The sequence below is a fragment of the Apium graveolens genome, chromosome 2, assembly GCF_009905375.1.
Source record: "Apium graveolens cultivar Ventura chromosome 2, ASM990537v1, whole genome shotgun sequence".
NCBI classification, from domain to species: Eukaryota; Viridiplantae; Streptophyta; class Magnoliopsida; order Apiales; family Apiaceae; genus Apium; species Apium graveolens.
The window spans coordinates 108535779-108607867 of NC_133648.1; the positions used below are offsets into that span (position 1 = coordinate 108535779).

The 72089-nt window shown below is 34.5% G+C and overlaps 6 protein-coding genes and 1 pseudogene across 7 annotated transcripts; 5 read left to right on the forward strand and 2 right to left on the reverse strand.

Moving 5' to 3' along the window:
- Positions 1-8498: 8498 nt before the first annotated feature.
- Positions 8499-11215, forward strand: LOC141707734 (large ribosomal subunit protein uL29z-like). Its single transcript, XM_074511075.1, has 4 exons — positions 8499-8643; positions 8801-8936; positions 10021-10177; positions 10935-11215. Exons 1-4 carry the CDS (start codon positions 8640-8642, stop codon positions 11007-11009), a joined length of 372 nt encoding a protein of 123 aa, XP_074367176.1. The 5' UTR covers positions 8499-8639; the 3' UTR covers positions 11010-11215.
- Positions 11216-12648: 1433 nt separating this feature from the next.
- On the forward strand, positions 12649-16159 carry LOC141707735 (ankyrin repeat-containing protein ITN1-like). Of its 2 annotated transcripts, none has more exons than XM_074511076.1 (4): positions 12649-12888; positions 13330-13824; positions 14313-14722; positions 15237-16159. In XM_074511076.1, the coding sequence occupies exons 1-4, from the start codon at positions 12864-12866 to the stop codon at positions 16062-16064; spliced, it is 1758 nt and encodes a 585-aa protein (XP_074367177.1). In that variant the 5' UTR covers positions 12649-12863; the 3' UTR covers positions 16065-16159. The 2 variants fall into 2 exon arrangements, with proteins under 2 accessions (XP_074367177.1, XP_074367178.1); XM_074511077.1 differs by having other exon boundaries at positions 13333-13824.
- Positions 16160-17091: 932 nt separating this feature from the next.
- LOC141707736 (putative membrane-associated kinase regulator 4) lies at positions 17092-18263 on the reverse strand. The gene has a single exon (XM_074511078.1). It carries the CDS (start codon positions 18222-18224, stop codon positions 17139-17141), a length of 1086 nt encoding a protein of 361 aa, XP_074367179.1. The 5' UTR covers positions 18225-18263; the 3' UTR covers positions 17092-17138.
- A 3373-nt stretch (positions 18264-21636) lies between these two features.
- On the forward strand, positions 21637-22974 carry LOC141692090 (adenylate-forming reductase 03009-like; annotated as a pseudogene).
- A 4629-nt stretch (positions 22975-27603) lies between these two features.
- LOC141707738 (chalcone--flavanone isomerase-like) lies at positions 27604-30381 on the forward strand. The gene is made up of 4 exons (XM_074511079.1): positions 27604-27880; positions 28190-28348; positions 29264-29487; positions 29876-30381. Exons 1-4 carry the CDS (start codon positions 27634-27636, stop codon positions 30038-30040), a joined length of 795 nt encoding a protein of 264 aa, XP_074367180.1. The 5' UTR covers positions 27604-27633; the 3' UTR covers positions 30041-30381.
- Positions 30382-31912: 1531 nt separating this feature from the next.
- LOC141707739 (zinc finger BED domain-containing protein DAYSLEEPER-like) lies at positions 31913-35305 on the forward strand. The gene is made up of 3 exons (XM_074511080.1): positions 31913-32155; positions 32416-34536; positions 34647-35305. Exons 2-3 carry the CDS (start codon positions 32427-32429, stop codon positions 34688-34690), a joined length of 2154 nt encoding a protein of 717 aa, XP_074367181.1. The 5' UTR covers positions 31913-32155; positions 32416-32426; the 3' UTR covers positions 34691-35305.
- LOC141692096 (serpin-ZX-like) lies at positions 35054-41877 on the reverse strand. The gene is made up of 7 exons (XM_074496836.1): positions 41717-41877; positions 41500-41620; positions 41211-41396; positions 40978-41052; positions 36936-37451; positions 35301-36188; positions 35054-35155 (listed from the first exon to the last, which is right to left on the reverse strand). The coding sequence occupies exons 1-7, from the start codon at positions 41875-41877 to the stop codon at positions 35054-35056; spliced, it is 2049 nt and encodes a 682-aa protein (XP_074352937.1).
- Between the last annotated feature and the right edge of the window lie 30212 nt (positions 41878-72089).

Below are 72089 nucleotides of genomic sequence, written 5' to 3' on the forward strand. Positions count from 1 at the left end.
TACGCATAGGTATATATATTGAAAGGTTTTGAGAAGAAAATTTGCGGGACATATTTTCGTTATATTTCCGTTTTAATTTATTTTCGGGACATAGAAAATGAGTTTGAAGGCGTTGATTACTCCACATGGCATCTCAGCGTGTATACGTTTATGGCTATTAATTTCGGATTTTTATGGAGATATTTTCCGGACATCAGATATTCTCTTCGGGGTGATCAAAATTTATTTTGGGTAACGATTCCGAAATTCCGCCTTCGTACTTTTGTATATTATAGCATGTTAGTATTTATATATTTATTTCATAATTTTTAGAAATTGTTGGAGAAGTCACTTTCGGTCCGAGTTTTGGTTCAGGTGGCCGTGTTATTCATTTCTGGAGTGGTCATACGTGTAAATATAACGTATTGGGTTGATTGTTGTTGGTTGTGTCGATATGATATCGACTGGCAGTCCGAGAAATAAAGGAGGTCCTGTCCGATTTCCAAGAAAATATTATTATTTTTTAGTTCTGAAGATTATTATTTTTATTATTATTCGAAAATAAATCTAAATTATTTAGTTAATGAATTTTAATTGATTATTTAATTAGAGTTAATTATTTCTTATGATTTAAAATTTCTGAAAAATAGTTTCGAGCTTTAATAATATTTTAAACCTCGATAAATATTATTAAATGATTTATTCTTATTTTATTCGTAGAAAATAAACCGTTCGTCCGTTTAATACGAAACGAACGCGTACAGACTCAGAAAAATATTCCGCTTTCAATAAAAATACTTTCGAGACCCGAATTCTTTTGTTTCGAAAGGTCGCTTGTTTTACGAATCATTCTGAGTCGATTATTGATCGATAAATCATATTTTGACCCGATTTCAGTTTTAAACATACCGAGTCGAAACTTTTGACGAACTGAGTCATATGTGATATGAATTATATGATACGTGGATTATGTGCTTACGTGCTATGTGAATTATGTGCATATGTGAGTCAAGATTCCTGTGTTTGGCTGATATCTTTATGTGTGGGCTATCGTATGGGTAGACGATAGGATTTTGACGCGTAGTTCGTCGAGTGATTATTGTTTAGACAATTAAAGCTATATCTTTTAATTATAGATGCGGATCTCTCGAGTTGAGCGGGACAAGACGTTGGATAAAGAATGAGATGGAATGGTATTGGGTATCTGGCTTCTAGTAATTGCAGGAGCAGCATATCGGTGAAGTGTTGAAAAGAAGGACGGTGATGTTTTGAGACAGAATGTCAGAATAGATGTGTGTTTGCGAGTGTGACTAACTGCTAAAAACTCAAAGGCAAGTATCCCTATCATCACTTATTGTTCAAGTGATATTTATTTTAAATCTTTTGATGCAAGTATTGCGTTCCCTATTCTCAGTTTAGAATCGATAAATGTTTTACATATCGCTGAATTAAATAATTCTGTTATGCAAATACTCGTCTGTTGTTCTATGTTAAGAATAGTCAAGTGATTTTACTTATCCAATTATCGGATTTATAAATGTTTTGGATTTTGAGAAAAGTGATTTGGTTGCGAATATTCCTACCCAATAATTGGGGGAATAAAATTATTTCGGGTATCGATTATCATGACCCTATTTTAATAAAAGGTTTTAAGATTGGATCATAATTGCGTAAGTGACCGGGATGGACGGTCCAGCGGAGGGCTATTTCTAAGTGCCATATGAAATATTATGACACCATTTTGCCACAGGCTAGTTATGCCTTTTTGTTTGAGTACTCGTGTTTTTGGGGTCACGTTTCTATAAATCATGACCTTGTGCTATCACACGGGCTGATCAGCATGTGATAGTACGTCCGTCGGAGGATGATCCTAATCTGAATTATCATATTGTTTTTTTATATTCATAGAATAAATGATTTATCAACTGTTTCTGTTTTGGAATAATGGTAAAGTGCGGTTTTGATTCAGATTTTGATTTATGCTGATACTTACGTTGTTGTTAAATATCAAAGGTGGTATTAGTATAGATGAATGATGTTGACTTCAGTATGGAATGTTGTGAGCATCAAAGTTCATATTGATATCTAATTTGATATGACAGCAAAATAAGTATTAATTTGAAGAGTTCGGTTTTGAATAAAGTTTATGATTCAATCCATAATCATTGTCTCATGTTATTGTGGTTTACGATATTTCCGTAAACACTGTTTTACGAATTTTATTCTCGTCAAGATTCAAAGTATTGCTGAAGCATCTCGCTCAAAAATATCAAATTGGTTTTGAATACAATTAAGGAATTAATTATGGGGTTCCTCAACTAAAATTTTATGATTCAGCAACTATGATTTTAAATGTTCTGCTCTAATGCAGATGTAGGTTTTATATCAAAACGACCCCATATATGTCATAATGATCTTGCTGAGCATTTCTTTCGCTCATACTTGCCTGTTTTTAAATTTAACATCCAGTGAGGATTAGCTTGCTGTTTAGTCGCGTAATTCGAGGAAGCAAGAAGAAGCTCTTGGAAGGTGGTTGGTCCAGGGTTTGCGAATTAGTGTAAGTTCTTTTGTGTAAAGTTGTTTATATTATATTATATTATATTATATTATATTATAGTTTTGTATTTTATTTGGGCCTAGTATACTTCATTTCGAAGTTATACTAGTGGGTTTAGTTTTGAGTTGGAATTTATTGAAAAGAGTTTTAAAAGAAAGAGAAAAATTTATTATGGAATTTGGATATCTTGTTTCTAGAACTGTAACCTTAAAAGATCTTGGATTAGTTTGGGGTCATTTGTGCTAAATATCTTCCGCTGGCATTTATTTATTGATTAAACAGGTTATTTTGGATTGAGGTTTTATAGTGACGACCAAATCCTCTGATCCCGAATTTGGGGGCGTTACATTTACCTTCCAATGATGGTAATTATCTTTATCAAGAAAAGGAATCTTGACTCCAACATCTTTCTTGTTCATCTTGCTGAATTATTTTGATCTTTAAACTCTTTGTAGATTAAGAGCTTGCTCTGATACCAATTGTTAGTCCCTTAACAATGTAGCAAGAATTACAGAATGGGGGTTGAATGAAATTCTTGAACCTTTTTCTTGAAATAAAAATGTTCAACTCGATTATTGATATATTTGTTTTGATTAGCACAATGCGAAATATAAACTTAAATGAATCAAAACACAAGTAATTAAAAACAAGAGTCTTTAAAAACTTTCTGGTGGATTTAAATAATTCCACCAGAGATATATATAATATATCGAGAGGACTCTGTGTGCAGAAATGCTCACAGCTGCTTACAAAATAGAACTACTGAGAATACAGGAAATGCTAAAGATTATGCTTATAAAGATTTCTCTGTTTTTGAGTTTCTCTCAGTTATCTCAGTTAATTTTTCTATTTGCTACTCTCTTGGTTTATATAATACCAAGATTACAAAGTCAAAAAGACTGAACAAATATAAAATCTAACAGTTTTAATCTTTGCTACTTTTCGTCCTCTATTACCCAGTTAATGGGCTTCCACAATGTGTTTGTATACAATTCGACGGCTGTGTGTCAGCTTTCACTGTTCAACTGATGTTTGAATTCTTGATATGATCATCCGTCGACTTTCAGATCATCCATCGATGACTTAATTGATCATCCGTCGACTGCTATATTAAACATCCGTTGATAGTCATTTGATCATCCTTCGATGGATTTGTTAATCATCCGTCGGTAGCTATTTTGGCACTTGACTTCATTTCACTTATACAGAATTACAAGACATTACTTATGTACAATTAATCAACCTATTCTGCATATCTAGTTAAAGTCAACATGACTTATATGCTACTACAGATTCTATACAAAGGTGCATACATAACTGTGCTACAAACTTATTATTACATAAGCTACTCACTCGATGGATAATAAGTTAATCATCCGTCGGGACTATAATGGGTTATCCGTCGAGACTATAATTCTTATCCGTCGAGTGCTACATTATTTCACTAAGTAAAATCTACTTAGATGTTTTGTTTAAGTGATCATCAGGTACACAACATATTCACAACAAAACTAAATACCCTCTCTAGAGAGGATGCTAATGTCAGCCTCGACAAGCTTAAATCTGTGACGAACTGCCAATAGAGGGTTCTCCACTCATCATCAATAAAAAGGTCGCGGGTAAGAAGCTCGGCATACGAAAGGTGGGGGATGTAGTGAGAACTGTCAATGAGACTGCTGAAGTCACATCTGAAGTACGACCCCAGTCTCCGTCTCTTCATTCCAAGACTACAAACTTCTTATTCCAGTTGTGGATTGAGTCATGAAGAGAACTCGTGTTTACTATGTGAGGAACATGAGGTTTATATTGTATCACGACCCAGCCCGGCCTGTTCAGAGGAGAAGTTTTCATCTTAAAGATGCTTTGGAACATTGTTACGCTCAATTGGATGCCCAAGTCATTGCACCTCATTATGAAGAGAATGATAAAAGCCCACTCGTTAGGGTAAAGCTGACACGGATGGATCTTGAGCTTGTCCAGGAGCCTCAAGATGAAGGGGTGTAGTGGAAACCTTAGTCCCAACTTCAGGGCTTCCTTGTACACAAATAATCTCTGGGGACTGAGATTGCAAGATCTCTCACTAGGCTTAGCCTTGCGAACCTCTAAACATTCGGGCCAAGGGTAACTCGACCGAATCTCTTCAATATTCTTTTCACGAAGCATGCTACTGTAGTTGAAAGCATCAAAATGGACAGTACTCGGGTACTCATCCGCCCTTTCGTCCAGCATGCTCTTTAGACTATTAGAACAATGATTAATAGAGAAAGGGAAATAAAAACTATACCTTGTAGAGAGCGAATTATAGCCCTCTTGTGCATAGCCTCCTTCATGGAAAGATAAGATTTTCTAGGACATTGACCTTGAGACATCTTTGAAGGGCTTGAGAAAAGTTGGGAGCTTGTGATAGGCTTGAGAGAATTTGAGAAGTTGAGAAATGAAGGTGTGAATGAAAATGAACACTTCTCATCTTCTTTAATAGGAAAAAAGCTACCTGCTATAGCAGGTCATAACTTTTCCTGGTTCGCGTTAGCAGGTACCTCTCGAAATAACACCGGAAAATGGCGGAGGAAAATGATCGAAAAATTAGAAGGAAGGACATAATAAACGAAAATAGCGATGCAAGACACCGCTTATTATATCAATCCTACGAGAAAAGCCTGGTTGAGGCTAAACACAAGTCATCAGGCCTACCAAGAGCAGGCCTGGGCGAACAGGCTACAAATGGAGCCATTTTGGTCGACCAGGAGCCTCTGTAGGATGGCCTTGTGATCTTTTAGAGTTGTTCCGGAGACCTCATGTGAAATCTCTTGAAAATTTATTGGAAAGGATAACTCTCAGCGAAAAAAATTTCGTGAAGAGTAAAACGTCTAAGAGAACAAGTTCGTTGGAGTACAGAACATCTTGTAAAAAAGTCCAATGGAATACAGGACATCCTGTATAACAAGTTCAATAGAGTACAGAATGTTCAGTAGAACGAGTACAGAACGTTCACTTAAACAAGGATAGAAGAACCAGAAGGGACTCTAGGACCACCATGAGATTAATTTCATGGATGATCAAGAACAAAAAAATCCTAGAAGAATACATGAAGGGATTGAGTCCGGATAGGAGGTTCTGCAAAAAAAAATTGGGACAACCACCCTTGACCAGCAGGGGAGAGAAGGTTCTGCCCCTAGCCAACTAGACTTGGTCTCCTAATTACCATCTAAGTTGGAGACATGTCTAACAAGTCTCCCAACACAAGTCTAACCCTAGACACACCTCTATATAAAGGGCTCTACCCCTCAACCTATAACTACGTTTTTTGGCTTGATTCTTTACCACACAGAGATATGTAGGCATCTTGCAAGAACCGATAGTCCTGAACGCGAGAGCAACCATTAAAACTCGAAGTTCAAAAATCCTAGTATTAATTACTAACACACTCTAGTTTTTATTCCACAACACAAAGTCTATTACTTTAAAGAGGGCCATTTTTTTATATAAAAAAATCACCATTTTGAAAACACCCAATATTCTTTTGGCAGGAAACCGAAGGACTAAAGAACCGCTAAACACAAGACTGAGTTTACACAGAGACGTTTGAAGTTTCTTAAAAAATATAACTTATAACTTAAAGTCAAAAATTGTGTGTTATTTATGTATTTAAATAATTTTATGTATAAGTTACTTATAAATTGGTGTTATGTTTAGTAATCATAACTTATAAGTTAAGAAATTAAAATTTTAACAAATTATTTTAATGGAAAAATTTTAATACATAAAAATGAAAGTTAAAAAAAATGAAATAAAATAATTTGATAAATTCCTCAATATTCATTTTAAACTTATATTATTAAATTTGATAAATTAGAATTTATTATATTTTTTGAATATATCCAATTACTATTCCAATTAATCACTAATTATACGATTAACCACTACAACATATTTTTACCGACCACGACCAATACCAATTCCTGTATATATCAATCATCAATATACTTATATAAAGGAGAAGACAGAGCCGTTTATGTGGCGTATCTCAGATCGTATCATTCTATATTTCTAATTTTCTCAATATTTTGAGTATATAAATATCAAAAATTATAATTACCTTATATTCTCCTAAATATACTATCACCGTTCGTAATATTCTCCCAAAATTTCTGCATAATCTTTAATTAAGATTTTTGAAATTAACTTAATATCATAATATTTTCCTAAAACTTTTACTTTCCATTTAAATCAACTTACCATATTGATATTCTCCTAAATTTCCTTTTAAATAACAATTCTTCTCTTGCTCCTTAAAACAAGTTACTATATTTTATTTTTCTATGTCAAAAATTACAGTTAACTTATCTTTTTCTAAATATACTATCACTGTTCGTAATATTCTCCTAAAGTTTATACAAAAACTTTAATTAATATTTTTGAAATCAACTTACCATCATAATATTCTTTTAAAGTTTTTCTTTTATATTTAAATCAACTTATCGTCTTGATATTTTTTTTAAATATCATTTCTCCTCTTTCTTCTAATATCAACTTACTATATTACATTTTCCTTATATTTTTCCTTTTAAGTTTTAGCCTAGAAAATACTACAAAGGTAAGTATTTACAAATAATTTTTATCAATATTTTTTAAAATCATTATACCATTATATTATTATCTATACTTATGTAAAGGAGAAGACGAGGGCGGTGAGGTGACGGCTCTCAAATTGTTTCAATCTATTTTTTGTAATTTTCTAAAGTTTTTATATTATTAAATAGAAAAAATATTAGATTAATTATTGACTAATACATAATAAAATTTTATGATAATTTGTGAATAATGAGAGAGCGACTCATTGGAATAAAATGTTTAAAGCGAAAATAATTTTCCAAACTTTTTAATTTATTATTCATAATTTTTAAATGATCAAGATTGGATAAGAAAACAAAAAAATACGAAAAATTATTTTAGAAGACCGCTACGAAACGCGACTCGGTAAACTAGTTTACTTAATAAACTAATGATAAACTAAGTAATTGATGCTTTAGTAGCACAAAAATAAAATAAAATGATGTTTTCGTCCGGGGAGCAAAGAAATCGCTAATATAAGTTTAAACAATTTGAAAAATTAGGGGGCGTTTGGTTCGAATTGGGGAAACAGAATGGAATTCAGAAAGGAAAATAAAGAAAGGAAAATAAAGAGAAAGAAAAAGAATGACCCTGAATTGGTTTACCTGTTTGGTTCGGATCAGGAAACAGAATGAAAATTTGTATGTTTATATTTATATTTAATTATGTAATTTTAAAAGAGCTGAAAATATTTATAATTATAACAAAATAATTTGTTTACATTTAAATTAAATTATTATAGTTTATTATTTGATAACATTTTAAATTTTTATAATAAATTAACATATAAATTATATTAATATTATTTATAATATATAAAAAATAAAGAAATAATTTTTTTAATTAAAAAATATATTTTACATATTAATATATTTTTTATGGTGTAAGATTTAAATTATAATTAAAAATGAAAAAAAATAGAGAAAGGAAAAACAAATACATGCTAGGGGAATCAGTTTGGAGGAGTATTGGGTGAACCTAAAACTAAAAAAGTTAAAAGGGAATGAGTTTTTTTGTCAAACAAACACCATCAAATCGAATGGGGTCAATTATTTTTTTTTCCCTTTGTTGAATACCCCTTACCAAACGCTACTTAGTATTTTAACTTGACGACAACTTTAATAGACGAATAAAAAAAAAGTGAGATATGATATTTATAGCTGTTAACAGTAAAGTGAGGACAAAATAAAACTATATTTAGAGGTGTACTAGATAAGGCGTCCAGCGTTCAGATTTCCCCGTAACGGGGAACAGTAAAGTGATGATTTTTATTGCCAAACAGCCAACTAAATTGGGCTGAGAGCCCACATAAGTTGAATTTACCGGTCGCCGAACTCACAGCCCAACCCATAATAGCAAGGCCAAGCCCATGAAAAACATCACCCCAATATAAAAATAAAAACCAATATTATAAAACCCTAAACAATATCGTCGCCATCATTTTATACTAGGGTTTGAAGCCTCACAGCACAACCGTACAGTCTCAGCAGCAATGGGTAAAAAATCTCAATCTAAATCTCAATTCTTATACTATCCAATTTCAATATATCATTCATTCATCATAATAATTAATTCAATAATTTATGTTTCAATACGAATTGTAAAAAAAAGTTTAAATGATTTGATTTTAATTTGGGGGTGAAAATGTAACAGCGAGAATCAAGGTTCATGAGCTGAGGACAAAATCGAAGCCTGATTTGTTAGCACAGCTTAAGGATCTGAAAGCTGAGCTCTCTCTTCTCCGTGTCGCTAAGGTCACTGGTGGTGCTCCTAATAAGCTCTCTAAGATGTTAGTTTCTGTTTTTTTCGCTTTCGCATACTTTTCGTCGTTGATAAGTTTGTGTTGTTATTTGTGATTGTTTGTTTAATTTAAGAATGTTGTAGTGATTATATGTTTGTAGCTGTATATACGTCGATTGTTGATGTGTAGTATTAGTATCACATTGTCTATGTATTTGTGTTTTGTTGGTTGTGTATTATGTGAACGTGTGACTTAATATTTGTTTGAATTAGCTCATGACTCGTAGTTATATCCTCTCAATTTATGTCGGATTGCATTTTATTGTTGTATGTTTTATGCATCTTATTGTAGGATGTTACTCGGAGATGTTATATAATGGAAATGCGTATACAAAGAACTTTTGTGAATTTGTGATATATTTGTTACTTTTGGCATTGGCACTAATTGATGATAGTAGTTTTGTGCCTTAAGGATGCAGTTTTGATTGATATTAGGTATATGTTCGGAACAAGAAGCAAAATAATATTCTTAAATGAATTAATGGATAGTTCAAATGAAAATAGATAACAAGAGTTCAGAAATGTTAATCTATTTTCAGTTGTTCTCTTCAATGTTTTGCAGTTGTACTGCATTAATATATTTTTTTGAACTTATTAGATCTTTGTGATTCGTTTTTATATTTTGATTCTATTAGTTCACATGTCTGTGTCTACTGGGATGAATATGCTTTAATTGCTCGTGTTATCGATATTTTTAAGAGAAGACCGGATTTGTATCATAGTGGGTAACTATTTTAGTATGCTTTGTATAGGTGACGACACCTTTATTTTTGAGATAAAGTTTGATTTTTTTGTAGGTGCTGCTTTAAGAATGATTTTAATTAAGCATGATTATACGACATGTTGTATGATGGATCACAACTAAATGTGTATCTTGTCAAAATGTGGAATCTTCTCAGTTCTGAGGCATAAAAATATATTAGGAACCATTTTTTACGTAGTTAAGGGGCTAGACACCAAGTTCCAGGAATTTAGGGGCCTAGGATGGAATTTATAGAAATTTTGCTTATGAGTTATTACGAAATGTGGATATATGTGTATGCGGCCTGTAATTTGGTTCATCTGTGATGCAGTAAGGTGGTGAGGACATCAATTGCGCAGGTGTTGACTGTTATGCAACAGAAACAAAAAGCTGCTCTTAGGGAAGTGTACAAGAACAAGAAGCTCATGCCTCTGGATTTGCGTCCCAAGAAAACTAGAGCCATTCGTAGGCGTCTTACCAAGCACCAGGTATTGTTTACTCTCCACATTATTTGTGCTTATTATATAATTGATTTTATGTCTAATACTCCCTCAGTCCCTTCCAATTGTTTATATTTTTGAGGAGGTGTCCGACACGCATTTTAAGGTGCATAAAAAGTGTAGTTATGTAACTTATTTTTACAATTTTCTTTTTCCGAATAAAAGTTGAATGTTTTAATTTTTATTCAGAAAAACAAAATTGTAAAAAAAAATTACAGAACTATACTTTATATCCACCTTAAAATGCGTGTCGGACACTCTCTCAAAAATGTAAACAATTGAAAGGGACGGAGGGAGTATATTTTACTGGTAGATTATATTTTTTTTTGTTTTGAACGAAATTCTCCTACTCACCGAGTTTGTGGAAAGAACTGCCTTGCATTGTTACAGAAGATAGTAGATACATGCTCGGATGAATTTACCTAGAATGCTTCATAGCTTTTGAAGTAAGATTGTTGATGGTTTTTACATTCAGAAGTTGCTAAAATAATAAGAAACAATTTTAACCCAACCCTTTTATTTGTATAGTGACAAAATATTAAGAAACAATCCTACCCCAACCCTTTTATTTGTAGAGTGACAAAATATTAGAAATCCCTATCTGAAAGAAACACCTTGACCTTCTTCTATTCTTTGTTTGTTGGATAGCTTTGATGGATATCATTAGTGTTGTATATGTGACTATTAATTCCTGGGCTTTTAAAAATTTTATGAAGTTGGAAATAACATTGTTGTATTTGCATAGGCATCATTGAAGACAGAGCGTGAAAAGAAGAAAGAGAAGTACTTCCCAATGAGAAAGTATGCAATTAAGGTGTAGGCTAGATTCTGCAAGGGACGAGATTTTGATATTGTGTCTATTAATCTCAATTCCAGTTTTGAGTTCAGTGAACTGTTTACCATTACTATGTTGGTGGATCCTAATTTAAGTGTATTGTTGTTACTTTACATCAGTTGACCCATTAAGTTCTATAATTTTAGACTATGTTAGTTATATGAATGAATTATGTCTATCCTGTTGCTCCACTTCCAGGTGTTGGCTTGACCTGTTTTTACTTTTTTGTTTGGGTTCATTGGCTTGTTTTTAATTTGTTTATGGTGTGGGTTTAATCATACCTTGGCACAACTTAATTATCCTCTTATACAAATAGAATAAATATTCTGCCTATGGCATGAGTCAAAAACTGTGCCAGACTGTCCATTCCTTTTCGTGCTACATGGCAGAGGCAGATAGCTGAGTGGCTTAGGAAAGGTTTTTAAGAAATGTTTTGGGGTCTTGGTTGAGCTACACTGTCTTCAAGTCGCGAATATTAGTTTCCGAAGTAGTTTTGAAATTTATTACTAGCTGATCTGGCAAGACTAGTACCGGAGTCCTCATACTTCACTCATCTATATGGTGCACAATCTATGTTCTTTCTCTCAAGGGTTTTTCTTGTATGTGACTTTGTTTGCAACTTGAGTCAAATAACTTAGCTCATCAAAATAGTAGGGGAATGATCAAATAGTTTGCTCGTTGCAGAAATCAGAAACAATTGGGATCAAAAAGGAGCACAACGCCATATGCATAGTAGATTTGTTAAGCAATGGATAGGAATTGCATTGTATTTGCTTTAACTCTTCGTAGTACACAAATCTTTGTCTTTGTCCACATATCGAAGTAAGTTTCGTTTATGATGACTCTGAAATATAAAATAGAAGACCACTTTGGAGTAAATCCTAAGAAAGCCTGTGGCCCTGTACCACAAAAGCGAGTCAATCCAAACAAATTAAAGTATAAGTACTGCCTTTGGTTCATGATTATGGAATGCTGAAACAAGCCACGTTATAAAAAGGCAACTCAATTCTAACAAGTAATTATGAAATAAGCATCTAAATAATTGATTAATTGAAATCAATCATAAATCTAAATGGCATTGTCGGAGGGTTAATTCTGATTATAAAATCAGCTAAAGAATCAAATGAATCGGAATAGTAATCATTTGTTTATATTAAAATACTGAAACAATCCCCGGGATATATATCAAATCGAAATTAAATTTAGTAATTCACAATCTTAAATTTTAGAAAAAGTGCTTCACTGTCTATCTAGCATCAGTGAATTATGTATTAACATATTAATAAATACAAATAAATAAGATAAATATACGAATTTTTGTAGATAAATCATTTTTTTTACCACCGAAGAAATGGAATGAACTACATTTACATAACCTTACTCAAACAAAACATATTATCTTTTAAATTTTTTAAACAGACTTCAACTCTATTCATTTATATTTTTTCAAATAAATCCCACTTTAAAATTTGAATTCAAAATCGTTAATGCTGCTTTCTTAATATGATGAAAAACGAAGGTGATAAACAAGATCGTGTAACATGCGCATAGATAGGAGTATAAATTGAAAAAAGACATTAATATACATCTTTTAAAATGTAAAAACCTCCAAAATCCTAAAACAAAAGGCCTACTTGAACCTTCCTCTGCACTTTCCTCTGTTTCTGTCTCTATCTTCCTTGTTCCACTGACTGATCCTCTCCATTATTATAACAACTCTCTTCTTCACTTTCACCTTCACATTACCCTTAAAACACAAACTCATATACTTCTTCTACTCCACTATTAAATCACTCAAACAACACAGTTTCCTCTCATCTGGTGTTTCTTTACTCAAAAATGTCCTCCTCTGCCACTGATGCAAGTATGTTTCATGTTTGTTTTCTTTTCTTTTTCTTTTTTGTATCTATTTACTTAAAGTTTGTATCTTTTGCCCATATCATCTCTCTCTCTCTCTCTCTCTCTCTCTCTCTCTCTCTCTCCCTCACACACACACCACATTAGTGATTAGTAAGATTAGTAAAATGTGTTTATAAGCACCCTTATTTCATATGTGATCACTTAAAGTTCATTTCTTTTAGCTAATTCAGATACCCATTTTATACCTTCAATTTAATCTAATCAAACACACATTGGTACCTGTTAAAAAGATCAAAGATTTAATATATAAGTACAGCTAATATGATGTCTTAAAAACGAATATTCTCTGTATGAAATTTGTTTATAATGATTGGTTTTATTGCAAATGGGAACTTTGATTTGAACTCTATTATTAATTTTGTTTGAGTTCTTGATTATTGCACAGTAGGTGATAGAGACTTGGAGAAAGGTGTAATGAGTCCAACTATTGCTCGAAATCCTAATTTTGAGCTGTCTCAGTCATCTTCACCTTCGTCGTTAACAACACCAGCACTTGTACTGTCAAATTCTGGCAAGAGAATTGATCAGGGGAGGAAGAAGTATGTGAAGCAAGTGACAGGCAGGCATAATGATACTGAGTTGCATTTGGCTGCGCAGCGTGGGGATCTTATTGCTGTCAAGCACATTCTTGGTGATATTGTGAACCAAATGGCTGGGACTTATAGTGGTGAGGATTTAGAGACTGAGGTGGCGGAAATTAGGACATCGATTGTGACTGAGGTGAATGAATTAGGAGAAACTGCAATTTTTACGGCAGCTGATAAGGGACATCTTGATGTTGTTAAGGAGTTATTGAAGTACTCGAATAAGGAGTCATTGACGAAGAAGAATAAATCAAATTTAGATCCTTTGCATGTGGCTGCTAGTCAAGGACATCATGGTAAGGTTCTTTATCTTTTCAAAATTTATTTAATGTCTAATGTCCTTTGTGTGATTACTCTTGAGTTCCTGTACAAGGCTCTAAGTTTATAACTTGTTTAGGTGTTTAGATTAATCCATGTCCATGTCGAATATCAAGGTTGAGGATCTGAAGTGCTTTCCTTCCACGAAACTAGTTTGTTATTTATATAACAAACTGCGTTGATGTCGTTGTTGTCATACTTGGTGATAATTGAGAATCATAGACTACAATCGAGTGGGATAGTTTTTTTGTATGTTAAACCTGTTCATATATAGTCTCAATCACAGCATTGTCTATGTTGTCTGCACACATTACAATCTGAAATGAACACTTGATAATTAATATTGCAGCAGATAAGTGATTAATTAATGTGCTAATTCTTGTTGTATCGGAAAGGATCTTTGCTGACGTCGTCCACTTGTATTTACCAACCAATTGTATATCTCATAATCAAAGTATTGTTGCAGCTATTGTCCAAGTGCTCCTAGACCACGACCCAGAGCTGAGCAAAACGATAGGCCCACAACATGCAACTCCTCTTATATCTGCAGCTTCCAGAGGACATACATCCGTAGTAAATGAACTACTGTCAAAAGACTGTAATTTGTTAGAGATTGCCAGATCGAATGGGAAAAATGCATTGCATTTAGCAGCAAGAGGGGGACATGTGGACATTGTAAAGTCATTATTAGATAAAGACCCTCAGTTGGCTAGAAGAACAGATAAAAAAGGACAGACTGCGTTGCATATGGCTGTCAAAGGTCATAGTTGTGAGGCGGTGAAGCTACTTCTTGAAGCTGATGCCGCTATTGTAATGCTTCCGGACAAGTTTGGTAACACAGCCTTGCATGTGGCTACCAGGAAAAAACGAGCTGAGGTATTCAATGTTAAAGCTAAATTTTCATTATTGATATGTGTTGCAACAGTTGTAACTTTTCATATAGCATTAAAACCACACATATCAGTGATGTATGATCTTGTTTGAGAAAAGAAGGATAGGAAAGGTAATAGCCGGGATAGTATCATGAGTACATGACGTATTCGGCCGATAATTGTACACACACTATCATTCGGTCTTCTTAGTTCACCATCTAATTCGAAGATGACTACCATAAAAACAATTGTGAATACGAGTTTACTTATTTTGAACCTTATGGAAAGCCAAAAGGTTCTAGGCTCAATTTATAACCTCTTTTCATCAGCATCACCCGGAAAAGAAGTAATAGTTTCAAGATTGTTCTCGTCATTTATTTACTATAGCAAGTCACTAGTAGCACACTACAATTCTTCCATCTACTAATTAGTATTTTTGTACATTTTTTGAAGTTCATTCATAAAAAGTATAACTACAAAATCCAACATTTAGTAACATTATTTCTTGTTTGGTGCAGATAGTAAACGAGTTGTTATGCCTCCCTGATATTAATGTTAATGCGCCAACCAGAGACCACAAAACGGCACTTGACATAGCTGAAGGGCTTCCACTCTCTGAAGAATCCTCAGATATAAGGGCATGCCTCATTCGCCGTGGTGCTGTTAGAGCTAACGAGTTGAACCAACCAAGGGATGAGTTAAGGAATACTGTAACTCAAATAAAGAAAGATGTTCACACACAGCTCGAGCAAACTAAGAGAACAAACAAGAATGTTCATGGGATTGCTAAAGAGCTCAGGAAGCTTCACCGGGAAGGGATTAATAACGCAACCAACTCGGTGACTGTGGTGGCTGTGCTTTTTGCTACAGTTGCATTTGCAGCTATATTTACTGTACCTGGTGGAGATAACGATCAGGGGATGGCTGTAGTGGTGAGCAGGGCTTCTTTTAAAATCTTCTTCATCTTTAATGCCATTGCTCTTTTCACGTCATTGGCTGTTGTGGTCATTCAAATTACACTGGTTAGAGGTGAAACGAAAGCAGAACGGAGGGTAGTAGAAGTAATTAACAAGCTGATGTGGCTGGCTTCTGTGTGCACTTCTGTGGCATTCATGGCATCCTCTTACATTGTCGTTGGTCGCAAATACGAGTGGGCAGCAATTCTAGTAACAGTCGTGGGAGGAATAATAATGGCCGGAGTTCTTGGCACCATGACTTACTACGTTGTGAAGTCAAAGAGAGTCCGATCAATGAGGAAGAGGGAGAAGCATGCAAGAAGCGGCTCCAACTCATGGCATCATTCTGATTTTTCTGATTCAGAAGTTCACCGGATGTATGCACTTTAAGAGTCTAGCTACTAACCTTACTACTAAAGTTTGCTTGTAACATTGTAAACAATCATGGAAGGTACATTATTAAAATGATTTGCAAACTTTTTTTATAGATGAACATATCATATCCAGTGTTCATATTAGCAATTAGCATGTTTTTCAAGTATCTGCATCTGGCACTATATTTTGGATGTTTAGTAGTACTGGTGGCCATTTGTTGCATGCTAGTTAAACATCTGGAGGTTCAAATGTGCCATGTATATGCTCTCGATGTATTAAAGTGGGTAAACAGAATATCAGAATTTGGTATCAGTTTGTAGCGTTAGATAAGTAATGCCTTCTAATCTCTGTTGTTCATTCCACCCATCGAAGGTGTAAGATCGGTGAGATGAAAGTAAGGGCCTAACGGCAGGTGGCTCTTGATCGGGTTTTGTGCTGCGTAAGAAATCTCCACTTGTACAAGAAGTGCGCATAAAAATAATTGAAGCACCGGTTTAGGGAAAGATGGTTAGAAAACATGTGAAGAATCGTGTGGAGAGATTTATGTACGGATTGATTACTGAAGCTGAAATAACTATTGACAAAATTGTCTACGACCTGATTAATTCTACCTCACCTTCTTCTCTCTTCCGTACTCGTCATTCCCAAGGTTAATTCTCCTCTAAACCTCAATACTTTCTTTCTGTTTCATATTTTTTTGAGATTTATTAATAATTACTACTTGCAGTTATCCCCCTCATGAGACCTCTGATAAAACATGGAAACGGGTGGCATATTTCAGTTGTAACGAAATATATACTAATGAAAATAATATTTTTCTTTCTAAATTAGAACTTGATTCCCAGTTTTTTGGTCTCTATGAAAATCTTGTGATAACTGATAATATCTTCTTAAAAAGTTATATTATTCCTCGTTCCGACCCTTAGTATATTTTCTGATTTATAACACCAAAAACCCTGACAATGTCAATACTTGTAATGAATAATAGGAATGGTCTGAATGGACTTGCACAAAAGTATGAACATAGAATGGAAAATGAGCATGATGAAATTAAATATCTATGGATCATTTATAATCATTCTCCAATAGTTAGACCTGGCAAAGTTCATATCTCTCTCTGTCCTCATACGTAATCCTAGAAGAGGGGAACGTATATGATTCCATATCACTTAAATCTTTTCTCGAATGAAACAGCTGCTGAGAACTCTTGCAATGAGCAATTGCACTCTGTATTGAATTTTCAATATCTGAATATGTACTGCCATTTAGCTTGAATGATTGTGATTCTGGAAACCCATTTGAAGTACTTGAACTTGACGACGACAAAGAGCCAACTGAAGATGAAAAAGATGAAGACGTAGTTGTTGAAAGCCGCTTGATAGCACAAGTGAATGATCTTCTATGATGACCAATACCATTCTCAGGATTTTGTCCATTCTTAATGCTCCTCTTGGTTGACATTTTGTATTTGCTTGTATGTATTTTTCCAAGTGCTTCTCTTTCGACTTTTCTATAATTGTTTGCACATTCTTTTGCCATAGGAATTGCTCGTTCTCCTATTGAAGCTGCTGCAGAACACTCATTTGAACATCCAGACTTATTAAACAAAGATTTCAGATAAGTATGGGAAGCCTTCATCCTTGAACCAAGGGACGACTGCTTGATTAACTTAAGTTTTCTTGTCCATGACTTTTTCTGGTGATCAGCAATGAAATCACTTGCTTCAGTAGAATACTCGTATAAATACTCATCAGGCATTAGTTCTTGACTAACCTGACAAGATTCGTATGGTGAGATATTACAGGATTCAAAGGGGGTGGTGCTTGCAGGGGTGGTATTTTCTAATGGAGTGCTAAAAAACTCATCAAAAGAATCTGCATATTTATCATAGGAGTAGGCATATTTATCATAGGAGTTGGCATTCTGCAGCAATTTTTCAACCATCTGTAAACGCGGTGGGAGGTGAAGTGGAAGAAGCTTCCCTTTGTAGAAGAGTTCATCAGCTGGAGAAGTAGTTGTGTCGCTTTCTGAAAAGCTGGGGAACATCTGGAATTCAAATTCCCTGGAATGCGGAGGAGAGCTCATGGCATGGCAGAAAACACTGCTATTTGAGCTCACTGCCATATCAATATAATCTTCATCTGCATGGTTGCATGAATCGAAATTTGCTGCCATTGCACTCTCTTTTCCTCCCAATGTAGGTGTGTTTGTGAAATATGTGTTGGTGTAGTTTAGTTGTTTGCAAATTGCTGTTTATATAGGGGAAGGCCACAGGTGAAAGTAGTGTTTTCTTTTTCAGTTTATAAAATGCTTGTAAAATAAAGATTCTGGAAATGGAAACACTTTCTTAAAAATGTTTGGCAGAAATTTTTTTCAGCAGTGTCAATTATAATATTCGTTAAAATTCTTGTATTGCTCGACAATCATCCATGTCTTCTTCTCCAACTTTTGTGATACATTTTTTTATTGTTTATAATGTCTCTGTATCATAAGATATTCACACTTCAACAAAATTTTTGAAAAAGCTATGGATAGAATCATTGGTCATATTAGCAGGTTTTGATTGTATTCGTCGTACACTAATCATTGTGCTAATTGTGGCTCAGGTTCTTCTCGAGCACTGGATGCATTAACATCAGGATTTACTTTTACTTTGTATCATGGCCTGATTAACGGACCTTGTCGATGACCACCCAGAGCAAGGAAAAGGTAAATGTGTTACTTACTATTGAAGTCTTGAATTCAAGATAGAGCTTACAACAATTATTTGGCTTGGAATTATAAACATTTTCTCATTAGTTTAGGCCAAATTTATTACTACTACTCCTTGCAAGACCTGCATTTTGACAAGGGTTGGCAGTTTCGCAAACTGGATCATTCGAGGTATTTTAACTGAGGATATATATGCTGCACATTTTTACTTTCTAACATCGACTCTTATGTTAAGTGGTTGGATGCTGTGTGTAAAGAAGATTTTATATATTTTTGGATGGCTGAATTGGTGGATGAAGGGTTGAAGGGCCACTTCTGTGTGATGGCATTATATATTGGTCTTACACCTTTTACGAAATGATGCACTAAAAGTTATTGTTGAGCCTCTGTTTCTTCTAAAGTATACACTATGCCCTAACAAAACTAGTAACCCAAATATTTAATATGAACTCACTTCATAATCCCTGGTTTTCTGCTTCTGCGACCTAACTTATACTAAACCATTGTTTATGGTGATGCATGTGTGTAAATTCGATGTTACTAGGATTAGGTTGGAAGGGTTTAACATTAAGAATCCGAGGTGTCAGAGTGTCCATAGGCTTGCCCAATTTAAGTATCATAGCAGGTACTCAAGCTGAAATTAGAAGTCGGAATAGTACAGCATGCAATAATGAAGTCTCTCGCGGGGAAGGGGGGAGGGGAGAGGGGACGCGTGTGTTACATGTGTCATCACTCATCATGCATATATATTTCAAGAAGCATAGCCTAGGAGTGAGGATTAAAACACTTCCCCGACATTCTATAGTGGGAATGGCAGTGAAGCAAGTGATGTCTGTGAAACTTTGATACTCAGGATATTTGTTGGTTCTCCTGTTAAAAAACACGGCCCCTATTTTTAAGTTTGCTTTATTAGGATTAAGAATGAATAAAAATACCATCACCTTTAAGCTTAAGCTGTTCTGAAGGGCTGCTCTTAGAATATTATTAATATTTTTAGGTGGCCCACTCAAATCTAACACTCAGTTCACTGGCAGGTTTTAGCAAGCTCTGTGGCTGCTGAGTGCTGAAAGTGTTGATCAGTAGATGCACAAAAGGGGCTGATAAGTGGAATTCCATAGGTGTGATGTTCACTCTTTACTATTTTATCATCGAAAATAGAAAAATGTCGTATCCGGTGCACAAAACTCTAGCATCAACATAATCACCAGACAGTTTAAATATCCCCTCTTTTCTGATTTCTACCTTCTACCCTGGAATGAAATAATATGAATACGCATAATAACATATCCCAACATTATTAAAAGTGGAGAATGATACAAGATAAGAGCAGCAAAGGTCTCTTTGTGCCATTTTGAAATTCATCCCCAGTGGGCTACAAACCAAAATATGAGGATCAAAATGTTAGTCTTGATTGCTTCATGAGCAGCAAGCAGACCCTCTAAGATACCATCGCAGGACCTTCATTGCCAGTTATCCTACCGACAGGCGTTGTAAACAATCAAACATGCTGTGCCATGAACTGTCATAGTTGCTAATTGGAATATTGTAGCTAAGACAAAAGCCTTGCCTATGAAATTATGTGAAGCTGAAAATACATGAATTTTGGATATGGGGCCTCTTGATCCACCACCTTATGTGGCCTTTGGCTAATTGCAGTGGTATCCCCTAAACAATAATGTTGCCTCCAAAAGGGAACTTAGATTTTAATTTCTAAATGCAGAAAACTTTATGCTTTATCAACAGGGTCCTTTTGTTTATATAGATTAAGAGTAACTGTAAACCCTGTTGGTGTAGGCGTAAATTTTATTCACAGTGTAGAGTATAGATATCGGTATTAGACACACTTACACATATTATGTTCTCCGAGGAGCCACTACATACAACTGTAATGTCGAAACTGTAAAAGCCAGGGTATAGCTGCTCACTTCTTAATTGTGAGATGTCTAATGTCAAAATCTCCGTTTAAATTTACTTCATTAAACAAAGAAAATCAGAAAGTGTTATTGAGAGACGGCTGTATATACGTGCTGTTGAACATTCTAGAAGAGTGATCATGGAATTTGGTTTGAGTAAAGTTCTGCAGGTAGATTAATACTTGGCTGCTGCAAAGATATTGGATACATGTTGATTTGCTGCTGAGAAGGCCTGTTTGGACATCATATTTGATGTTCTTCATCCGCGCCTAACAGAACAATTGAATCCTAAGAACTTAGCTCATGACATTGCCAAGCAAGGACTATGTAAAACATCCGACTTTGAAATATTTTAAAAAAAGCCGCCTGATTAAGTGATTAATCTCTAATACTTCATTGTTATTGACATTATCTAATAATTGTTCTAACTCTCAATCTCAGTCTATAAAATCTTTTGATATTGCTCACCGTTTATCCGCTTTGACACAGAACTAAGCAAGCCGCCCCAGGTGTCTCACATTCACAGATTTTAGCAAGTTCTGCTATTGTCTCATGAAAATAAAATGTTATCTGTCAATTTTCATGACAAAGTTTGGATAGTTTTCTAAATGATCTTGTTATAATTTATTCCTTTTTAAATTTATGCCCCTTGATTCAAAGTCAATGAAGAATTTGGATTGTACTTTGAGAATTGATAATATATGACACTGACAATATATGACACTGACAATATTTGACATATTGGATTACTAGTATGTGCCAAACGAGAATTAATTAGCAGGTGATTATGACATTGCTACTGTTAAGCAGGGGCTGATTACATAACTACATTATAAAAAAAGGCAAACTAAAATGCATTAATCTACCAGAGAAAAACGACTTAAGTACAAGAACGTATCAATTCCATGGCAAATCAAGAAGAACTTGCTAAATTTTCGAGTTTTTAAGGTGTAGCATTTGAAATGAAGTCTCAGCAGAATTCATTTGCCATAGGACATTCACCTATTCTTGAAGAACCTCAACCTCATAGTTCACGATTTTCGCTTCGATGTGGAAGCAGTTATAAAATTGCACCCACATTGAGCATGAATCTGCGGTCTCCTAGCCAAGCTAGTAGCCATTTTTATGACGTAGATGTCGAGGAATACGATGATGTCTATGATGACATTAATGTACTAGTTGGCATGGAAGAAGGCCAGAGTCATAATCATGCACTTCCGCAGTCACCACCTTGTGTAAAATGTGAACCACAGAAAGTCACTCAATATAATTGGTTTGGTTCTTGGTGCAACTGAGAATTTTTCATATGCAAGAAACCATGCTGCTGTATTTGCCATAGGAAATATTCTTGCTTTGACATTATGTCGAAGTGAGGCATTCTTACGAATGCTCTTTTGGATGGCTGTAAATATCTTTGGCTGGTCTTGGATGCCTCTTCACTTATAATTGGCCATAACATCTCTTTTGCAATCTCTTGGAAGCATGCATAGTGGTTGTGGAGTGTCTTTAGTTGCATGGCTTATATATGCTTTAGTCTTAACTCTCAAAGATGGAGACAACGCTTCACCTGAGATTATCGGGGTTGCTTCAGCAATCCTTGGACTTTTGTGCTTGTCTTGCTTAGCAGCATTTCACATATGATCCTGAAAGAAAATCATACAAGGATCATTCTAAACTGATGAGACAACAAGAGTTCTTGCTAACTCTTTCTATTACAATTCTAACATTCCTCCCATGGATAACTGTGAGACGTGTCCCGGCCCTGTAAGGGGACTCTGCACCATCTAGTCATGCTTCATTGATTAGGAAGAATCAGTCGTTCACCATTATCCGAATTGCATCGTTTCTGATAATAAACAGGAGCATATGATGCTTGCCGGTGCAGTTGGCGAATCTACAAAAACACTTGTATCAAAACCTCCAAAACATTTATGGGTTCGGCAGGTTCACTTTGCAGAGCTGCCTTATCTAGTAAACATGTATGATAGAGTATTTGAGTTTTCCTTTCCTTCTTGTTACAACCATGCTCGGCTGATGTTTGGGTGGCTAAAGGGATTGAGCAAAACTTTGGCAAAGAAATTCAAAAAATGGTCAGTGCTAAAGAAAAGGTAATTGTTCATGATACTAGCAATCCTGAAGAAAAGGGAAGGCCTAATGTGTCTCAAATGAGTGTTGATGCTGCTAAGAAATGGGGAGCTGAAGTTGTGATTGTTACTAGCAATCCTGAAGGAAGGAAAGATTATGTTTTAGATGCTTGCAAGGCCTCGGGCATTACTGCATTTGGTCCTATTTGGGACTAGAGATGCACAAAAGGCCCACCGGACCGGGCTTAAAAAGCCCGGGCTTTTTAAAGCCCAGGCTTTGACCGGGTCGGGCTTTTTGGGCTTTGATTTTGACTGGCCCGGGTTTTTCAAAAATGTCAGAGCCCGTTTGGGCCCTCGAGGCCTAACCGGACTTTTTTTTCGGGCCGGATCGGATTGGGCCGGGTTTTTTCTATTTTAAATCGGATCGAGTATTATTAAAGATTCCGAAGAATACATATGTTAGCAATTAGATCATCATTAAAATGTATTAGTTTACATGAAATATTTTACGAAAACATTACTTCGTTGAAAATATTTAATTTCGGCAAAAAATAAACATGTTTAAAGAATAATATATTTTATCATTGTTATGATAACAATGATATCTAAATATATATAGTGTACTTGTTATATATTCTTTCATTATTTAGGTAACGAAGTATATAAATAATATTATTAATCACAAATATGTTAATATATATGTGTTTAAAGTATTATTTATATTTATAATAAATGTGAATTTATAGATATATAAGAAAAGATATTAGAATAATCAGATTATAACCGGACTTTTTCGGGCTTTTTATCGGCCCGGGCTGGGCCGAAGCCCGGGCTTTTAACCGGGTCGGGCCGGGCTTTGCCTAAAAATATAAGGTCTGTCGAGGCCCGAAGCTCGGGTCGGGACCGGACCGGGCTTTGACTGGGCTGGGCTTGACCGGGTTTTGACCGAATCGGGACGGGTCAGATTTTCGGGTCCAGATTTTTTGTGCATCTCTATTTGGGACTCTTGAAGTTCATTATGCTGCGAAAATGTGTACTAATCATGGCCACAAATTTGTTCATTGAAATCATGAAATGCATGCAAACAGGCCTGGAAATGTTACCAAATTAATTTCTAAAAAAGTTATAAAATGTCATTTGTCAAATTTTTATTGATTAATAAAAAATGGATCTCGCATCAATAAAATTATTTTATAATGTCATGTAAGCTATGACACATCATTTTGCAACAATATTTTGTAAATTTTTTGTGACTCTAGTATTACTAGATATATAAACCTAGATAAAATTACTTTAAGTACCGTCGTAGATAAATCATTTACTAGTACTATCTTTTTGAGCCGCCTCCCTCCTCTCTCCCCTCTTCTAGGATTTGTCAATTTTCAAGTAAATCGAGGGGTTTCTACTGGTTTTCTCCAGTGGAAAGTCCCAATCCCTTCATTTTTTTTATTCTCGCTGATTTCCTTTCAATAAAACCCAATTCTTTTAGGTATTTGTGTGTCTCTCCTCTTGGAGTGTGTATCTGTCTCTCCTTTTAGAGTGTTTGTTATATTTTTGCTTAGTCATGATTGGTTTAATCTGGTATTGGATCTGTTGAGGACGAAGTTGCTGATATTTTTGTTGATCTGCAAAACCTGTATCGAATCTGGGACGGTGATGATTATTGCAAGAGCTCACCTTTCACAACCAAAGATTGTTCATCTTTTATGGGTTTACAATTTCGGCATGTCTATAGCTGGTATCCGGCATGTAGATAGCTGGGGTGCCTTCGGCATGTTTATAGCTGGTGTCCGGCATGTAGATAGTTGGAGTGTCGCTTCTCCTATCTCATTTTATGCGATTGTTGTTTCTGAACATTGGGCTAATCATAGTTTTTACGTGATATGGTCAATTGCGATGTTGCTATCTTCAGAGATGCTGGTGCAATTTGGATCGCCTGAGATGTCTTTGATTTCGTTTTTAGCTTCAAGAATTTTTAAATTCTATGTGTTAAACGATCAGGAAACAAATCATCTAATTGATTTTAGTATGTTATTTGTTTTATCACCTGCTTATATCGACGGTTGGGGGTTTGTCCCTGTATTATATTCAATTTAATGAAAATCTTCATACTTTTATGTTGATTGTTGTTACATCATCATAAATTAGTATTATCTGTTATAAATTTATAATACATAAACTAAATGTAAAAATATTATGAAAGGTTGCATATGTTTACAACTTTCCGTAATTAAAAAAAATTGAAAATTGTATCATTCAAAAAAATGTTAAAATACATTATAGGAATTTTTACAATTCGTTTTGTATAGTTGCTTAATTTTTAAACAATGTTTAACCATTCTTAAAATTAAAAAATAAATAAAACGTAATAAACATTTTGTGATTAAGAAAGTATTTCATGTAATCAAGACTCTTGTTATTAAGCAATGAATTAAATTGTGGCCCATCTTCGTACCCTCGTTTTTCCTCTTTGTTTCCTTGGGCCCAAACCTCTTTGCTTCTAACTTCATTGTAACCAAAATAAGGTCACACCTTCTAGCAGATTAAGCCCGGAATATCTTGTATGTAATTTTTGGACAAAATATACAAAAAATATTATATTGACCATATGATAACAAAAACGGTTTTTTTTTAAACAGCTAGGATTGACTCAGCTAATTAAAGAGGGATAACTATCTTTTTGGTCACACGTTCGAATCTTATGAGAGGAAAATTTATGATTATACTTCTTGAGACATGGCTTGTCGCTTAAATATAATTTACCTTGATTTACGTGTTTCACAGGCTATTACGTAAAGTCGTAGAATTTACCGAGTACTCACACGAAAATTAGCGGTTGCGGGTTACCTCCGATAAAAAAATGGTTAGAATTTACCCAGTACTCACACGAAGGGTAGCGGCTGCGGATTACCTCCGATAAAAAAATAATTTTTTTATTATGTGCCTTTTTTTTTTTTTTTTTTTTATCGTAGGTAACCCGCAGCCGCTACCTTTCGGGTGCGCACTGGGTAAACCCTACGGGCTCACGCAATAGCCTGCAAACCACGTGAACCAAGGTAATTATGTGCCTTTCTAAAGTATAAGCGCGGAAAATTAGAATTTTAGGCTATTTTGATTGGGAGAATTTTTGTGAAGGCAGATTCATCATTATTATAAAAATTGAATCAATCAAAATGTATTCAATTTCCGCGCTTATTACATGTTTATGGGCATATAATAAAAAAATTGTAACAAAAAAGAGTTACTAATTTGTATTCTAATATTAAAGTAAAACAATTGGAGTGTAATTATCATCTGTGGCTTCGTCCGAAAAAATAAATAAAGGGGAGATGTTTTCAAACTTACCCTCTATAAAAAAAGTTAAAAAGATACCTTTGCAGATTATTATAATATTTTCCCAGGAGGGGGAGGGGATGGGACGATATCCACCGCAGCTTGCACCTAACAATAATCAGAAATGGTAGTTGGGCCGGTTGGTGAATTTAAAGCCCACGTCATAATATGGCCGGCATCTCCCATTATTTTCAACGCTAGACTATTCAGTCAACATATTTAAAGTTTTACAAACTTACCGCAGCTATTTGGGGTCAAATGACCATCAATATCATTTTTTAAATTGTTGGCACCAAATGTTACTTAAAAATAAAGATTCGGGTTATGTTTTCAAAATAAACGAAAAACGCAGTTTCGTGTTAAGGTTTTCTAAAATAATTTTTTTAATAAAAGAAAAACGCAGTTTCATTTTGTGTTTTTATTTAAAAACATGGTTTCAAACTATGTTTTGGATGAAAACGCAATTTCAGAAATTGTTTTGGTAAAAAACACGGTCTCATCTTTAGTTTATGGATATAAAAACGGGTTTTCAAACTTAGTTTCTTATAAAAACGCAGTTTCTAACCGAGTTTTTCTCAGGATGCAAAAAAAAAACCAAAACGCAAATCCAAAATGAGTTAATATGACGTTTTGCCCCGTAAACATGAATTGAAGTTGTATTTTAAATTCTTTTTTTTAAAAAAAGTTGAAAACGAAACACAAAATTACACTTTTATTAATAACAAAACTTCAACCGAAACTTCATTTTGGAGTGATATTTGGGTCATTTTTTTGTAAATTGATATCCAGGGTCATTTGAATCAAAAAAAATAATATTTGGGGCCTTTTTTCCCTTGAATCAAGAGCGACAAATCTAGGCCGAAGTTATGCTATATTAAATTTTTTAATATTTTTTTAATAAAATTGTGATTTTTTAGTTAAAAATTTGTAAAAATTTTACTTCAAATTTTATCGGTCATGAAAAATTAGCGATAAATTATTTTAATTTCAAATCTTTTATGATCATAATTTCATCACATTTTATAAGAACTTATGTCATGAGATTTTATTAAATTTAAATTATTACTTTTTCTATCCCATTTTAATAGTTCACTTTGTAAAATCAAAATTTTCCAAAATTTGTGATGTTCTTTAATTGATGCAAATTTTATAGTTTTAATATTGATTAAAAGACACTTCTATATAGAAATTGAAAATATATATTATTTTATAATTTTTGTGTGTAGATATAAATGTATATTTACTTATCTTTTAGAATAGAAATAATTAATGTAATATTTAAAAATTTAGGGGTATTATTGTGTAAAAATGAGAGCAAACACATTGTAATTTTTATTTATACAAAATTTAATAAGTGATTTATTAAAATAAGATGAAAAGTAAAATAGACATATAACCCGTGACATAACACTTACTCATTAATTACAAGTTGACATTTACAACAACTAATGTTACTCCTACAACGACAAAACCCTATTTAAGTTGGAGGAGGACTTTACTCCGCAAGTACATGGGGTATAATTACTACAAAACGTATAACACATGACATTACCCAACTCTACTCCACATCTCACTAAATTTATTACAAACTGTACCTATTTACACACAAACACAATACTGCTATTTCTAAATTTCATTTGTAACTTCACTGCCTCTGCTTTTCCTCACACTCTGCACGTTACTTCTACCATGTCTCCTTCCGTTACTGAAATTCAGGTCGAAAATCATGTTTTTCCGTCCACGGTCAAACCTCCCGGCACTTGTCATTCCTTCTTCCTTGCCGGCGCAGGTACACATGATACAACCTATGCATGTCTCTCTTTTTATATATTACATTTGTGTATAGGGTGTTTATTAGATTTCCAACTTATTATCTAGCTACCATTGGAAAAATATTCATGTTTACATATGATCTCGCTGAAGTGATAACTATTTTGAGATGGGATTTGAACTTGAGACCTTCTCATAGCATGTTCAGTAATCCGTTCTCCTAAAATCTGAATGTGTTAGGAATTGGGATTACCGGGATCTTATAAATTTTGGACATAATTTATTTTGTTAGGGAAATATTGTTGTGATTAATGTTAGATGTATGCAGGTGTAAGAGGCATGGAAATTCAGGGGAAGTTCATTAAATTTACGGCCATAGGTGTGTACTTAGAGGATTCTGCAATTCCTTCACTCACGGTTAAGTGGAAGGGCAAGACGGCAGACCAGTTGACGAAATCCGTCCCTTTCTTCGATGACATCGTTACTGGTTAGAGCTCCATATTTCTTACACTCTAACTCTAATGCATTCAGAGAATTATTCCTATTGCCTGTTTCTGACTTCTTATTATAATAGGTTAATTTTTAGCTTCGATTAATACAGAAAATCTAAAGAAATGGTTAATTTCTAGAGGTTTAGGACTTTGTTTTTGCTAAATAGGTTTCGGAATATTTCATTTGAATGCACTTAACATATCAAATCTGTACTCTGTTAGGATTTCAATACAAAGGAAATGTGATTTAAACTGTGTAGCAGATTAATTGGTTAAAAATAAATCCCAAATTATATTATTTTCCCCAATAGTATTTTTTGGATCTGAAGACATTCCTTCAATGTTAGCAATAAATAGTCAAGGGAATAGGGATGTACTGGGATCATCTTTTTAGGAAAACTATTTTACTACTCCATTACAACTTAAACGGACTATCTTGCTTGGATTAGTATGTTTCTGAAGTTTATTAGCTGCGGTTGATACTTTAGTTACAATTAAATTCCCAAATCACGCACATTTGTGGAAAGACATGAAATCTTATTAAGAATAAAGAATTCTGCAGTTCCTCGAAAACTGGTTCGATAACTTTATACAGCAGCTCTCTCTCATTCTGAGGTTTTTTCTCATCGTTGCAGTATAAGATTTTGTTGTTTCTTGACCCCATAACCCTGTTTTTGGTTTTTGGAATTGACTAAGGTAAACATAAATCATTTGGTAATTTGTTTGAAGTTATCCCTTCATCGCAGCAGTTTTAACCCTTTGTGCCAGTTCTGAATTTTCAACATTAAATGGAAAGAGGAATGCCAAGTAGATTAATATATAGTATGAAATTTCGGATACCAAAATAATGTTGCAGTTGTTAAAGGTAAAACTGGAAGTTATTCACGCTATTGTAATAACCTGTTTTGCAGGTCCCTTCGAGAAGTTTACACGTGTAACGACGATTTTGCCTTTAACTGGCAAACAATATTCAGAGAAAGTCGCAGAAAACTGTGTTGCTCATTGGAAAGCAATTGGTAGCTATACTGATGAAGAGGCAAAAGCCATTGACAAGTTTCTTGAAGTTTTCAAAGATGAAAATTTTCCTCCGGGCTCCTCAATCCTCTTCACACAATCATCTGCTGGATCATTGACCGTATGTGCTCCAAATTCACAGAACTGTAAATTTTGAATTAATGATTTCCTACAAGTTTTAGTGAAATAACAGCTGCTTACTAATATACAAGTTTAATAAGAAAAAAATAAATCAAATAAGAATTTCATTTTTTATTCTAATCTAATGTGTTTTCTTTGGTTGGGCCTCTTGCAACTTGCAGAGGGTTCCCCTACCGGGCTCAAAACTATGCACTAATACCGTTCTTCTGTGGAAGTGTGTTTGGCTTTTAGAACTTTTCTAGCTCCCTTATCAATTATAAACGCTTAGTTGATCAAATTACTGATTTTGGTACCTACTTTTGTATCTAGTTCTATCACGTTCTGTACTCTTTTATTCTTTATATTCCTTACTTATTTGTCCAATATAGATCGGCTTCTCCAAGGATTCATCTATACCAGAAGACGGCAAAGCTGTGATAGACAATAAACAATTGGCAGAAGCAATATTGGACTCAATCATTGGGGAGCATGGTGTTTCCCCAGATGCAAAGCACAGTTTGGCGGTAAGGCTTTCAGACTTGTTAAAGGCTTGAAGCATCGTGACCACAAGGTTATACGGAATGGGATAGCAGAAGTGGAAGAGATGGATAGTAACGCGGCTGAAATAGAAACTCAGGTATATGCTGAAATGGTAACGGAACTTCAGAATAAAAGGTCTTACATAGTTTCGCAAAAGAATGATCACCATTTACCAGTAGTTAATGTCTGTTATGATGTATCTTATGTTTGTTCCCATTTCTATTCCAGTTGTGTGAACTGTGAGAATAATTTAAAATCTTGTCTAACCATAGCCAAGATCTTTTGTATTTAAAATCTTTTGAGAATTTTTGTGATACACATTTAAGACTTCAATTTATGTTAGTCATTTTCTGGAGATCCACATCTCCCAAATGTTCAACTTCAAAATACAAATGGCAAATACAAAAAGTTTGCCTCTGAAATATGCATTTTCGAAGGGCCTTTTCAAGATAAGCATGTAAGATATGTGTATCCCTCAAAGCTATGCGTATTTCTCAAATACACATGCAATTTTTATTTTTCTAGAGGAATTTATGCTTTGTGACCAATGTAAGTTGTGGGCTCAAATGCAACTCGAGCATTTAGCGTCTGGCCTTCAATTTTCTTACAAAAGATTCATTCATATTTCATGCTATATTCAAGATATATGCGACTTCATGCATTTGCCTTTTCAAATGGGTTCCAACTAATTGGACAATCCTGGCTCGGACATCAAATGTTTAAACTTCTAATACAGTGTTTAAAAGGAACATGCCCAACTTCTAATGCAGTGTTTAAAAGGAACATGCCCAAACGTATACTACTCCAGGATATGAAAGTGTTCTGCGGAAACAAGTACTAAATCAGTTGCAGGAGTCGATGTAATAAACCAGCTGGTAACACCTAAAAAATGACTCATTATGTAGAAACTGGGATCCTAGTTACAGGGAAATCTTGTCAAGTTCGTAGAGAATGTCAGACTTGTAAAGTATACAGGATTGCATACCTAGGATGTTGCTTTTGCTTCTATCTATGCCTCTATAGAACTGCAACATATTTGGACATTAAATCTGATCTGAACAGTCTTAAGAGTATGGCTGGTTGTTTAAGTTGATACTGGCTTTTATTTTTTGTCCAGTCTAACTTATGTGATATACTAAGCCTTCAGCATAAACAAATACTACCTAAAAGTGATTCTATTTGTATAAACTTAAAGTGTGATATATTGATTTGGAAATCATGAACATAAGTGATTCTTAGCCTTGTTTGTAGTGGTTCAAGCTGTTGTGGTTTTGGCATCAGCGTTCTTCCATAATGTAGGAAAGAAGTTGTGATAGCCAAATAATTGAGATTCTAATGAAAGAAATGTCACAATGGATAATACATAAACAATAAAACTGTCTAGCCATTTATTCTCATCAACCTTTCAAATAGAAAATTTGTCCATCATGCTACTAAAATATATATAGTCTTTCCATCTACTAGATTATTAGTCTGCCTGCAGTTCAATTTGTCGAAGGATCAAGCACTTGGCCAATAAACAGGACTAGGGGTGAGCAAAAATTTTCCGAAACCGCCCAAACCACCCGTTTCAAACCGTCCAAACCGAAATTTACGGTTTTATAACGGTTTGGATTGGTTATGGTTTCATTTTTTTAAAAACCGAAAAATAATGGTTGGGTTTGGTTTTGTATTTTATATTGACCGATATAACCGAACCGCAAACCGATAACCAAACCGCCCGTTATACCCGGACCACCCGAATAAATAAATAAATAAATAAATATATATATATATATATATATATATATATATATATATAATATTTAAGTGATAGTGTGATTGATACAATAGGGAATAGACACTGGAATTTAAAGTTTTAAGTGTTATATACTTATATGGGCCGACCCATTATCTAATTTGCATACGGCTTTGTACTTGAAAAGATTTCACAGTTTTAATTTTTAATCTCTTGAGTCACTTAGTCTCTCACTCTCTCTGTCTAAGTTTTAACCCTAAAAAAAGCCGCTCCCTCTTCACTTTCTCTCAAACACATAACAATTCTACATTTCTAGAGTTTTAGGTCTACACTTCTACATCTCAAGTCTCACTCAAGCCTCTTTCAAGTCTTGATTACTCATATATTATAGGTTTGATTTCTAATTTTTATGCTTGTTAGTTATTCTTCTTCATTGTATATTTGTATATATAAATATAATATATATCTTCATTCTTTGATTTCGAACTTGAGTTTCTTTGATTGGATTGCTTTGGATTGATTTAGTTTCTTTGTTATTTCTTGAACATTATCATATTTGTTTGATAAAAGTCCTGTGAGAACACATATGTTTAAATTTTATTGTATGGTAAGTTCTTTTAACTTATCAATTTCACTTGTTTAATAATGCAGAGAATACAATTATGTCGAGTCCATCGATTAATATTGTGGAACCTGAAATCAGTGAAGTTCCCCAGACTGTACCTCATGTCGCCACTGGATCAAATGCTGATAATCACATGGCAGAAGCAACAGGTCAAGGAACTGAGCCACAATGTCCGCAACCTCGATCTACAAAAAAAAGAGGGCAAAGGTCAGATATTTGGAAAATATTTACCATGAATCCAATTGATGATACGAAAGCTATTTGTAATTATTGTAAGAAGGTCTATGTTTATGAAACAAAAAATGGAACTAGTAGCTTATGGCACCACGCAAACCAGTGTGTCAAGAATCCTAACAAAAAGGCAAACAAAAATCAGCCTATGCTTACATTTGAAAAGAAAAAGGAGGGAACAGGTGGCACCCTTAAGTCCCATACTTTTAATTTTGAAAAATGTAGAAAAGCATTAGCAGAAATGGTAATAATCGATGAGTACCCTTTCCGAATGGTTGAAGGTCAAGGCTTTGTCAAATATACTAATTGCTTAGAGCCTAGGTTTGTCCTTCCATCCAGGTGGACTGTGGCGCGGGATTGCATTAAAGTTTATAAGGAAGAAAAGAAAAAATTAAAGAGTGTAATTAAAGGGAAGCGTATAAGTATGACCACAGATTGTTGGACTTCTAATCAGAAGATTAATTATATGTGTTTAACTGCCCATTGGATAGGTGATGACTGGATACTACAAAAAAAAATTCTGAATTTTCGGCAAGTTGTAAGTCATAAGGGTTTTGTACTAGGTAAAGTGATTGAGAAATGCTTGTTAGAGTGGGGGATTGATAACATATTGTCATTGACAGTTGATAATGCAACGTCAAATAATGATCTTGTTAAGTACTTGGCAACCAAGACAAAAAAATGGAACTCTTGTATTGTAGAGAATGAGTTTCTACATGTTAGATGTGCTGCACACATCCTAAATTTGGTTGTAAGGGATGGCTTAGAAGAAGAAATCGCATCTGTGGAAGCAATTAGGAATGCTGTTAAGTATGTGCGTTCTTCGCCGGCTAGGTTGGATACATTTAAAAGGTGTGTTGAGATTGAAAAAATTAAATCTAAGTCTCTCCCATCTATGGATGTAGACACTAGGTGGAATTCCACCTATCTAATGTTGGAGAGTTCGGTTGATTTCGAAAAGGCATTTGAGAGACTTGAAGAAGAAGATAAGGGATATAAGACTTATTTTGAAAAAAAAACTAGAGGACCGCCTAAAAAGGATGATTGGGCAGCTGCTAGGATGTTTGTTCAGTTTTTAAAACTCTTTTATGATTGCACTATCTCTTTTTCAAGTTCATTATCCATCACGTCTAACTTGTTCTTTAATGAAATGCTTCAAGTGCATGATATGATAAAATGGATGATCAGCTCAAGTAGTGATGTGACTTTGACGAATATGGCCAAAGAAATGAAAAACAAGTACGATAAGTATTGGGGAAATTATAATAATATCAATTACTTGTTATTTGTTTCTGTTATTTTGGATCCAAGGTACAAAATGAAATATGTCGAATGGAACATAAAGAGGTTGTGTGATTATGATTTTGGAAAAAGTAGTTATATAACTAGTAGAGTGAGAGAAACACTCGACAAGTTATTTAGGTACTATGAATCCATTAATTCTCGTCCCAACACAAGTTTCATGGATAATAGAGGAGGTGCAGAAGAAAAAGAAACACCTACTGGCCTAGATATGTATGCGATTTTGATGTTAGAAAGGTCAAGGGCATATGAGAATGATATGATGGCAGAAGAATCAGACAATAACAAGTCTGAGTTAGAAATATACTTCTTGGACAGATTTGATCCCCAAGTGAAGGAGCTAGATGTGCTTTTATGGTGGAAGGTTAATGCTGTCAAATATCCCATTCTTTCAAAAATGGCATGTGATGTGCTGGCTGTTCCGGTATCGACAGTGTCATCAGAATCTGCATTCTCTACTGGTAGCAGGGTCATTGACAATTTTCGGACTAGTTTACTCCCCAAAACAGTGGAAACATTACTTTGCGCTCAGAGTTGGTTAAAGACCCCAAAACAGCCTGTACAACTCCGTGAAATGCTTCTAGACTTGGAAAAATATGAAGAAATAGCGCAAGGTACAAAGTAATAAACTGTGTATTATTACAAGCACTGCCTGTCATTACTTTTGTGATTATTAATATGAGATGCTGACATGTTGTAACTGTTTGATATTCAATTATTACAGATTTAGATGAGGCTGTTGAGGCCGGTGAAAAAGATGGTATTTAACAAGTAGATGGAGATTGAACAGACCCTGCAAATCAACATGCTAAATAATTCAGATTTATGGTTGTGTACTTGTGTGATGGACTCATGGAGTCATGCTAAAGACTGTAATTTTATATTTGGTTGTAATTTGATTTTTTATTTATGTTATGTAGTCAGTAGTCAAGACTATTAGTTCTATTTCTTTTGGTGTTAGTTCCATTTCTTTTTTTTTGAAAGCCACCTCCAGACTGGTATGCCTTTTGACAGCGCCTACACATTGCAAATTGCAACCCATGAACTGATTTGTCTTCTCCTTCCATACATATATGATATATTACATTTATGGGCAGGACACACAAAAAATTCCCCAGAATGGATTTTCAGTTAAAGTTCTTTAGTTTTCAATGTATCACAAGGCTGGAGGAGTTCGGCAACACAATTTGGATGGTAGAAATGACCACAATCTGCATTGGCACACTGGAAGACCTACAATGGCGAGAATTTTTGTCAGCATAACATACTTGTCCATTTCAGACTTACATTTTTATTTTAACGGTTTAAAACCGAAACCGCCCAAACCGAACCGTTATAATTTGGGTGGTTATGGTTATATACTAATGGTCATGGTTACGGTTATGGTTGGCCGGATTGAAAAACCGAAAAATATGGTTATGGTGGTTTTGTTGTCCAAACCCAACCGTTTCATCCGATGCTCACCCCTAAACAGGACCATTCCAGACTTGTCTTCTCGAATGAAAAATAAGAATGGGTGGTCTGCAACAAAGTCAATTACAACCTCTTCAATCTTTTCTAAACAAAATCCCATTTCTTCCTCAACAACAGTTGCAGCAGCAGCTATAGTGCCTTCTTCATTAACTTCAATAAATGATTTATGATATATCTTTGAGACTATTAGAGGCATACCCTGAGTCATCTCACGAAGACCTCCGTATGGATCAAAGGGCAAGACAAGCCCTAGCGTCTTTAACGCTTCTGACAGTTCCATATCATACTCAAATTTGAATTTTGGAATCCGGAATTGCCCCATAAGGACATACTCAGATGGAATGTGTCGTTCAAGGAATCCTGATTCTTCCCCAGCTTTTTCTACCAATGCTGGCAGCCCATCTTTGGTATCTGGGAGGAAAATGTACATGGAAAATTCTGGCTTTTTATCGCAACTATAGGTCCAACCTCCCTTTCCGTTGGGTTTTTGGGTCCAATCAATTGATGCATAAGGAAGCTTCAACACTTTGAAACCATCAAAAACACTAATACATTGACGTCCACCCATTCTCATGAAAGGAACTTTAACTGAGTTACCATTGAGAAAGTAAAAGTTGTAGTCATCAGTCATGTCTTCCTCAAACATATCACTCCATTGTGCTTTGAAATAGAGGGCATTAGCAAGTACAAGCACAGTTGAGCTGCTAAGTGAGTTAGGAGGAAGAATCTTTTGGACAAGGCCATTAGTCTTCTTTTTAACCCATGAATTCACTGAAAGCCTAGCCTCCTCAAACTGCATTATAGGTACATTGTTTATGTTTAAGTTCATATCACCTATACATCTATCAATAAGATACAAATCCAAAAACAAAACGTAAATACACTCTATATTATCAACTAATCAGTGCATATAATGTCCTATATTAAAAACAGAGGTGAACAGATTCTTATATTGCATCCTGAAGATCATGTATGTTAAAAGGTGCACCAGTTCACATATATGATATAAATATACCTAAACTTTTTCCTAGCTTAATGAGAAAAGCCTAAGGAATGAGGATGACCTCCGACAAATCCCCTCAGATTATAAGGTTCTTCTATACATTTTTCATAACATTTTTGTGAATACCATTTTTTAATTCTAAATTTACAATATACCCTCATGTATTTGTACGAGAAAATGTTATAACCTAGGTCATCCATAACTTAATAGTGTGCATGATTCTCTAGCTTATAGTAGTTCCATTTCAAACATACAAAATTTGGTCAAAGTTGAAATATAAGGGGCATAAAAAAGTAATTGTTTGTAATCGAATAATGTAATGGGTTGACACACATGTCACACACTATTATTTCAACGGCTCGGATTAAAAGATAATTTTTTTTCCGCTTTAATTTTCCGCAGAAAGGGAATAAAAAAGCCTTTAAACAGAGAATTATAACTAAAACCAGTTCATTAAAATGTAGATCCGACCCATAAATCAAATAAGCAACCATGAAACTTAAAAAAATCAAATAGATGAAATCTGAAAATACTGACCTTGTTCTTAAAATCAACCTGGTGAGAAGCAGCCTTGTATAAATGATCGACGACATGTTTAAAAGAAGGGTTGAGAGATAAGGAATTGTCGAGCCAAACACCATTGGCTAAGGACAGACAAGGACCATCAGCGAACGAACCATCGACGAAAACAAGTTTGACAACACCGGAATAGAGATAGTTAAGGTCATCGGTGGATTTAGGTTGGTCTAGGGTTTCGCCACTTGAACCAGCTGCAAGCAAGCTAAGGACAATTTGTATAGAAATCGGAGAGAATACTAGGTTTTTTTGTTTTTCGTCGTTTAAAAGGAGGTGCTTCGCTAGGGTTAATGATACGTCGGATTGCCTGTCTCGCGTTTGTTTTATGTTCTTGATGAACTCCCTGATCACGATGTTCAGCCTTTGTCGACATACTAACTCAATATTTATTCTCCTTCGGCTTGTAAACAAAATAGGATCCCTTCTTTGTCTATCTATGTTTATTACAAAAAAAATGACTCTCAATGTCCCACCGTTCTAATATTTCAATCAAATTATGTACTAATTATAAAGACACCTTCTGCATTCACCTTGAGAATCTCATTTATACCGATCGGCTACGTAAGTTCTTTTTATTTTATTTATTACTAGCAAATTAGCCGTACTTCGCACGCGGGAACTTTTTGCTATATACAAAATTATTTGATTTCTTTTTTTGTCAATTTTAACGTATCAACAATTTATAAAATTATTTAAACAGCAAATATAACATGTTTTTATATAAGTATTTTAAAAATAAAATATAAATTGTGATCAAATATGCAAAAATCTATCATATTTAAAAGTTAACTAATATCAAAATTTTGTCTTTATTTTCTATAGGAAAAATTATATAACTTTAATTTATCAAATATTTATAAAAATATTAAACATATGCGCTACACAGGAAATCAAATATTAAATTACAAAACTGAGTCTCACCTCGGTGACACTTTACATATGATAACTTTATTATCTAAATCAAGATTGAAATGTAATTTAAGTATACAGGCAAGAACACAATAAATAAATTACCGATGATAATATAAAATAGCAGCCACCATGACACATGAATTGGTAGATATAAAATAACCAACTCCAGGAACCAGACCCCAAAACCCAATTGTTAAAAATAAATTTTGATGTAAAAAAGCCAGCAATTCTTGTAACTTTCTCTATGTTTCACTCGAACTATCTCAATTTGGATGCAACATGTCTATTGGGCCTTTTGGAATTGCATACTTCCTTAAATATACATATAAGGGGTCTGCACTTGCTCAGTATTAACGTGATCAAACATACAGCAAGCCAAGACCAAAACAATGAAGGTAAGATTATCTCTGGACTTATATTATTTTAGACCAATTATCCTTAATTTGATTTCATTGTTGCATTGTATCCCAGGTGATCGAATTAATAGAGCTAAAATGAATCTGAGAGATTAATAGCGCGCCTAATAGCATAAACATGATTACAGGTACTCAGAACGAAGCTCCACTCCTAATTTTGTCGTTACCGGTATCCAAATAATTAATAACCTTTATTAATAAGCGAAACCTCTTTTGGTACCTTGTTTTCACTTATTTTTGGGTACCACCATTTGTTGGTTTCACTTTTTATGATTTATGTTATAACTCTAACTCTAAGTGTATAATTTTTATCTCTTTTGATTCCTATATGACTTTCACTTATTAATAAAGGTTATTAATGTTATAACTCTAAGTGTATTCTTTTCTTTTTTGATTCCTATATGACTTATAATTCTATATGTAATATTTCTACCCGTTTTTCTTTATTAATAAATGAAACCTATTTTTAAGTGATACTTTGATTTCACTTATTTTTTAGTTCAACACCTTTTGGTTTCAGCTTTTACGATTCATGTTATAGTGTATTATTTTTATCCCTTTTTATTCCTATATGACTTATAATTCCATATGTATTATTTTTACTCTTTTTTTAAATTTTTATAAGCCATGATTTTTTATTATTTTAATAGATTTGAATCCTATTTTTAATTATATTTTAAAATAAATAAGTTTATAAATTGGCTCAACTAAATAGGTTTCGAGAAATATAAAACACGACCAAGTAAATAGGTCATGTGTTTAAATTGTAATTTTTTAATTTGTTGGTCGAATTTCATTTTAATAAAATGGTATGAATATTATAAAAACAATATTTTAGTTTCACCACTAGAAAATAATAAAATTGTTCAAACCGTAATATGATTACAATTCTATTTTCGTAGAACTCTAAATTATTTCTTGACAGGATACTTGGTTCCATCTTAGTACTGTTACACCGTATTTTGGTTTCACCCCTATATTTCTCTTTCATGTGGAGTTCTATGTTGTTTTTTTAACAAAATATAGATTGGAATTATATTATAATTACGATTTTTCTATTTTCGTACAATTGTTTTTTATTTTTTATTTAAATAATAAAATGGAACCCTTTAAACAGTGTTATTATTAATTAATAAGGAAACCAAGGGATAATTTGGTTTCACCCCTTTTCGGTTTTACGAACGTTTGGTTTCACCCCTTTTTAAATCTTACTATAACTATACCATTTTTATTCTTTTTTTATTCATATATGACTTATAATTCTATATGTAATATTTTATCCATTTTTTGATTCTTATATATCACAAATCTATATTGTTTTTATATAAAACAGTATCGTATATACATTGTAATTTCTAGATTTATACCTACAGAATTATATTTTAGCACCAAATGCAAATTTATACATATATAATGAATATTTTATTAGAAAAAACTATGCAATAAAAACCTTTATAAAAACACAAATTTAGCTAATAATAAGAAATTTAATATGTAATTACTTAGTAATGTTAATTTAATTTTTTATTAAATTTTCCATCAATCGTGCTGCGACTAAAATTTCGATGTAAAATATTAGTTGTGTCTTTTTGAAAAACAGATACATAATAACATTAAATTTGTTGTTCTAATAAAATTTGAGTTAATGAAAACTACATATAATTTAAAAAGAAAAATTGTAATAATCGTATAATTTTATTATTATATATTTTAATAAAAAGTTAAAATAAATTTTATAATCATTATTTAATATTGATATTTTGATCTCGGCCCGTGCTTGGCATGGATTATCTACTGGTATAATCTAATAATAGAGATCATATCAAGTTGAATTTGCTTATAAAATGTCTCACATTAACTTAATGACTATCCTTTGATATTTTAAGCCTATTAAACAAATATAAAGTTAATTACACAATATTTAAATTAGTTGGTTGATGTTCATTTTTAACTTTTCATCGATGGCTGTCCCCAGTCATCAATATCAAAGTATTACAGTAATACTGATTCTCGAATATTGGAGAGTGTTGTCAATGCTGAAAGGAATGAACGGCGAAGAATCTTCAAGTTACAATTCCTACATACTTTATTGATGCAAAATTCATTTAAACACCTATTCAGACTCAATGTAGTCCCACACTTCAGTAACAAAGTTCACATGTATGTTCAAAACTCTTGTTACCTTGTGTTGCAAAAGTGATAGGAATGCTGGTCTAGGAAGGAAATTTGGCAGTGCAACCCCCTTAACTACTAACCAAACCATATTATATTTAGTATTTAATACCCAAATAACCTTCTAAAATTAAATAAATCTATACGATGTTGAGATACAAACAACACAAACTAAATAACGTGATATCTAGAACCAAGACTTAATGACCATGAAAAAATAAAATCAGGAGAAAGCAAATGTTTAAGTGCAACAGTCAACTTGAAAAAAGCCAACAAAATAGTTCAGAACATGATAATAAAAACCAATATTGAAACAGTCCTGCAAGCATTGATCGATGGTTTCCCTAAAGAGATCAAACCCAAGCCACGAAAATCAGTTACTTCTCCTAAAAAACATAATTAATAATTAAATTAGAAAACAAACAAAAGTGATATATAAACTGAAATTCTTCTAAATTTTTTAACTCTAATATGTAAATAAACTTAGAGACCAAAACACTCACCAATTTTATTTTCTTAGCGCTGGACTTTGCAGATCCTGGTGTATACCCAGAATCCGATATCTCAACAATATCCATCTTAACAATAAAAGAAAACATTCAGAAATTCACAAAAAGATCTGAAATCAACATATTTCTTATATGTTAAATTATGATAGTACATGTGGTAAATAATACTTATACATATATATGGTTAAGTATACGTCATGATATGTCAGTAGGAAAATTAGTCTTACATCTCCAAAGTTTGAGTTCTCTGTATTAGTCATTGTGGTTGCAGACATGGATGTAGTTGCACCATCAGAATCAAATGCATCAATTGTATAAAAAACAGTACTATTTAGAAGGATGTTATCGTCATTAAGCTCAATTTTTAGTGTAATTTTCTTCCCTGCAAAAGCAATTATTTGCGGAGGATGATCCTGCAGATTAAATTAGTACATGCAAATTTAAATTTTAAATGTACAATAATAAAATATTAATAACAAATAACATGTATCCATATATGTGACAAAATCCCAAAACCTCATATCCCTCTGCAATTAGCTTAGTTGCTGTCTTCCCCACCAAACGCTTAACAGCACGATCAAAAAGAATAAAATTAAAAGCTTTTGTACAATCTTCTGCAAGAAGGACTATCTTATATCTACATTCATAAATTCAAAAGTTATGGAATTAACTTAATAAATATTAAGCATTAACCTGTTTTATTTTATAAATTTTGTTATAAAATCGGTACAACCTTTTCTGCGGAACAGGGTAATTTTTACTACACTTTGAGCATCTGTATTTTCCTTCCAGCTTTGTAACTTCCCCCAAACAATCATTTTTGTTGCAGCTGAGATACCACCAACCATCACTGTCCTCCACATTCTTCACTTTCACTTTGCACAAAAAAATCATCTGCACAAATGGAATTTAATATAACACACAAATTTTATAACAGATATATATGTTCATGCACTTGAAATTTCTAATTATAATGTGAGAAAATATTGTACGCTTTCTTTATAAGTTAAAAAACTACTGGCACGAAAGGACTAAAAAGAAACCTTAGGATAATCTGTTGCAGTCTTCGCACTCAGTTCCTTAAGCGTGGCCGTCTCAATCAAAGGTGCGTTGGAGATTTCAGATTGAGTCGATGATGATATTTTATTATCTGACAAAACATAACCTTCTTTGCGGAGCCTTAAAAACAAATTATATTACATCTTAGATTTCCACAAGTATACAAAATAATACATGAAACTTAATTATTTTCAATCATAAAAGAAATCTAACATCTGCCTCATCTCATGTACAACATCAAAATCTAGATTTAGATATATCTTTGAAGTTGGCACTGTGCTAATTTGAACAGAAGCTGAGACCAAATACATCTTACCGATGAGATATTTATTAAATTAAAATATTCTATAAGTCTTTAATATAATAGGACTTACTGTGAAATATCTTGAGTTTGGTGGTTGTCCAAATAACGATGATCGGTTCTTCTTTTGGAATCTCATTATACCGTACTTCCATGGCAACAACAAGATTACCCCATACAGTAAACTTGGATGAGTTCCTAAACATATTACATTAAAAGTTAATTTTTGAAAAAATACGGAGGCTACAAAGATGGTAATTGTACTAAAATGCCTGGCAAAAAAAATTATACCTCCCATCAGATATCCTAAAATGGAGAATGTCCCGTTGTCCAAATTTTGTGCCAATCTTGGAAAGATTCTCATAACCCTCTACGACTCCCATGACATCTTGAAAAGAAAAATGAAAGATATGTTGGTCACATTAGCAAGAAAGAACAATAATGAGAACTATATGGTTGTAGTGACTTATGTTCCAAAAACCTGTTGCATATTCTGGATATTCTGCATCACCATTTACTTGTACGACAGCAAACAAATCACTCAAATCCACAAATTCAAACTTGTTATTAGAAACCATGATATCATCATCAACTAGATCAACTGTTGTCAAATGCGAGAAATTAATTATAAATCTAGACGACACCGGTTGTAGAGTTCCCAACACTTGCTTGATGTAAAAATTTGAAAGTATGTATACACCACCTTCCACTATCTTATGAGCGTGGCTATTCAGTGATCAGGGTAAATATAAGCATGGATATGAGAATCCTATAATAACAATAACACAGAAACAAACCTAAAATCTTTAAAAATAATGTAAATAAATTTTGAGATAAACTGACAATTAAGAATAATTTTATTGTGACAATTAAAAATATTGTTATTGTGACAATATAACAGAGTGATTAAGGATATTTACATTGTCATCCAGCAAAATAAGATTGTATCCCTTAATAGCATCACTTGAAGTGGCGGAGTTTGGAATGGAAGGCCACATCCTTGTAAACCTTACTTTTATTTTCCATGTGGTTCTAGACAAATCGAGAGAAGATATCTGATCAAACATTGTTAGTATACTCTGCAATCAACAAATGCAATAGTTTAAAGTAAAAGTTACTATAGTGGGCAAAGATATTAAAAATATATCACTATCTCATATAGCTGATATAGGGAAAACTAACGGTTACTCTATACCAAAAGAAGTGGAGAAGTGGAGGATTACGTGTTTCAGTAAGATTAAATTGTTATTATTAAATGTTGTATGGATGTAGATAATTAGTGGGAACAAATCATGCTTAGTAATATGTTAAGAAATAGTAACTTATTGAAGCAATAATTAAATATATGTATTATTGATCTTGTAAATTATATAATTTATAATTAACAAACAAACTTAATACAAATAGATATAATATATGGCTATATAAAATAATAAAATTGTTAGGAAAAAAAGATAACAAAATTATTTGAACCAAATACATTTCTATTACTCGCGTTTTGTTTTCAAATAACCAAAACTAATGCAAAACCCTTGACTTACACTTAAAAAATAGCTAACTGATTATAAATATTTTTGCATAAAATTAAAATCAAACAAATGGTTATTTATGTTGAAGATATATTTTTTTAAAAAAATTAAACATACAGGACTGTATAAGATACACACCATAATAACAATTATAACTAATATTAATAATAAGTAAAATTCAGTTTCCTGCATTGTAGAACGCGATTTTTTGTACAATTAATCGGTTAAATACGTTTAATCACCTCTTAATGAAAAATATAAAATTAAAATGAATTTTTTATTTTGTAAAAAAACACTTTTTTGAAGAAAAAAATTGATCAATTAATGCGAAAGAATAATTCACTTTAAGTTTAAATATTTTATTAGTGCAATATATAAGATACACAACTCAATAAATATTAATATTTTACGAATATGAAGCTGTAAAACATATACTTGCAATAATTTTGTTAATTTCTTAAGAAAGATTTAAACTAAAGTTTTGAACAACTATTTTCTCGGAGAGTTGATTCCTTAATACATAGTGTGCTTGAACAACTTACTTAAAAACTTACAATAAAAGAGTGAAACATTTTTCATACCAAAGTTAAATAGATATATAAAAACAATAACATTTTATCATGACGAACACCAAAATATTTTTGTTTCGTTCAAAGTCTACGAAAAAAGATTAAATGATAAATACAATCGTGAAGTATTTTTATTATGTGACTATTTTAGTATATTTTCTTTGTAAAATCATCCAATCTCCTATAGGTTATCTTATATTTAATATATTTTAATATAATTTTTTCATTTTTTTCATTTTAATTTTTTTTAATTAAATTAAAATTCCACATGCGAAGTCAAGGGATATCAATTTACCTAAAAAACAAAATTTTAAAAAGAAAAAAATGAAAAATTATGTTAAAATATATTAAAATTATAGTGTGTTTTGTTTATGCTACTAACTGTTGTGCATATGTTTTGTACTTGATGATGACATAAACGAAACACCTAAGTAGATTTTACTTAGTGAAATAATGTAGCACTCGACGGATAAGAATTTTAGTCCCGACGGATAAATCTTTATAGTCCTGACGGATAATGATTTATTATCCATCGAGTGAGTAGCTTATGTAATAATGAGTCTGTAGCACATTTCTGCATACATCTTTGTATAGATTCTGTAGTAGCATATAAGTCATGTTGACTTTACTAGATATGCAGAATAGGTTGATTAATTGTACATAGATGATGTCTTGTAATTCTGCATAAGTGAAATAAAGTCAAGTGCCAAAATAGCTACCGACGGATGATTAACAAAGCCATCGACGGATGATCAAATGGCTATCAACGGATGTTTTATATAGCAGTCGACGGATGATCAATGAAGCCATCAACGGATGATCATAAAGTCGACGGATGATCATGAACCCAACGGATAAAGAATTCAAACATCAGTTGACAGTGACAACTGGTCACATGCATCGAGATGTATGCAAATGGAATGAGGAAACCTATTAACTGGGTAATAGAGAACAAAGTAGCAAAGCATAAAAAAACTGATAGTTTTTATAATGATTCTATCTTTTGACTTTGTAATCTTGGTAATATATAAACCAAGAAGTAGCAAATAGAAACTAAGATCTGAGATAAAAAAAAGTGAGAAACATTTGTAAGCAGAATTATTAGCATTTCTCTGTATTCTCAGTAGTTTAAATTTGTAAGCAACTGTGAGCATTCTTGCACACAGAGTTTGTTGTACAGATGTTGTGTACTTGATGATGACATAAACAAAACACCTAAGTAGATTTTACTTAGTGAAATAATGTAGCACTCGACGGATAAGAATTATAGTCCCGACGGATAACTGATTATAGTCCCGACAGATGATGACTTATTATCCATCGAGTGAGTAGCTTATGTAATAATAAGTCTGTAGCTCATTTCTACATACACCTTTGTATAGATTCTGTAGTAGCATATAAGTCATGTTGACTTTAACTAGATATGCAGAATAGGTTGATTAATTATACATAGATGATGTCTTGTAATTCTGCATAAGTGAAATGAAGTCAAGTGCCAAAATAACTACTGACGGATGATTAACAAAGCTATCGACGGATGATCAAATGGCTATCAACGGATGTTCTATATAGCAGTCGACGGATGATCAATGAAGCCATCAACGGATGATCATAAAATCGATGGATGATTATGTACCCAACGGACAAAGGATTCAAACATCAGTTGACAGTGACAACTGGTCACATGCGTCGAGATGTATGCAAATGGAATGAGGAAGCCTATTAACTGGGTAATAGAGAACAAAGTAACAAAGCATTAGAACTGATAGTTTTTATAATGATTCTATCTTTTGACTTTGTAATCTTGGTATTATATAAACCAAGAAGTAGCAAAGAGAAACGAAGATCTGAGATACAAAAAGTGAGAAATATTTGTAAGCAGAATTATTAGCATTTCTCTATATTCTCAGTAGTTCAAATTTGTAAGCAGCTGTGAGCATTCTTGCACACAGAGTTCTCTCGATATAATATATATCTCTGGTGGAATTGTTTAAATCCACCGGAAAGTTTTTAAAGACTCTTATTTCTTTAATTACTTATGTTTTGATTCACTTAAGTTTTTATTCCGCATTGTGCTAATCAAAACACTTATATTTGTATTCGAGTTTGAACATTTTTATTTTAAGAAAAAGGTTCAAGAATTCCATTCAACCCCCCTTCTGTAATTCTTGCTATATTGTTAAGGGACTAACAATTGGTATCAGAACAAGCTCTTAATCAACAAAGAGTTTAAAGATCAAAACAGTTCAGCAAGATGAACAAGAAGGATGTTGGAGTCAAGATTCCTTTTCTAGATAAAGATAATTACCATCATTGGAAGGTAAAGATGCATCTTCATATGTTTTCTCAAGATGAGGCCTATGTGGACTGCATAGAAATAGGCCCTCATGTTCCAATGAGAGCTGCAACAGGAAACGAGCCATCAGTTCCCAAGCCAAGGCATGAATGGCCTGATCCTGACATTGAACAAGTCAGGAAGAATAAAAAGGCCATGAATATTCTGTTTAATGGAGTTGATGCAGACATGTTTTACAACATTATCAACTGCAAAACTGCCAAGGAAGTATGGGATACTATACAGATAATCTGTGATGGCACTGAGCAAGTTAGAGAAAATAAGATGCAGCTCTTGATTCAGCAATATGAGCATTTTCACAATGAGGAAAGTGAGTCTCTCACTGACATTTTTAGTAGGTTTCAAAAACTACTAAATGCTCTCAAATTGCATGGAAGGGTCTATCAGACTAAAGACTCTAATCTGAAATTCCTTAGATCTCTTCCAAAGGAATGGTAAAGTGGGGATTAACAAACACAATAACTACACACCTGATAAATATGCTCCTAGAAAAATCTGTGTCAAGTGTGGTAGTGTAAATCATTTATCTGTTAATTGCAAATCTTCCATGCCTACTCCCATGTCTGTTCAGTCTCAATTTCCTAACAGAATGTCATGCCTCCCATGCTTGTTAATGTTATGCCTACACAGAACATGAATGCACAGTTTGCTAATATGCCATATGCACCTAATTCTCATTATGCTGCATATAGTATGCCACAAATGCCATTTAGCATACCTTATTGGAATAACATGTTTACACCAAGCATGCCATTTCCTATTAGTCATAATATGCATGATAATTCCTTTGCAATGAATGGTTTCAAAGGTCCAACCCAAATGACTAAGGATGAATCTGAAATTCCTAAGTCAAATGAGACAAGACCTAAGAAACAGAAAAAGAAAGCTAACAAGGCAGGACCCAAGGAAACTTGGGTACCAAAATTAACTTGATTTGATTTTGATGTGTGCAGGGAAACATAAGGAATCTTTGGTACTCGGATAGTGGTTGTTCATGACACATGACTGGTGATTCTACCCTGCTCATAGAGTTTAAGGAGAGAGCTGGCCCAAGTATTACTTTTGGAGATGACACCAAGGGTTATACTGTGGGATATGGCTTGATTTCAAAGGACAATATCATCATTGAGGAGGTTGCCTTAGTGGATGGTCTCAAACACAATCTGTTGAGTATCAGCCAGCTTTGTGACAAAGGCAATTCAGTAACCTTCAACTCAGAAGCCTGTGTTGTGACTAACAAAAGAAGCAACAAAGTGGTACTCACTGGTGTGAGAAAAGGAAATGTGTACCTAGCTGATTTTAACTCATCTAATGCAGAATCTGTAACTTGTCTTCTCAGTAAAGCAAGTCAAGATGAAAGTTGGCTATGGCACAGGAAGCTATCCCATTTAAACTTCAAGACCATGAATGAGCTGGTAAAAAAAGAATTGGTAAGAGGCATTCCTCTAGTGGAGTTTTCAAAGGATGGACTGTGTGATGCCTGCCAAAAAGGGAAGCAGATCAAAGCATCATTCAGGAAGAAACTTGATTCAACAATTGAAGAGCCTTTACAACTGCTTCACGTGGATTTGTTTGGACCAGTCAATGTATTGTCCATCTCAAGAAAAAGATTTTGCCTAGTAATTGTAGATGATTTCTCAAAGTTCTCTTGGACATATTTCCTAAAGTCTAAAGATGAGGCTAGTGAAATCATCATCAATCACATAAGGCAAGTCAACAATCATCCTGATTTCAAAGTTAGAAGAATCAGGAGTGACAATGGAACTGAGTTCAAAAATTATGTTATGAGAGCATTTTGTGAGGAAAATGATATTCTGCATGAGTTTTCAGCACCAAGGACTCCACAACAGAATGGAGTAGTGGAAAGGAAGAACAGATCACTTATTGAAGCTGCAAGGACAATGCTTGAAGAATCTAAACTACCAACATATTTCTGGGCTGAAGCTGTAAATACTGCATGCTACACTCAAAACATTTCTCTAGTTAATCAAGCAAGATGCATGACTCCCTATCAATTGTTCAAGAACAAGAAGCCAACTCTAAACTTTCTTCATGTCTTTGGCTGCAAATGCTATATCCCGAGAAATCAAATTGATCAAAATGGGAAGTTTGATGCTAAAGTAGATGATGGAATTTTTGTTGGATATGCTGTTGGTAAAGCATATAGAGTCTACAATCTAAGAACCAACATTGTTGTGGAATCTATACATGTTGTGTTTGATGATAAAAAGATTGAAGGACTGAAAGATGGAGATTACCATGAGAGCCTCAAATTCGACAATGTGGAGATGGTTAGTGATGATAGTGATGATGAAAGTGATCAAGAAACAGTGTCTAAGGATAATGCAGGAAAATCTACTACCAATGAAGCACAAAACTCAAAATCTGTCGAGTTGCATAATGCTTCATCCGTCGGAAGGCAATCTGCGTTATCCGTCGGGAGACAACTTGCCTCATCCATCGGTACTCAAAATTCACCATCTGTCGGATTATCAAAAGGTGCAGGAAGTCAAGGCAGATCACCTACAGAAAGTTCCCCTTTCTCAAATCAAAAGATCACCCCTTTGATCTTGTCATTGGTGATGTTTCTTCTAGAGTTCAAACAAGAAGAGCAACTCAGGAAGAATGTCTATACAACAACTTTCTGTTAAAGGAAGAACTAAAGAAGGTAGAAGAAGCTTTATTGGATCCTGATTGGATATTAGCTATGCAGGAGGAGCTAAACCAATTTGAAAGGAATAATGTATGGAAGCTGGTACCCAAGCCTAAAGGAAAGAATCCAATAGACACCAAGTGGGTATTCAGAAACAAGATGGATGAAAATGGCATAGTAGTCAGGAACAAAGCTATATTGGTTGCTAAGGGCTATTGTCAGCAAGAAGGAATTGATTTTGATGAAATATTTGCTCCTGTTGCAAGACTTGAAGCCATCATAATCTTCTTAGCCTATGCAGCCCATGCCAATTTCAAGATCTATCAAATGGATGTCAAAAGTGCCTTTCTAAATGGAGATTTGGAGGAAGAAGTATATGTCAGTCAACCTCCTGGTTTTGAAGATCTAAATTTTCCAGAATATGTCTATTATCTTCTGAAAGCACTTTATGGACTGAAGCAAGCACCTAGAGCCTGGTATGACACTTTATCAAAGTTCCTTTTGGAAAATCACTTCACAAGAGGTACTGTAGATAAAACTTTATTTTTCAGAAATGTTAATGGCTCTAGTATACTTGTTCAAATTTATGTGGATGATATTATTTTTGGCTCTACAGATGAGAAAATTTGCAAAAAGTTTGCCAAATTGATGCAAAGTAAGTATGAAATGAGTATGATGGGAGAACTAACTTACTTTCTTGGTTTACAAGTTAAGCAAGTTAGTGATGGAATATTCATTAGTCAAACTAAATATATTTTTGATCTTTTAAAGAAGTTTGATCTAATGGATTGCACATCTGCAAAAACTCCCATGGCCACTGCAACTAAGCTTGAATTAAACACTACTGAAAAGTCTGTGGATATTTCAAGTTATAGGGGCAAGGTTGGCTCACTTCTGTACTTAACAGCTAGTAGGCCAGATATAATGTTTGCTACATGTTTATGTGCTATATTTCAGGCTGATCCTAGAGAATCTCACTTGATAGCTATTAAGAGAATTTTCAGATATCTCAAGGGAACACCAAAACTTGGCATTTGGTACCCTAGAGATTCTGGTTTTGATCTAACTGGTTATTCAGATACAGATTATGCAGGTTGTAGAATTAATAGAAAGAGTACAAAAGGAACCTGTCAATTCCTAGGAAACAAGCTTGTGTCCTGGTTCAGTAAAAAGCAAAACTCAGTTTCTACTTCTACAGCTGAAGCTGAATATATTGCTCCTGGAAGTTGCTGTGCACAGATTTTATGGATGAAAAATCAATTACTGGACTATGGTTTGCAAGTTGAGAGGATTCCAATTTTCTGTGATAACACAAGTGCAATTGCCATCACTGAAAATCCAGTGCAACATACAAGGACAAAGCACATAGATATCAAGTACCATTTCATAAGAGAACATGTAATGAATGGTACTGTGGAACTATATTTTCTTTTAAGTGAGAAGTAACTTGCAGATATCTTTACCAAACCACTGGATGAATCCACCTTTTCAAGGTTGGTAAGTGAGTTAGGTATGCTTAATTACTCTTAAATCTATCTGAGTTATTTTGCAAGTTGAAATGCAGCCAGAAATTTAATTGATTTTTCAGTCTTGGATGAAATTTTGGCTAAGTCAAAATTTACATCTCGACGGATGACCCTTATCCATCGAGTTTGGTCATCTGTCGACACACTATTTGCTAATAAAAATCAATTACTTTTCTGGAATATCTTATGTCTCGATGAATAATAGTTCATCCCCATCCGTCGAATTGTCTTAATCTCAGCCGTTAATTTCCTGTACATTATCCATCGAGTATACTTACAGTTTGTAAGCATTACACGACGGATAATGAGTGGAATTTTTACAGTTTATTTTTAAACGACTATTTTAGGCAATTTCTATTGGTTAATTTACTTTACTTTATTATTTTTATTAGTTATTTTTGAGATAGTATAAAAGCTTATTTCATTGCAATTGTTTTCTTTTATCATTCTCAAATTCAACTGCTCTAATTTCATTCTCCCTCAAGCAATTATTCTCCTTCTCTTCAAGCTTTCATTCTCTAACAATGGCACCTGTAGTAAAGATTATGTCTCAGACTGGGTTTATTTATGAGAAGAACAATTTCACTGCATTAGTGAACAGGGGTATTCAGCAATCAGAAGACTACCACAAGATGATGGATTTTGTGAAGAATTGCAAGCTCAATTACACCATGCTGGAATCACCCACAATCTTCTGTGAAGTTGTTGAAGAGATGTGGACCACTGCAATCTACAACTCTACTGACAAGACCATAACTCTAACCATCAAAGGTAATAAATTATATATCAATAATGATGTGATAAAAGCATGTTTCAAAATTCCTGATAATAATGTGACTTCACCACACAATGACACTGATATTATCAATATGCTTAATTCTATGCATTATGCACTTCCTACTTCTAAATTGAGTGATATTAGGAGAATGGGTCTTAGGAATGAGTGGAGTTTCATGTGTGATGTAGTTACTAAGGTTTTCTCTTGAAAAGTCAGTAATTTTGATTCAGTGAATATTTCCATGCTTAACATGCTATACATGCTAGTTACAAATAAATTTTTTAATTTCAGTGACCTTGTCTTGTTTGAGTTAGGTTTTAAATTATGTAAGTTAGCTAAAAGAGGTAAGAATGTGTATTATGCTAAATTTTTCATGTTATTGGCTAACCACCTCTGTGAAGAGATTGTGCTTGAGAACCCAAACAACAAACTGGTTTGTTGGGTTCAAGAGAGAAGACTCATTGCAGATTTGAACAGGGCCAACCATCACAAGAATGTGCCAATGTTCTACTTTCCTGTAATGCAGGCACCTCAGGTAAGTGAGGTAAGTTCATCCATCTCTACAACTATTCCAGCCTCCACAATTTCTTTGAATTCAGGAGCAGTTATGGCAACTGTGCCAATGACCAAACAGTTGCCTACCAAATCCTCCAAACCTACTATTATTTCCAAATCTAAATCAAAGAAAACCCCCTCTGGTATCTCTCAAAAGATGCCAGTTAAAAAATCCACCAAAGCCAACGAGGGGAGTGTGAAGGAGGGTAAGTTAGGTGAGGGAAGGAGTGAACATCAAAGAAACCCCAAGAATAAGGTTGGAGAGTTGAGTGAATCCCAACCTAGCCACACTGCAGTTTCCCAACAAACTGCAGTGCTTAAAAAGGATAAAAGCTCACTTCTAACTACATCCTCCCAAAAGGATGTGGTTATTGAACAAAGCTCTCAGCCAAGAGCATAGGCCAAAAGGGTTAGGGACACAAGCTCACCCCAAACTTATACAAGAAAGAAGAAATCTAAAACCTCTGGGGATGCACATGGCACACACACAGTGCAAACTGGTGCTAAAGACACAGTCCCTGAACTCTCTCAAATTCAGTTTGATGTGGCTCCGATAAATGTGGAGTCACTGCCAAAATCTCTAGTTATAGAAGCACCTCATACTCCATACTCACCAACAAACTCTCTGGAAGTGGATATGATAAACACTTCAATTCCTGATTCCCCTTCTTTAACTCTGTTGGGGAAGCCAAAATTCAGTGCAAGTGAGCATCATCTTTTAGATGATTTGTTGGCTCACTTGCCATTTCTTTCAAAAACTGTTGTGTCATCTGTGCCCCAAATATCTTCAATCAGCACAGAGTCAACAATAGTTTCTCTTCCTAACTCATTCATTTTTACTCTCTCGACGGATATTGCTCATCCGTCGAGTAGTTATTGTATCCCGACGGATAAGCCTAACAGCAGTTATCCGTCAGATAGCATTACCACTCACTCGATGGATATCACTCATCCGTCGAGTATCTCTGCATAACTTCAAACTTCAATTATTTCAACTGCAGAAGATTTAGAGGTTGTACAGTCACTCTTAGGATTGAGAGAGGAGAGTGTCTTGAGTGAGAGGCTTGGTTGCTCCCAGGCAAAAGGAGAGGAAATGAGTGAAAATCTGCAATCCATTTCTTCAGGATTGGCAAAAGGGAGTGAGAGGAGTCCCACCTTAGTAGGTGAAGGTGAGGGTGTGCGGGTGGGGATCCAGGGTGAGACGCTGATGCAACAAAAGAGAGAACATGAGAGAAAAGCAGGTACATAGGGTATAAGGGTGGAGCTAGCCATTGCTCATGAGTCAATGACTGTGGATGATGCTGAAAAGGAAAGACAATTTCAGCAACATTACAAAGCTGTAATTGATAACATTTCCTTGGATGCTGACACTTTTACTCATCCTGTGTCAGCCTATCAACTGTTGGCTGCTCAGGGCAATGTGGAGGCAGAAAAGACTTTGAATCTGGTGCATACTTCAGAATCTCTACAAAGGGATAAAGCTGTTGTCAATTTAATGCCTCCTACTGCTGGTGAGCCATCTGAAGAATTTGGAGTAAATTCTAATGATGATGACTCTATTTCATTTTATGGAAGCATGAACTTAGGGGGAGATGAAGGCCCAAGTTCTCTTCCAGATTTACCTGAATGGGCCTTGACAAAGGAGTCTACACCAGGACAATTTAATGTCTCCTTGGCCAAACAAATCATGTCTATCCAACAGGCCATTCAGAAGAGCTCAAATGTTGGTACCAAGGCTATTCTTCAAGCTCACCTAGATTATCCACATCTCATGAATCTACAGCAGTTAAGACAGAATCTGAGTGTGGATGAACTCAAAAAGGATATAGATGACTTGAAGACCTACAATTCTGAGAAGCTGGATTCAGTTATGCCATATGGTACCATGCAGGATCTATCACTGAGACTGAGAAAAGAAGCAGATGCTGAAAAGAGGCTTACCAAATTGGAAAACAGAGTTCAAGGTATTGAAAACTCTGTGGTCACCATTCTTCAAAATCAACAGTCTCAGACCAGTCTTCTCATGCAACTGGCTAAATCACAAGGCTTGACTCCTCAACTTGATGATAACAAAAAGGGGGAGAAAGGACCAAGTGAGGGGGAGAAACTTCAGATACAAATCAGCAAAGTAATTGTGCCTTCAATTACTGTCTCAAGGCCACCAGTTGTAGATGGTATAGATCTGATTCAAGCAGCAGCAACTAACTTGAAAGCTGATGAGAAAGAAAAGTTGAGTTTAGTCAACTGGGAAAAGATTGATGAGGAGATTCAGAAGAAGTTCCAACTTGTCAAGGAGCCAGTTAAATCAGCCATCCATCACTCTCAAGTCAAGCAAATCAGTGTGAATGAGATGAGTATGAACTATCTGGAAAGAGGACAATCTTCCTGCATCAAGTCTCCAAAGGCTGAAATAATTCTTAAACCAAGGGCAAACTACCCAAAATCATCCTTGAAGAACCCCTTGGACACTGTGTATGAGACACCCAAGCCTGATGAGAAGAAGCTTCTGTCAAGATCAATTGTTTTCTATAAAGATCCAACTGATTCAGCTTCTAAAAAGAGAATTGCTAAGATATTCAGAAATGGAAAGGAAATTTGTGTGGTAGTTGGACATCCTCAATTTTCTCAAGCAAAGAGAGAAGAAAAATCCAGATTAAAGCAGGAAAAGAAGCAAGTTGCTCTAGATGAAAAGAAGACTAAACAAAAGAAAGAGCAGATTGCTATCTTGGCTAAGCTACAAGCTGTGAATTCATCCAAACAAGTTCCCTCTCAACCATCTGAAGTTACTGAATCAAGGAAGCAAGTTGAAGAGCAGAAGAAATCTCCAAGAAAGAAAGAATTGGCTAAAAGAACAAAAAGGAAACTGGATATTGTTGACAAGGAATTGGGAGATCAATTTCCTAAGGAACCCACACCAACTACAACTCAAGCATCAAAGCCCTCTGTGGTATTTGAAGATATAAGGGTGGTGGATCCCTACAAAAATATTCATGGTGAACCTATTGTGCCCTAGGATGAGCCAATAGAATGGGACAACATACCAATTCCTGACTTCAGTCTACCAATCCTTAGCAAGCCAAAAAGGACAAAGTCAAGGGCAGTCAAGAAAGTGACACTGTCATCCCTCAAATCCAAATCTGTAGTCAAAGCTCAGCCCAAAGTCAATAAGGGAGACTACTTGTACTTTTGTGACATCAAAGAGTTTTCTGATCTAATCCTCTATCTGGATGAACTAGATGAAGTGAGGGGAATTGATGCATACAGAAACCTACCTGAAAGGTTAGTGTTCAAGTACAAAGGAGGAAGGGAGTCAGTGGCCACTTCACAGGATTCTTCAAGAGAGCCAAACTGTGTTGATTAAAGTTTATTCATCCTTCATGAAGAACTTTGGATTCAATGTCACTACAAGAAGACTAGTATTGAAGAAGATTGAAGAACTAAGGAGTGTTAGAGCTAAAGATGCACTCCCAAAGACTCTTATCATCCCATACACAGGGAGAAGAGTGCATCTAAGGCCCTACTGGCTGATGGAGTTCATAGATGACAAAGGGATGAGAAGATTCTTCAGATTAGAAGACCAACTGAGCATCTTCAGCAATAAGACTCTCTTAGAAATGCAAGAAAAGCTAGATCTCTCAGAATCTAATGAACTGGAATTCCACAGGAAGCTCCAATATCAGATTGATGAAAACAATAGGAAGCTTGGAAGAAGATCCAGACCTTCAAGAAACTAGAAATTCTGCTCAAGCTAGAGGAGCATCTTGAAATGACTGTGAGCTAAACTTTGCACATTTTGATTAATTGAAGCACTTTTCAGTATTATCTACTTTCTTTTAAAGATGTATGTTTAGGGTGTTTTGTTATCATCAAGTATCTCTTAATTTATGGCTACAATTCCAGTAGATATAAATTGGGGGAGATTGTTGTACAGATGTTGTGTACTTGATGATGACATAACTGATTATACTTAGTGAAATAATGTAGCACTCGACAGATAAGAATTATAGTCCCGACGGATAACTGATTATAGTCCCGACGGATGATGACTTATTATCCATCGAGTGAATAGCTTATGTAATAATAAGTCTGTAGCTCATTTCTGCATACACCTTTGTATAGATTCTGTAGTAGCATATAAGTCATGTTGACTTTAACTAGATATGCAGAATAGGTTGATTAATTGTACATAGATGATGTCTTGTAATTCTGCATAAGTGAAATGAAGTCAAGTGCCAAAATAGCTACCGACGGATGATTAAAAAAGCCATCGACGGATGATCAAATGGCTATCAACGGATGTTCTATATAGCAGTCGACGGATGATCAATGAAGCCATCAACGGATGATCATAAAGTCGACGAATGATCATGTACCCAACGGACAAAGGATTCAAACATCAGTTGACAGTGTCAACTGGTCACATGCATCGAGATGTATGCAAATGGAATGAGGAAGCCTATTAACTGGGTAATAGAGAACAAAGTAACAAAGCATTAGAACTGATAGTTTTTATAATGATTCTATCTTTTGACTTTGTAATCTTGGTATTATATAAATCAAGAAGTAGCAAATAGAAACGAAGATCTGAGATACAAAAAGTGAGAAACATTTGTAAGCAGAATTATTTGCATTTCTCTGTATTCTCAGTAGTTCAAATTTGTAAGCAGCTGTGAGCATTCTTGCACACAGAGTTCTCTCGATATAATATATATCTCTGGTGGAATTGTTTAAATCTACCGGAAAGTTTTTAAAGACTTCTGTTTCTTTAATTACTTATGTTTTGATTCACTTAAGTTTTTATTCCGCATTGTGCTAATCAAAACACTTATATTTGTATTCGAGTTTGAACATTTTTATTTTAAGAAAAAGATTCAAGAATTCCATTCAACCCCCCTTTTGTAATTCTTGCTATATTGTTAAGGGACTAACATAGTTCTCTCGATATAATATATATCTCTGGTGGAATTGTTTAAATCCACCAAAAAGTTTTTAAAGACTCTTATTTTTAATTACTTATGTTTTGATTCACTTAAGTTTTTATTCCGCATTGTGCTAATCAAAACACTTATATTTGTATTCGAGTTTGAACATTTTTAATTTAAGAAAAAGGTTCAAGAATTTCATTCAACCCCCCTTCTGTAATTCTTGCTATATTGTTAAGGGACTAAAAATTGGTATCAGAGAAAGCTCTTAATCAACAAAGAGTTTAAAGATCAAAACAATTCAGCAAGATGACCGAGAAGGATGTTGGAGTCAAGATTCCTTTTCTAGATAAAGATAATTACCATCATTGGAAGGTAAAGATGCATCTTCATATGCTTTCTCAAGATGAGGCCTATGTGGACTGCATAGAAAGAGGCCTTCATGTTCCAATGAGAGCTGCAACAGGAAACGAGCCATCATTTCCCAAGCCAAGGCATGAATGGTCTGATCCTGACATTGAACAAGTCAGGAATGATAAAAAGGCCATGAATATTCTGTTTAATGGAGTTGATGCAGACATGTTTGACAACATTATCAACTGCAAAACTGCCAAGGAAGTCTGGGATACTATACAGATAATCTGTGATGGCACTGAGCAAGTTAGAGAAAATAAGATGCAGCTCTTGATTCAACAATATGAGCATTTTCACAATGAGGAAAGTGAGTCTCTCACTGACATTTTTAGTAGGTTTCAAAAACTACTAAATGCTCTTAAGTTGCATGGGAGAGTCTATCAGACTAAAGACTCTAATATGAAATTCCTTAGATCTCTTCCAAAGGAATGGAAACCAATGACAGTCTCATTAAGAAACTCACAAGATTATAAGGAGTTTACTTTGGAGAGACTGTATGGAAAAGGAGAAGGAAGTGAAGATGGAAGCTGTTGAATCAACTTCAAAGGTCTGTGAGAACAAGGGCAAGGGGCTTGCAGTAGAAAGTGAAGATTCATTGGGCCAAGATGACATGGAGGACATTGATGAGCACCTAGCATTTCTTTCCAGGAGATTTGCCAAGCTCAAGTTCAAGAAGAACTTTGGAGCAGCCAAGCCAAATAGAAACATGGTGGATAAGTCAAAATTCAAATGTTTTAAATGTGGCTTGGCAGGGCATTTTGCCAATGAGTGTAGAAAGTCAGATTCCAGTAAGAAAAAGTTTGAGCCTGTGGATTATAAGCAAAAATACTTTGATCTACTCAAACAAAAGGAAAGGGCTTTTATTACACAAGAAAATGACTGGGCAGCAGATGGTCTGGATGAAGATGAAGATGTCAGCTATGTCAATCTAGCCCTAATGACCAAGTCTGATGAGACAGAGACAAGTTCCTCAAGCAATCAGGTAATTACCACAAACCTTGCACATTTATCTAAAGCTGAGTGTAATGATGCCATAAATGACATGTCTACAGAATTATATCAAAAGGAGGGTAAGTTAGGTGAGGGAAGGGGTGAACATCAAAGAAACCCTAAGAATAAGGTTGGAGAGTTGAGTGAATCCCAGCCTAGTCACACTGCAGTTTCCCAACAAACTGCAGTGCTTAAAAAGGATAAAATCTCACTTCTAATTGCATCCTCCCAAAAGGACGTGGTTATTGAACAAAGCTCTCAGCCAAGAGCATATGCCAAAAGGGTTAGGGACACAAGCTCACCCCAAACTTATAGAAGAAAGAAGAAATCTAAAACCTCTGGGGATGCACAGGATACACACACAGTGCAAACTGGTGCTAAAGACACAGTCACTGCACCTTCTCAAGTTCAGTTTGATGTGGCTCCAATAAATGTGGAGTCACAGCCAAAATCTCTAATTATAGAAGCACCTCAAACACCATACTCACCAACAAATTCTCTGGATGTGGATATGATAAACACATCAATTCCTGATTCCCCTTCTTTAACTCTGTTGGGGAAGCCAAAATTCAGTGCAAGTGAGCACCATCTTTTAGATGATTTGTTGGCTCACTTGCCAATTCTTTCAGAAACTGTTGTGTCATATGTGCCTAAAATATTCTCAATCAGCACATAGTCAACAATAGTTTCTCTTCCCAACTCAATCATTTCTACTCTCTCGACGGATATTGCTCATCCGTCGAGTAGTGATTGTATCTCGACGCATAAGCCTAATAGCAGTTATCCGTCGGATAGCATTACCACTCACTCGATGGATATCACTCATCCGTCGAGTATCTCTGCACAACTTAAAACTTCAATTATTTCAAGTGCAGAAGATTTAGTGGTTGTACAGTCACTCTTAGGATTGAGAGAGGAGAGTGTCTTGAATGAGAGGCTGGGTTGTTCCCAGGAAAAAGGAGAGGAAATGAGTGAAAATCTGCAATCCATTTCTTCAGGATTGGCAAAAGGGAGTGAGAGGAGTCTCACCTTAGTAGGTGAAGGTGAGGGTGTGAGGGTGGGGAGCCAGGGTGAGACCCTGATGCAACAAAAGAGAGAACATGAGATAAAAGCAGGTACAGAGGGTATAAGGGTGGATCCAGCCATTGCTCGTGAGTCAATGATTGTGGATGATGCTGAAAAGGAAAGACAATTTCAGCAATATTACAAAGCTGTAATTGATAACATTTCCTTGGATGCTGACACTTTTACTCATCCTGTGTCAGCCTATCAACTGTTGGCTGCTCAGGGCAATAAGGAGGAAGAAAAGACTTTGAATCTGGTACATACTTCAAAATCTCTACAAAGGGATATAGCTGTTGTAAATTTAATGCCTCCTGCTGCTGGTGAGCCATCTGAAGAATTTGGAGTAAATTCTAATGATGATGACTCTATTTCATTTGATGGAAGCATGAACTTAGGGGGAGATGGAGGCCCAAGTTCTATTCCAGATTTACCTGAATGGGCCTTGACAAAGGAGTCTACATCAGGACAATTTAATGTCTCCTTGGTCAAACAAATCATGTCTATCCAAAAGGCCATTCAGAAGAGCTCAAATGCTGGTACCAAGGTTATTCTTCAAGCTCAACTAGATTCTCTACATCTCATGAAGCTACAGCAGTTAAGACAGAATCTGCGTGTGGATGAACTCAAAAAGGATATAGCTGACTTGAAGACCTACAATTCTAAGAAGCTGGATTCAATCATGCCATATGGTACCATGCAGGATCTATTATTGAGACTGAGAAAAGAATCAGATACTGAAAAGAGGCTGACCAAATTTGCAAAAAGAGTTCAAGGTATTAAAAACTCTGTGGTCACCATTCTTCAAAATCAACAGTCTCAGACCAGTCTTCTCATGCAACTGGCTAAAGCACAAGGCCTGACTCCTCAACTTGATGATAACAAAAAGGGGGAGAAAGGACCAAATGAGGGGGAGAAACTTCAAATAGAAATCAGCAAAGTAATTGTGTCCTCAATTACTGTCTGAAAGCCACCAGTTGCAGATGGTATAGATCTGATTTAGGCAGCAGCAACCAACTTGAAAGCTGCTGAGAAAGAAAAGTTGAGTTTAGTCAACTGGAAAAAGATTGATGAGGAGATTCAGAAGAAGTTCCAACTTGTCAAGGAGCCAGTTAAATCAGCCATCCATCATTTTCAAGCCAAGCAAATCAGTGTGAATGAGATGAGCATGAACTATCTGGAAAGAGGACAATCTTCCTGCATCAAGTCTCCAAAGGCTGAAATAATTCTTAAACCAAGGGCAAACTACTCAAAATCATCCTTGAAGAACCCCTTGGACATTGTGTATGAGACACCCAAGCCTGTTAAGAAGAAGCTTCTGTCAAGATCAATTGTTGTTTTCTATAAAGATCCAACTGATTCAACTTCTAAAAAGAGGATTGCTAAGATATTCAGAAATGGGAAGGAAATTTGTGTGGTAGCTGGACATCCTCAATTTGCTCAAGCAAAGAGAGAAGAAAGAGCCAGATTGAAGCAGGAAATTAAGGAAGCTGCTCTAGATGCATAGAAGACTAAACAAAAGAAAGAGCAGATTGCTATCTTGGCCAAGCTACAAGCTGTGAATTCATCCCAACAAATTCCCTCTCAACCATCTGAAGCTACTGAATCAAGGAAGCAAGTTGAAGAATAGAAGAAATCTCCAAGGAAGAAAGAATTGGCTAAAAGAACTAAAAGGAAACTGGATATTGTTGACAAGGAATTGGAAGATCAATTTCCTAAGGAACTCACACCAGCTACAACTCAAGCATCAAAGCCCTCTGTGGTATTTGAAGATATAAGGGTCGTGGATCCCTACAGGAATATTCATGGTGAACCTATTGTGCCCAAGGATGAGCCAATAGAATGGGACAACATTCCAATTCCTGACTTCAGTCTACCAATCCTTAGTAAGCCAAAAAGGACAAAGTCAAGGGCAGTCAAAAAAGTGAAACTGTCACCCCTCAAATCCAAATCTGTAGTCAAAGCTCACCCCAAAGTCAATAAGGGAGACTACTTGTACTTGTGTGACATCAAAGAATTTTCTGATCTAAACCTCTATCTGGATGAACTAGATGAAGTAAGGGGAATTGATGCATACAGAAACCTACCTGAAAGGTTAGTGTTCAAGTACAAAGGAGGAAAGGAGATACAGTGGCCACTTCACGGGATTCTTCAAGAGAGCCAAGTTGTATTGATTAAAGTTTATTCATCCTTCAAGAAGAACTTTGGGTTCAATGTCACTGCAAGAAGACTAGTATTGAAGAAGATTGAAGAACTAAGTAGTGTTAGAGCTAAAGATGCACTCCCAAAAACTCTAATCATCCCTTACACAGGGAGAAGAGTGCATCTAAGGCCCTACTGGCTGATGGAGTTCATGGATGACAAAGATGTGAGAAGATTCTTCAGATTAGAAGACCAACTGAGCATCTCCAGCAATGAGACTCTCTTGGAAATGCAAGAAAAGCTAAATCTCTCAGAATCTGATGAACTGGAATTCCACAGGCAGCTCCAAAATCAGATTGATGAAAACAACAGAAAGCTTGGAAGAAGATCCAGACCTTTAAGGAACTAGATAAATCTGCTTAGGCTAGAGGAGCATCTTGAAAATGACTGTGAGCCAAACTTTGTAAATTTTGATTATTTGAAGCACTTTTCAGTACTATCTACTTTCTTTTAAAGATGTATGTTTAGGGTGTTTTGTTATCATCAAGTATCTCTTAATTTTTGGCTACAATTCCAGTAGACATAAATTGGGGGAGATTGTTGTGCATATGTTGTGTACTTGATGATGACATAAACAAAATACCTAAGTAGATTTTACTTAGTGAAATAATGTAGCACTCGACGGATAAGAATTTTAGTCCCGACGGATAAATCTTTATAGTCCCGACGGATAATGATTTATTATCCATCGAGTGAGTAGCTTATGTAATAATGAGTCTGTAGCACATTTCTGCATACACCTTTGTATAGATTCTGTAGTAGCATATAAGTCTTGTTGACTTTAACTAGATATGCAGAATAGGTTGATTAATTGTACATAGATGATGTCATGTAATTCTGCATAAGTGAAATGAAGTCAAGTGCCAAAATAGCTACCGACGGATGATTAACAAAGCCATCGACGGATGATCAAATGGCTATCAACAGATGTTTTATATAGCAGTCAACGGATGATCACTGAAGCCATCAACGGATGATCATAAAGTCGACGGATGATCATGAACCCAACAGATAAAGAATTCAAACATCAGTTGACAGTGACAACTGGTCACGTGCGTCGAGATGTATGCAATTGGAATGAGGAAGCCTATTAACTGGGTAATAGAGTACAAAGTAGCAAAGCATAAAAAAACTGATAGTTTTTATAATGATCTATCTTTTGACTTTGTAATCTTGGTAATATATAAACCAAGAAGTAGCAAATAGAAACTAAGATTTGAGATAAAAAAAGTGAGAAACATTTGTAAGCAGAATTATTAGCATTTCTCTGTATTCTCAGTAGTTCAAATTTGTACGCAGCTGTGAGCATTCTTGCACACAGAGTTTTCTCGATATAATATATATCTCTGGTAGAATTGTTTAAATCCACCAGAAAGTTTTTAAAGACTCTTGTTTTTAATTACTTATATTTTGATTCACTTAAGTTTTTATTCTGCATTGTGCTAGTCAAAACACTTATATTTGTATTCGAGTTTGAACATTTTTATTTTAAGAAAAAGGTTCAAGAATTCCATTCAACCCCCCTTCTGTAATTCTTGTTATATTGTTAAGGGACTAACACTAACCTTGTTATTGCAACAATCTACCTATATCCAGCCTAGAGGTTTTAAATTATGATAAAATAACAATTGTAAAAAATCTATAATTGTAATAAATTTTAAATGTAATGTATTATATTTATAAGAAAAAATATCTTAAAAAAATAATATTCTATAAATTGAAAAATATTTAATAACTTTACACATTTAAGTTATTCTCAATGCTTAACAATTTATATAATTCACATTTATATTAAAAAGGAATAATAATTATCTTAATATATAATTTATTTTAGGTTCATGTTTAAGTTATTCTCAATGCTTAAAAATTTATATAATTCACATTTATAATATAATATTTTTCAATATTGTTAGCTTTCAAATTGATTCACCAAAATTGAATACCAAGATTTTAGGTTCTAATTTTGAAATTTCTAAATCTCATATCAGCTGGTTATGATATGACAACATATTTCAAAATCAATAAGCATCTAATTCAACTTGTAAGTTCAATCATATAACCTAAAATCTTCACACTAAACCTGATATCTTACATTTGTGTTGTTAACGTAAACATGATATCTATAGTTGGGGTTGATGTTACTCAGCTTGAGCTTGTAGAACTGACTGTTATTGTCTGCTGAGTCCATTATACTTGAATCTTCTAATGCTCACAAGTTGAAAAACAAACATGCAACACTTTACATCAATTTTTAACCTGTTAGATATATTTGTGATGTCATGTCTAATAATAATTTGTGTTTAGTTTTTCAGATCTTGACTAACAGGACAAATCAGGACTTAACTGGATATCAGTACTTATACTGAAGTCAGAACTTAAGATATCAGAACTTAAGTTATCAGAACTTAGGTTATCAGAAGATATTCATCAGAAGATAATATCAGGACTTAAGAAGACTTTCAGGTAAGGAAGGCGGCTGATTGAAGGGAAAGAAGATCAAGACTAAAACAAGAAGAGATATGCATGGAGAAGAATTCGATGAAGAATAGAAGACTTGGAGGAAAAGATAACTAATTGATATATTTTAGGATACAGAATTATATTCGATATCAAGTAGAGATTATCTTATAACTGTGTGGTATATAAACACAGACATAGGGTTTACACTATAAGTGTTATCATTATCAAGAATATTATTCATTGTGACCCTAGCAGCTCTTAGTGATATTGTTCATCACTGAGAGAGAACAGTTCCATTGCAATACTGTTTTATTAATAAGATTATTCTTTATTACATACTTGTGTTCTTAATTCGATTTGATTGTATTATACACTGTATTCAACCCCCTTCTAAAGTGTGTGAACCTAACAAGTGGTATCAGAGCCTATCTGTTAACACATATAAAGTAAAGATCCAAAACAATCATGTCTGAAGAAGAACAAACTCCAACCAAGCCCACCAAAACTAAAGAAACTCCAAAGACTCAAATCCACAGTCGATATGAGACCATTAGGGTTCCCATGCTGAGACCTTCTGAGTATCCCATATGGAAAGTGAGGATGACTATGTTTCTGGAAGCTACAGACCCAGAATACCTTGACAGAATTAAAGAAGGACCACATAAGCCAACCAAGCTCTTTGTTGTAGTTGCAGATCAGCCAGCAAAGATCGTACCAAAGGAGAAAAGTGAGTATACAGCTAAAAATATCTCATCTATTGATAAGGATGCAAAGGTAAGGCATTTGCTGCATAGTGCCATTGATAATGTCATATCAAACAGGGTAATTAATTGCAAGACTACAAAGGAGATATGGGATGGCTTGGAGACAAGATGCCAGGGAACTGATGCAATTAAGAAGAACAGGAGGACTATACTCACTCAAGAGTATGAGCACTTTGACTCAAAATCTGATGAGTCATTAACTGGTTTATATGACAGATTTGTCAAACTCTTGAATGATCTGTCACTGGTGGATAAGGAATATGATCTTGAAGACTCTAATCTTAAATTACTTTTAGCTTTTCCTGAAAGTTGGGATTTGAAGGCAACTACTATAAGAGACAACTATGCTCTTGATGAAACTACTCTTGATGAAATTTATGGTATGCTCAAAACTCATGAACTTGAGATGGATAAAAGAAGCAAGAGACATGGGAGAAAGTTAAGGACAGTTGCTCTTAAGGATGAGGAGGAATCCCCCAAAGTGGCTGTCTCAAAGAAAGGCAAAGGAAAGGCTCTCATCATAAAGTCTGATACCGAGTCATCAAGTTCTGATAATGATGAGGATTCAGAAACTGAAAGTCTATCTGAGATGGATGCTGATGAAGAGATGATGAAACTGTGTGCTCTTATGGTGAAGGGTATCACAAAGATAGCCTACAGGAAATTCAGAAGGGGAAAGAAGTTCCAGGAAAAGTGGAAGTTCTGATAAGAAGGGATTCAGAAAATCTGAAGGCAAAACAGTAAAGTCTGACATAGGAGATTACTCAAATGTTAAATGCTACAATTGTGGTGAGAAAGGCCATATATCTCCTGATTACAAGAAAGGAAAAGGTGACAAAGGCAAGGCACTTGTCACAAAGAAGAAAAGCTGGACAGACACTTAAGATTTTGAAGATGAGGTGAACTATGCCTTGATGGCAAATGCTGATAGCAGTTCTGATGCTGCTGAGTTAAAGGTACCTCAAACAACTTATGCTTTTCATACTGATGATATTACTGAGTTGAGATCTTATCTTAAAACCATATTCATTAGCTATAGAGATCAGACTTTAACATGTGATAGGTTAACTTCTGAAAATCTGGCTTTTAAGAAAAGGAATGACTATTTAGAAAAGGAGTTAGTTATGTTCCATCAAACTTAGAAAGAAAGAGATGATGCTTTTTATGTTAGAGATGAAGTGTTAAAATTGAATCAATATCTAAAAACTGAGTTAGAAAAGGAAAGAGAGATTATCAGGACTTGGACTAACTCTGGCAGAACAACTCAGAATTTGCTAAGTAGTGGAAACTGGAAAGAGGGCTTAGGTTATGGAGATGATAAAAGTGAAATAGGAACTGAACAAATTAAGCCAATTGTTGTTAAACAAACTGTTAAGCCAAGGGTAAATCCTATTAAGTTTATAGCTAAAAATGTAAAGTCTGATTCTGAAAAGATGAAAGATATTGAGACAGAAGTTAAGGTAGAGTCAACTTCTGACAAATTAAAACAGGATAAACCAGCTGAAGTTAACATAGGCTTAATGACAAAGAAGCAGCTTAAGCATAAGTTGAAAGAAATTAAGAATGTAAACAAGGTAAAGCCACCTAGGAAAAATAGGAATGGAAAGGAAGGTGTGAATAAAAGCAATAATTATATGCCTGTTCCTAATGCTCCTAGAAAGAAATGCTATAACTGTGGAAACTCTAACCATCTTGCTTCTTTTTGCAGGAAGAATAAGGATATAAACTCTTTGCCTCCTAAATCAGGAGTTGAGAATCAGTCTGTTAGGTTTAAACCACAAAGTCCTTGTTTTCATTTTTGTAGTTTATGGCATTCCATTTATACTTGTAAGGAATATCATAGTTTGTACTATGATTATTATCAAATAAAACCTTCTTTAAAGAAAATTAGCATTATTCCTTCTAGTGTAAGTTCTGATGCAAAGTCTGATACTTTAAATTCTGATAAACAGCATGTTAGCATAAACTCTGAAATTAAATCCGCTGCAAATGCTAACAAACTTAATAAGGCCAAAGGATCCAAACAAGTTTGGGTCCTTAAAACTAATAATTATTGGTTTTTGTGATTGCAGGGCAACATGAAAAACATCCTAGTTCTTGATAGTGGATGTTCAGGACATATGACTGGAAATAAAGCCCTGTTATCAGACTTTGTGGAGAAAGCTGGCCCAGGAGTTTCTTATAGAGATGGCAACATGGGAAAAACTCTGGGATATGGCAATACCAATCTTGGAAATGTCATCATTGAAAAAGTAGCTCTAGTCTCAAGACTTAAACATAATCTGCTAAGTGTTAGTCAAATCTGTGACAGGGGTTATCATGTGGATTTCTTTGAAGAACACTGTGAAGTTGTAAGAAAATCTACAGGCAAAGTTGTTCTGAAGGGATACAGGCATGGTAACATTTATGAAGCCAAGCTTTCAACAAGTTCTGATGGTTCTGCAATCTGTCTGTTAAGCAGAGCATCAATTGAAGAAAGCTGGGATTGGCACAAGAAACTCTCTCATTTAAATTTTAACAATATAAATGAACTAGTCAAGAAAGATCTTGTGAGAGGACTGCCAAAATCAGTATTTGCTCCTGATGGCCTTTGTGATTCATGTCAAAAGGCAAAACAAAGAAAATTTTCATTCAAGAGCAAGACTGAATCTTCAATTCTTGAGCCTTATCACCTACTACATGTGGATCTATTTGGTCCAATGAATGTCATGTCTATTGCAAAGAAGAAATATGCTTTGGTCATAGTAGATGAGTTTACCAGATACACATGGGTGTATTTCTTGCACACAAAAAGTGAAACTGCATCTATCTTGATTGATCATGTCAAACAACTGGATAAATTGGTCAAAGACTCTGTGAAAATCATAAGACGTGATAATGGCACTGAGTTCAAGAATTTGATCATGGAAGAGTTCTGCAAAGACCATGGAATAAAGCAGGAATTCTCTGCTCCTGGAACTCCACAGCAAAATGGAGTTGTTGAAAGAAAGAATAGAACTCTTCTTGAAGCTGCACGAACCATGCTTGATGAAGCAAAGTTACCAACCTATTTTTGGGCTGAAGCTGTGCAGACAGCTTGTTTTACTCAGAATGCAACACTTATCAACAAGCATGGAAAGACACCATATGAGATGGTGAAGAAAAAGAAGCCAAATCTGAAGTATTTTCATGTATTTGGATGCAAGTGTTTTGTTCTTAAGACTCATCCTGAACAGCTATCCAAATTTGATCTAAAAACTGATAAAGGAATTTTTGTTGGATATCCACTTTCCACAAAAGCCTTCAGAGTCTACAATTTAAGAACAAGGGTTGTCATGGAATCTATCAATGTTTCTTTTGATGATAAGAAGATTACTGGACTTGAAGATTTCAATTATCATGATCAGCTGAGATTTGAGAATGAAGTTTTAAATTCTGATTCTGTAAATTCTGATAGTCTAAATCCTGATACTGCAAACTCTGATGGGTTAAACTCTGATGTTATTGAAATTGTGGTGACTACGCCAAAGGAAAATGCACCTGTGCAGGGGGAGCATATTGAAGATCCAACCACATCTCAAGAAGCATCAGAACCTAGAACAGGCTCTTCAAGTTCTGATGGGCCAAGTTCTGATAATTCTGGAAACTCAAATTCTGAAGGATCCAACTCAGAGAGCATAATTTCAGGGGGAGTATTATAAAGTGTTGATGGAGACAACATGGATCATGGGGGAGCATCCAGTCCTAGAGATCACCTTCCATCTACAAGGAAGTGGACTAAAGCACATACACCTGACTTGATTATTGGAGATCCTGAAGCAGGTGTTAGAACTAGAACAACAACATCAAATGAATGTCTCTATCATTCTTTTCTTTCTCAGACTAAACCAAAGAAAGTGGAAAAAGCTCTTCAAGATGCTGATTGGATGCAAGCAATGCAGGAAGAGTTGAATGAATTTGAAAAAAATAAAGTCTGGACCCTAGTGCCAAGGCCAAAGAATAGATCTATTGTTGGTACAAAGTGGGTGTTCAGAAATAAAACTGACAGTGATGGCATAATTACATTAAAGCAAGGCTAGTTGCAAAAGGATATTCTCAACATGAGGGAATTGATTATGATGAAACATTTGTACCAGTTGCTAGATTGGAAGCCATAAGGATATTTTTGGCTTATGCTGCTCACAAAAAGTTTAAAGTCTTTCAAATGGATGTAAAAATTGCTTTTCTTAATGGAGAATTGGAAGAAGAAGTATATGTTGAACAACCTCCAGGTTTTGTAGATTCAAAATTTCCTAATCATGTCTACAGACTTGATAAAGCACTTTATGGCCTTAAGCAAGCTCCAAGAGCATGATATGAGACATTAGCTCAGTTTCTTTTGGAAAGTGGATTTAATAGAGGGACTATTGACAAAACTTTATTCTATCTCAACCATGGAAATGACTTACTTTTGGTTTATATATATATTGATGATATCATTTTTGGTTCTACAAATGACAGACTTTGTAAAAGGTTTGCCAAGCTAATGCAGTCAAGATATCAAATGAGTATGATGGGAGAATTTAGCTATTTTCTGGGCCTTCAAGTCAAGCAGAATGAAGAAGGAACTTTTATTTGTCAATATAAGTACACCAGAAATTTGTTGAAGAAATTTGGAATGCAAGACTGTTCAAGTGCATCCACTCCTATGGCCACTGTAACAAAATTGGATAAGGATACTGGTACATCAGTAGATATTACTGATTACAGAGGTATGATTGGCTCACTACTCTATCTAACTGCAAGTAGACCTGCTATCATGTATGCTACCTGTCTTTGTGCAAGATTTCAAGCAGATCCAAGAGAACCTCACTTAACAGCTGTGAAAAGAATTTTCAAGTACCTTAAGGGTACAGCTGATCTAGGATTGTGGTATCCTAGGGAATCAGACTTTAAGCTAATAGGTTACTCAGATGCAGATTTTGCAGGGTGCAAAATTGACAGAAAAGCACAAGTGGAAGCTGCCAATTTCTTGGAGGCAGATTAGTTTCTTGGTTTAGCAAGAAACAAAAGTCAATTTCCACATCAACTGCAGAGGCAGAGTACATTGCTGCAGGAAGCTGTTGTGCACAAATTCTTTGGATGAATAATCAGTTACTGGATTATGGGTTAACATATTCTAAAATACCCATTTACTGTGATAATCAAAGTGCTATTGCTATGACAGGTAATCCAGTTTAGCACTCAATGACAAAGCACATCAGTATTAGGTACCACTTCATAAGGGAACATATGATGGAAGGTACAGTGGAATTGCATTTTATTCCAACAGATTAACAACAAGCAGATATCTTCACAAAACCACTGTGTGAAGCTACTTTTACAAGATTGGTAAATGAACTTTGAATGGTTTCATGTTCTTTTTCTAAATCTGTTTAGTTTATGTTCTGATACATCAGACTTTATGATCAGTATTTACAGATATTACTATCTTTATGTAATCTGTGCCTGAATTGAAATTTTCCTAAGTGCTGATTGTTGTCTGATGTGAATTTCTAAACTCTGATAGTGATATGAATGTTTCTGTGACTATTCAATCCAATGAGGATAACTGTGCTAGATGCTGACCTAGTAGTCTCTAATATACTAAAGATCCCATATTTGAAGTAATTGTTTATGTGGAAATCTTTTAACACAAGCAAATTCTGATATTGAGCTTGGTTAGGTTTACTTTGTGTATCTTATTACTAAGTCAAAACTAGAATAGTGCTTCTTATCTGTTAAGTTCTGATGTTGGTAAATCTTATGGATGTACTAAGTGATGATAAGCCTCACTTATCAAAAGAAAAAGTAAAGAAAAGAAATAAATATCAGGTACTCCTTTGAGATCTAGAGAAAAATATATGTGGAAGGGAAGACCCAAGTGCATTGCTGGTATTAAGTAATATGCATTAGAAAAGCAAAATAAAATTTTTTTGGTGACTTTTCACATTCTCTGATTACTGGAGAAATACTCTGATAATAGTATAAATTCTGATAAGCAGTTGTGACTCACTTACACTGAGAAGCTCCTGTGAAAAAGAATATCAAAAGATGCATAAAATGAGCACAAAACAGTTGAGGTGGACTCATGCATGAACTCATTCTATAGTAGACTTCAGACTAATGACAGATTTTGAGTAAAGTTCTTAGTTATGCCTTATTTCTAAGATGTACTGAAGTGAATTAGACTTTACTCTTTGTCTGATATTTAGCTTAAAGCACACACTTACATTCCATATGAATGATGAAAATTACTGTGGTGATCAATGTTGTTTTAGATGAACAGTTTAAGTGTTAGTTGCATAAATTCTGAGGACAAGTTCTGATGATTAAGTTCTGGGGAAACCATATCAGTATTTGTGTGAAGAATTACAGAAATAAACATTCATTTTTTTTGAGTTCAGAAGCCATATTCTGATGACCTTTAAATTCTGATAATAATCAAGTTCTGATGCTTACGTGGCAGTATTTATTTACTTGATTTATTTTTGGTCAATACTTAAACGGTTCTATTTTATCAAAATATTGGTTTAAGTGTGATAAAGACAGTCATTATCATTTGCTTAGTGGGAATAGTTTTTTTTATTGAAAAACTGCATATGCATAGTAATCATTACTTATTTCCCGTGCCCATTAACTATTGTCTTAACTACTGAATGGCTGACAGGTGTAAAGACTGTTCCAATTCGTCTCAACTGCTGTCAAGTGGCGTATATAAGTAAAAGAGAGAAAATATTTTAAATCTTTTATCTATTTTTGTATTCTATACTCTCTCTCTTTTCTCTTATTCTCTCTATATTCACTGACGGTTTTTACACAGGCATTTTACCAAACACCTTTCAAGCATTCTTATTTCTCACTTCTTTTTCAATGGTACCCAAGGATTTAATCGTCAATGGAGCTAAGTTTGTACCAAACAACTATGCTGCCATTCTCACTAAGAGTGAAGCTCCTTCGGAACTTCAT

Excerpts from the sequence above, each read along its gene's own strand:
- LOC141707735 (XM_074511076.1), top strand. The coding sequence starts at position 12,864 with ATGTCCTCCTCTGCCACTGATGCAA. Across the intron at positions 13,825-14,312 it reads TGCTAGTCAAGGACATCATG|CTATTGTCCAAGTGCTCCTA; the intron begins GTAAGGTTCTTT and ends GTATTGTTGCAG. Across the intron at positions 14,723-15,236 it reads CCAGGAAAAAACGAGCTGAG|ATAGTAAACGAGTTGTTATG; the intron begins GTATTCAATGTT and ends TGTTTGGTGCAG.
- LOC141707734 (XM_074511075.1), top strand. Across the intron at positions 8,937-10,020 it reads CCTAATAAGCTCTCTAAGAT|TAAGGTGGTGAGGACATCAA; the intron begins GTTAGTTTCTGT and ends TCTGTGATGCAG. Across the intron at positions 10,178-10,934 it reads GGCGTCTTACCAAGCACCAG|GCATCATTGAAGACAGAGCG; the intron begins GTATTGTTTACT and ends GTATTTGCATAG.
- LOC141692096 (XM_074496836.1), bottom strand. The coding sequence starts at position 41,877 with ATGATTTTTTTGTGCAAAGTGAAAGTGAAGAATGTGGAGGACAGTGAT. Across the intron at positions 41,397-41,499 it reads TAATTGCAGAGGGATATGAG|GATCATCCTCCGCAAATAAT; the intron begins GTTTTGGGATTT and ends TTTAATCTGCAG. Across the intron at positions 36,189-36,935 it reads AGGTTGATTTTAAGAACAAG|TTTGAGGAGGCTAGGCTTTC; the intron begins GTCAGTATTTTC and ends CCTATAATGCAG.
- LOC141707739 (XM_074511080.1), top strand. The coding sequence starts at position 32,427 with ATGTCGAGTCCATCGATTAATATTGTGGAACCTGAAATCAGTGAAGTT. Across the intron at positions 34,537-34,646 it reads ATATGAAGAAATAGCGCAAG|ATTTAGATGAGGCTGTTGAG; the intron begins GTACAAAGTAAT and ends CAATTATTACAG.
- LOC141707736 (XM_074511078.1), bottom strand. The coding sequence starts at position 18,224 with ATGGCAGCAAATTTCGATTCATGCAACCATGCAGATGAAGATTATATT.
- LOC141707738 (XM_074511079.1), top strand. The coding sequence starts at position 27,634 with ATGACATTACCCAACTCTACTCCACATCTCACTAAATTTATTACAAAC. Across the intron at positions 27,881-28,189 it reads CTTCTTCCTTGCCGGCGCAG|GTGTAAGAGGCATGGAAATT; the intron begins GTACACATGATA and ends AGATGTATGCAG. Across the intron at positions 29,488-29,875 it reads CATCTGCTGGATCATTGACC|ATCGGCTTCTCCAAGGATTC; the intron begins GTATGTGCTCCA and ends TGTCCAATATAG.